The sequence below is a fragment of the Polyodon spathula genome, chromosome 22 (genome assembly GCF_017654505.1).
Source record: "Polyodon spathula isolate WHYD16114869_AA chromosome 22, ASM1765450v1, whole genome shotgun sequence".
Lineage (NCBI taxonomy): Eukaryota > Metazoa > Chordata > Actinopteri > Acipenseriformes > Polyodontidae > Polyodon > Polyodon spathula.
Window position 1 is genome coordinate 11,822,801 of NC_054555.1, and position 72,089 is coordinate 11,894,889.

A 72,089-nucleotide genomic window follows, 5' to 3' on the forward strand; every position below is an offset into this window, starting at 1 on the left:
GGAAATACATAGTGTAGCGTGCATGGGGGAAGGCAGTAGCAGGACTGGTAGGTGACGTAATCACATACAGAGACATAAGCCTGATATATGCTCCTTGCAAAGGTTCTTTTGTACAGTGGTATCAGCATTATGCTTTAGTGTGAGAGGTGTCGCTGGTGTGTGGATTGTCTCGCTCTGTGTGATGCGCCTGCCTGTGGGAACCGAGACTACTACATTGGTCTTAGAGTGGGATGCAGGTACCCCAGCACACACTCGTTGGACTGTAGCCTGGTGAGCAATTCCGGGGCAGACTTGAGGCTGGCAGGGGAGAGTGTAGCGTACATGGGGGAAGGCAGCAGCAGGGCTGGTAGGTGACGTAATCACAAACAGAGACATATGCCTGATATACGCTCCTTGCAAAGGAGCTGGGCTCTTTAGTACAGCGGTATCAGTACTATGCTTTAGTGCGAGAGGTCCCGGGTTCGCGCTGCTCTCCTCTTGTGTGTGGATTGTCTCACTCTGCCTGCGGGAACCAAGATCGCTACAAATGTGTTACTTTTGTTTTAAATTAAAAACTACTTTTACAGTTTTGTATGTACCTATACCTGTTTACACACTAGTTTATTTTATTATAGTTTTTCATTTTTTTAAGTAGTGCTTTATATGTGAAGTTAAAAAATAAACCCTTTTATGTTTATTTCTTAATTTAAATATGGCATTTCGGCTGTGTAGATGTTTGATATAATGTGCTTGAATAAAACTTTTGAGTTGTACCCGATAGTTTGTCTAGTATAACCGTGTATAACCGTGGCGATTCTAGTGTTGATTCATTTTCTGCTCCCTTGTTCCACCTGGTGGCAGTACTAATGAAATGCAGCTGATTTAATTTAGTAAAAAAACAGGATTGCAAAGCTACGACATATTTGCGTTGTTGCACCGCGACAGTGTCGTGACATATAAATAGCTGGCTGTGGCTACCACTGTACCTGTTGTCTTTATTGTTGCTAGGAAGTGAGAAGCAGCTCCGACTCTTCTACCTTAGTTAAGGGTTATGACGTCTATTCAGTCAAAATGAACCGTGGCTGATCTACATGGTCATGTTGTTTAAAAGAAAGAAGGACCACCCCTGGCAGACAAACAGCTGTTACAACAATAATTCACTTTTGATTTTTTTTTGTTTTTACCTCTAGAGGTCTACAGATAATCACCATCTCTTCAAATAAGTACAAATGATTTTAATTGGCACTCTATCTCCTAAGTGCAGTGGTATGCTGAATATAATTTATATATGACTGTTCTTCATTTTACTCAAAAAATTCATTTCAGCCAGTCTAGGGGTAAAATGGGAATAAATATCCCATCAAGCAGTTCTGCATTTACCCACACGCAGTCGTTCGTATTTATTCACATGACTGTCAATTAGCTTTATTTTCCTCACTGTAAATCAGCCACACAACAAGTATGTGTTACATATTGCAGGTGGTTCACTTTTTCTGGAAAACTATATTGTTAATGGTAACATGAAGTCTATAGCTCAGGGATCCATGCGTCTTCAGATTAGAAACACGATGGAAATTTTCCCTGCAGGGTTCCATCTGTATAATCTATAAATCATTAGTTAGTAATTTGTGGCTTTATCCAGCCAGGCCATTAATATAGCAACTACCATCAGCACTATATATTTACCACCTAGTGACAGGAAACACCTGAGAAATATAATAAGAAAAATGAATCATTGATGTACATTCCAAACTCCAGTATTGCTGAATGCACAGATTCTGTCCACAGCTTCCAGCACACAAATAATCTGGACAACAAATAATGCAGTATCTGGTAGCAGGTGTTCAATCCTGAGGGTCTCTGATATGGATAGGGGTTATGTTACTACAGATAATGTCCATCAGTGGGTAGACTATCAGCAAAGGTTTGGAGAAGGCAGTGAGAATTCCCCAGAAACATTCACATGTATGTTTTAGTATTTACCTGTACCTGCTTATTCTAGTCACGATTTCTCAGTGTAAATAAAAAGTAAGCGCATCTACTGTGTAAGGACTTAAAATCTGCCTTAAAAACAGTTAAATGGGTTGTGTAAAATAAATGATCTCCATAGGAATAAACAGTGCTCTGGAAACAGTGTTATGTCATTATAAGTTAGACATGAATTCAACAACAAACCTGGGGTGACTTCAAAATGGAACAGGACATTATGGGCTACAGCAAAAGGTGCAAAATAAAGTATGTTTTTGCTAAGCTTTGGCCCAAGCTATCCTGACCTAGATACCACCTGTGGGCCTCCCTCTATGTACAAAAAAAGTTGTCACCAATATGCCTTTATTTACAATTTGATTTTGCTTCCCTTAAGTAAAACAGAGATTGCAGTCCATATGTCATTCACTCCTTCTGCTGCTTTAGGCTTTTCGAGCTTCAAGGAGCATGTGTGCTTGCAGCTTAAACTACCCTCAGTCATGTAAACAAACTGCTTAGCCAACAATGATTGGTTTCTGACAAAGCACAGTGCACAGAAGGCAGAATGCAGTAAACATCCAATGTAGTAAATTGCATTTTATTGTGAGACGTGTACTGTACTAGAGACTGTTAGTGTTAAAAATATGTGTTTTTTAAAAAAAAAACATCCACCTATAAAATCTGAACTTCAGTTTGTGATAGTTTGTTTCATTAGACATAATGCTGCAGCAGTTGAGAAGAGTACTCAAGTTGTGGGGAGAGCACCTTTGAGGACACAACGATCGATGATGGGCACGTTTGCCAAAGCTTGAAAAAAATCACACATTTAGCGGGGGAAATTATACTCTATCCCACTTTCTGTAATCAAACCTGTTCCTAGTAAAGTTAAATTACCTTGTTTATTATACTCTATACTACATTGTTAAAATATCAATAAAACTAATACAACTAGGACCTAGGTTGATCTTATTAACATGGTCTTCTTAGTATTACCGTTAACATTGATATGTTAACTGTTTAGTAGCGTATATTTCAGAAACAAAAGATGACACTACATAATTAATCTAGACAGACAGAGGGTGAACCTCAGTAGTGCACATAAGAAGACCTGCTTATAAGAGACAGGCTCACTATAATCCTGAAGTATTTTCAAATTTCTATGGAAAACATTTTTAAATAATCCAAATTACAAATAGACAGATGTGTGTGTACAGTGCGCATGTGCGTCTGTGTAAAAAAAATGATAATCTTTTGTGTTGTACAGTCCTTTTCTAAAGAATTTTCTGATTGGCCCAGTTGTTCATTCACTCCATACCATCATGCGTTGTTGTGCCAGAGACCCTCAACAATGCACAATATAATCAATAAAAAGAAGGGCGAGCGCCGCTGGGGGGGCGGGGGGGGGGGGGGGGAGGTTAGATCGGTCAGGGTGTCCTTGGCTCACCGCGCACCAGTGACCCCTGTAGTCTGGCCGGGCGCCTGTGGGCCTACCTGTAAGCTGCCTGGACCTGCGTTGCCCTTCAATGCTGTAGCTCCGAGGTGGCTGCATGGTGAGTCTGCAGTGTGAAAAGAAGTGGTCGGCTGACAGAAGCGGTCAGCTCCTGAGACAGCACATGGGTGGTAGCGGTGAGTCAAGCTTAAATAATAAATGGATATTCTAAATTGGGAGAAAATAATAAAAAATAATTGGCGACTACTAAATTTAAAAATCAAAAAAACAAAGAAAAAAAAAAAGAATATACACACTGAGTTCTGCCCTGGGGTTGGTTCACAGCTGCCAGACCAATAACATGAAAAATAACCAGTGTCCAAAGCAGGAAGCAGTGCAGAGGCGCTCGGAAACAAAAATAACTCCTGCTTGTTTAACATTAACTCCTGCTCGTTTAACAACGTCTATTTTTCAAAAATATCAGCAGCTAACTTTGTTCATTAGGACACCTGTTGAAAGATCTATTTGCAAGTTTTTATACACACCACAGGAACAATTTGGTCTGACTGAAGCAATAGTTTTGAATAAAATATCTCATGGTAAGCTCATGAATGCTTAAGGGTGCACAGGAGTTTGAAAACTTAAAAAAGCAAGATGAAACACAATGCTGTAGACTTTTGCTATTCCGAACTGGCCTATAATCTGAACCACACTATCATAATGAAATGAAGGCTGATAACACCAGTAGAAACCACATTTCAATAGGATATATTTAAAGCAGCCTCCGTTTTTCTTCAAAGGGTTATTATTGTTTTTGATAAAATATAGATATACAAAATTTTAATACAATTTAAAATTACAAACACTAGCTGAGACAACACCTGTATCTAATTGTGATAATGTATTTTTGTAGTCATGAATTTATTTTGTTGTCAACATTACGTGTTTCTTGGAATGTTAAATACTTTGAATGTTGTTAAATTATCAAGAAAAAAATCATACAAATTGACTCTGGCTAATCTGATTATAATCTGTACCATACTAAACTGCCTTGGGGTTTTATGTTTTTGATACTATCCCATTTTAAATTTTATTAACAAATCGGGGACAGACCTGTAAATGGTTTACACTAATTAACACGGACGTACACTAGAGGTAAACATATTTTGGTAGACCAGTGGTATAAGAAAGGAATACCATACCATACCAGTACTAGTGTGCTAATGTAACTGTTCACTGCCAGTAATAATGGCACTGGTTTCATAACTTTTATGAAAGGTTAATCACATGGCTGCTGTTTCTGGGTGGTTGATTTCTATTTTTATAAAAGAAATAACTAGTTAACCATACAATAATTAATTGAGCTTTGCATTTAATTTACAGTGGACTGGAGGTTAGCAGCAGCATACATCCTTTTGTTACAGCAGAAATACAGTAGCTCTCAAAAGTACTCACCCCCCTTTGACTTTTCCACATTTTATTGTGTTATAACATGGAATCAAAATGGATTTAATTAGATCAACACAACAAGTCCATAATGTCAAAGTGAAAAATAAAATCTACGAATTGTTCTAAATTAATTACAAATATAAAGCAGAAAATCATTGATTGCATAAGTATTCACCCCCTTTGCTATGACACTTGTGTAACCAATTGTCTTAAAAGTCACATAATTCGTTGAATAGAGTCCACCTATGTGCAATTAAGGTGTTTCGATGATTTCAGGGAGGTCCCACGGTTGGTTAATACATTTCCTAACAAAAACTACATCATGAAAACGGAGGAACATTCAAAGCAAATACGGAATAAGGTTCTTCAAAAGCACCAATCAAGGGTAGGATATAAGAACATTTCTAAGGCATTGAATATGCCCCGGAATACAGTAAAGTCCATTATTAAGAAATGGAGAGAATATGGCACAACTGTGAATCTGTCTAGAACAGGCCGTCCTCAAAAACTGAGTATCCAGGCGAGAAGGGCACTAGTCAGGGAGGCCACCAAGAGGCCTATGGCAACTCTAAAGAAGTTACAGTCTTTCCATATCACTTTTATGCATCATATGAATTGTATTTATTTCTATTTTTTACATATTTGCTTCATTTAATTGCATTTAATATATGTAATAATGAATGATTCTCTTAATTAAATAAAAAGTAAATATGTAATTTATACATGACGTGTGATGCTTTTTAAGCTATTTCTCCTAGAAAACAACCAAGAACATAATATTTGTTGAAAACATAATGTCCAATTATTTCTGTATTTGCTCTGCATAACCACATTTTTGTTAGAGGGAATAGGAATACAAATGATAGCTTTATTTCCAATAAGTGTACTCCAGTCCTTAAGTAAACTCCTATTTTTTGAAAGACGAAAAACCCCTTTCAATTTTCACAAAACTAGAAGTAAACCGCGCGGTATAATAATTCAAGGTCTCTTAAGCATTTCAGTTTGTTTTTCTGTTCCATAACAGTTCATTAAAGACTGGAGCTCTTTCAGGATGTAGGTAGAAATACATCTCTAATCGTTTTACTAGTTCCGTTGTAATATTTCATATCTTACAATTGAGTGTTTTGTAGCTATGGATCAACAAGTACTGTTCCTCAATATAGGGTTGAGGTTAAGCCATGATGACCCTTGTACACTTTAGCCATGCAGCACCAGCTATTTGAAAAAACAATGGAAAATAGCTTTGGGTTGGATGTTTTCCAATAACTTACAGAAAAAAGCAGCTGAGCTGAGAAGAATAAAGCTTCTTACATTTTGTGCCTTTTGCTTCTGTTTAAATGAACTGCAGTATGGGGAGACACATAATCAGAACGGCAAGTCTGTTAGTCTCTTCTCCGGCATAAGTGCCTGATCAGCCACAAAGCTGTATTTGTGATATCATTAATTCAGTATTACATATTAAACCTGTTTACCACATGGTGTCAATTATATAATGCAAGACGATGCTGATCTATACGCCAGCTAACAAAGTTCAAAGGTAATTACTACAGGAAAGCTTTAAAAAAAACAAAGAGAGTCTATGGCAGGGATCTGCATAAACAAGATTGTTAGCAAATTGCTTTTTTGGTAGGCAATTATATTTTGTCTGTCATATCTCTGTTTTTAATTAGACTGCCTCCATTTTCATGTCAAGTTTGCATCAAACTGACACAAGGTGACACATACTAAGTCAAGAAGCTCCTTTTTTATTAAGATCATCTCTTGTAAGTTAAGTTTTTTTTTTTTTCATATAAATATTAATAATAAAGATGTTAATGGCAGTGCATCTACCTAATTCGTTAGCTATGGAATCATACTGCTGAAATCATTGTGAACAAGTGAGGTGGGTCGGGTCATGTTAATTAGTATATTGTATCTATGGTTATCGCTTTGCATGATATAAATTTACCATGATCAGAAAATAACAAAACAAGCACCATAAAGTCACCAGGTGGACATATATCCATATATATATATATATATATATATATATATATATATATATATATATATATATATATATATATTTACAAACACACAGTTTTTCAATCAATGTTGGCAGGCATGTTATATTACATCTGCTGGCTGTAGACACATTAAATACTGTTGCAACAAGCAAACATACAGCCCAATATATAGTTGTACAGTATGCTTATGTAGTAGCAGCTTCCATTATCATGAGAATGGCTGTGTGATTGACAGGGTTGAAGCCATTACTTGATGCTGTGTGGACAGTTTATGGCGGAGTTGAATACTTCCTGTATGAAATGAAGACATTCTGAGCCCACTGTGAGGCGGCACTGTACCCTGTGTGAATGTGGCTAAGGAATTGAAGAAACATATTGTATTACATTATACCATTAGCTGAAGATTTCAACAAGTAATGTGTCATGGCAAATGTATTGTAATACATTGATAGTCCTTGTTTGTAATGAAGCTTATACCTTTTCTAATATTAGAAAGAAAAAAAAAAAAACATGCTTCTGAACAACAGGCCTACACAGACTATTTTTGGCTTAACAATAGCACAGCTGACAAGTATAAAATACCATTATCTATTTAGATGCAGTGCAAATTAATCTAACTCTGCCTTAGATCTTCAAATCAATGGCTTCTTTAAAGTAACACGGTCATTTTTGTGATTTATCATTTAAAATGCTAACATTTATACATAAGGTGACTGCTACCCTGGAATAATTCACTTAGGCAACAACTTGAGATACTTATGCCATAGTCAATAACCAATATATTCAAAATTAAATTCCTTTTCCCTTTTAAGAAAACTCCCTTCAGTGCAATGCCTTTGGTTAAATTGCCTGGTGGAAAACAAAGTTTAGTTGGTCCCCTACCATTCTTTTACCACAGTGTCACACGTGTTTAGAGAATATTAAATTCCCCGGTAACTTGTCTTCAGCAACAATCAAATTAACTCATTACCCTTAAAATGTCATTGTATTTATTTGTTCACTTTACCTTGTTATGATGTTAACAAATTAGTGGTTTTGAGTTCTGTTGCTCCTATATTCCTATAATCCTTGTTGCCAGCTCTTTCTGAGTACTTATACATTCGAAAGTAATCACTTGATGTCTTTTTTATTTTATTTTTTTTACTCTGCTAACCTGTTATGATATGAAGAAGGTGACAGAGTCAAATCATGTTATTTGAATAAAATCAGAAAGTATTCAATAGGAATACTGGATCAATCAGGTATTTACCAGATTGATCCTCATACATGAGAAAAGTACAATACTGGAGAAAAGTATTCAGAATGATGGAAAACCTCATAAAATGATACAAAAAGGGGGACATAAATGAATACAATTAAATTTAAAGCTATTTTCCTTATTCCATTCAGGAGTTTAGAGATTGATCTAAATCTTGTAAAACCTCAAGATCAGAACCCTGACTAATAGAGGATAACTCTGCAACACCTGAAATCTATTTAAAAAAATAAATAAATAAATAAGAAAACAAACAAGTTGAGGCGATTTGGCCCATTGGGTCGGTCTTATAGGATCACAGCATTCTATAGCCAGGTAACCCATTCCATACCCTCACCACTTTCTGTGTAAAGAAGTATCTCCTACCCTCTGTATCCACCTAATATCCAACTGTGTCCTCTGGTCCTAGTTTCTGTGCTGCATTGAAACCATTGGCTAGGTTTAACTTTGTGACCTGCTTTTAAGATTTACAGGTGAGCAAACTATATTCACCAGAGCAGTGGGCAGCAAGTTACACAAGAGGGACCATCACAAATAATTGATGCGTGTACCACCTTAATAAAGTGAACAGTTGGCATAAGAACAGTTTCCAAGCCGACAATCGGAACACTTTAGAAACAGCAGACTAAGTGCATTGAACTTGTTGAATACCACTGTTTGTTCCCCACATTTTAAAACCAGATGCCTTTTACAGTATCTGATGTTTTTGTTGCTGCTGGGTAGCTGGTGTGCTCCTAAGCCAATGCTCATGTATACTATTTTTACACTAGCAGTCCAAACCTCTGAGACTCACGTGTTGCCTAGTGGTTTGAGGTGATGCCTCGGAGCTGCTTCTGTCTGTGTTCAAATTCCCAGCTCAGCCACTGACTCAGATCATGACCTTGTACATTGTTCCATTCCACCCAACTGTAAAACGGGATAGAAGAAGGGCTGCACTGGTAACAATGGACTGCTTTTTGTTAGCACAGTGCTCCATATATATTAATAGGAGGAAACCAGTTGTGGAAATTAAGCCAATTTAAATATTAACAAAGCTTACGCGGAAATATTTCACTATTGCAGAAGGACAAACAATGCAAAGGTTACTGTTCAAACTGAATTGCTTGGACCTTGTTAAATATTTCAGACCATTGCACTTTCATTTGTAACCCATAATTAAACAATGAAGTGCTTCTCTTGGGGGGAGGGGTCTATTTTAATTACTCGAAAGCTTCCATTTGCATGCTTTTAGATCCACTGACTCTACAACTCTGCGCAAATATATGTCATGCACAGGGTATTAAATGACATGTGTGACAGGGGTGGCTGAGTGATGATGTCAGGCCAGAAGCAGGAACAAAAAACAAATGCAGTACTGCAGGGCAAAAGACGTGGCGTTGCCCGTTTATTTACATTACAAAAATAAAATAAATATTTAAACACAAAAACACCCTGCTCACAGAGCAAATAAAACAGATATACAAAAACAAAATCACAAACACAAAACACCAAACACACAGGTCAGGCTGGGCAGATCACTTTCACTGGTCCTTTTTTTTTTGTTTGTTTTCCTTTTTGTCCTCGCTCTCTCTCATTCACTCCTCTGAACACCCACCCAAAGTGCAGAGAGCTGCAGACTTTTACGCAGGTGACAATCTCCCAATTAGCAATAAATTAAACAATTAATTAATAGGGAGATGGTCACCTTCTGCACAAGGTTTTTTAATTGTGGATGGGGCTTTCCATCCTCACTACCAAACAAAAACACCCACGGCTCTTCGCAGTCACATTTAATAAAACAATAACAAAACGCACAGCTTTCGCTTCATTTAAATACATAATAATAATAATAATAATAATAATAATAATAATAATAATAATAATAATAATAATAATAAAACAAATATACTTTATAGGCTTTGCCCTGCAACATGGTACTCCATTGACCGGTTTTTAAATCACAAAATGCTAATTTGTACGGGCATTGAATAAAGTGATATGAATTATACACTGGCTCCACTAACCGTAACATAAATTTGTTGCACTTCTTTTTTCCAGATTTTATAATCTTGTAAAATCAGAATAGTTTTTTTTAAGCTATTGAAAGTCTCTTATTTTCGGTTGTTTATGCCCTTTCACAAAGTGCCCCTTTTCACCGAAAATATACACCATAATTATTACGTTCTTGCCATTCACAGAAGAAAATGGTTAGAAATTGTATGTACCTCGATTTGAAAACTACACGGTTTAAGAGCTTGACAGCTCCAGTCTCCAATAAATAGACACTTCAAATACTACAGAAAACTAGTACTTTCAGCAATGCTATTGTCACATGCGAAAGGATACATTAACACATCAATCGCAGGCATATAAAATAACTGAAATGGTCATCTTTTTTAAAAAATTTTATAGCTGTCAATATTTTTTCAAGTTTAAAAGAAAAATACGGTGGCAACACATCCTTCACCCTAACTGTAAACTGTAACCCAGAACTGAAATACTTTCAAGTAGCAAATAGTATGAACAGTAAACAAGGTGGAAAAGACTAGCAGTTTATGGCAGTTGTATTTTACCTGTACCACAAAATAAATATGTAACAGTGTAATTTGAATGTGTTTTTATTTGCACATTGACAATACTGCTTGTCATTTAGTATCACTTAGATTATTATTATGATTTAATGTGTATTATGAGAGTTTATTTTTATTCACTATTGAATTATTCTATGATTGCGGTGCAAAGAGTGTGTGCCTGTCATTTGTTTTATATTCCTACCCCTACATCTGTGCCTTGAGTGAATGATCCTGCTGAATTTCTGAGGGTGTGGATTTCTAGTGATTGACAGCTGTCCTCATAATGGGAGAAAGATGACATTGGAAGCATTTAGTGAATCAATTTCTGCTTGCTGGTTTTGTTATTGTAAATGTAACCATGTTGTTGCCGATGGCAAGAAAAAGAAAGCACATTATTATACTACTGGACATTATATTTGAATTAATTGTACACTCTACTTGAAAACTGGAAGAATGAAACAAAACTAAATATCCTAGTTTTGAGAGTGCAATATGTTTTCTTGGTAGCCATTTTTGTATTTTATTTTATCAGTCATACGTTTGCGATTTTTAAATGAATGTTGTATGTAAATGGAAAGATGTCCCAGCCTGGTTGTGCTATGTGTTTAATTGATTCAGGAGAGAGGTCTTACTAAATGTTACTACTTGGAGGGGAGCAGGAGCTTTTCAATGTACCATCCTCTGTACAATAGAGGGTTTGGTGGTGATTGGCTGGTCAGGTAGGCAAGCTCAATCAATGAAATAGCACCATTGAGGTAAGAGGGGACTGGTAGTGCTGTGCCTGGCTGCCTGGGGCCATTCCGGCTATAAGTGCTTGTGTGGCCCTTCAGGATATCTGGAGCCTAGCCTTTGGGGTGGGTAGTGATTGGTGTTTTTAAATGTACTAATTTACAGGAGATTGCTACTATTTATTGCTAGTGGTTGTTGCTACCTATTTGACATACTATGTGGTGTTATTAATGACATCTATTGAAATACTATCTGTTAATTGTTGATACATGCTGAAGTATTATTCAATGCTGCAAATAATGACCTGATCATCTATCAACCTTTTTGTGTAGAACTGCTGAGAAACATTGGCCATTAGAACTAACATATTATGATGGTACTGTAACAACAATAAATACTGTTTCATTTTAAACAAACCTTTTTGTTTGGTAAACTCCTTTCTGCGTGTCCATCTGATCCTTCAAATAAAATAACCTGTGTGCATGGAACTACTTTATTTTGGTTCACCTTTATAGCTGGGGGGGGGGGGGGGGGGGGGGGGGGGGGGGGGGGGGGGGGGGGGGGGGGGGGGGGGGGGGGGGGGGGGGGGGGGGGGGGGGGGGGGGGGGGATTAATTAGACATTTTAGGGGATCTCTCACCTCTATATAAACACTAAAGAGGGTGACATAGTCGGGACTACAATTAATGCCTGCCATTAACCGTAATAGTATTGATGGCATTTAAAAGTCAATTCATAATAACAATAGCATGCATATTTCTCTTTTGGGGACAGGGCAGGCTCTGCTTATGCCAGCCACCTGTTACAGCTGCATTTTATTTTATTGGCTTAAGGAAAGTTAAATATTTTCCTCACACTTTTTTGTACTTTGATTGAGGACATTGAGCAAGACATAATCTAAATGTTTGTCATTGAATTGTATACATTTTTAGCATTGCTATAATGACATATTGAAATGTCTCTTCTAATCAAGTCAAGCAAACAAATGTTTTGGTTATTTTCTTTGTTATTCAAAATATAGTTTTACCTCAGGGCAGTGTATACACAGGAAACATATCGAATAATTTGAATTAGCCTACACAATTTATAATTTGTATACAGAATGCAGTTTATTATTATTATTATTATTATTATTATTATTATTATTATTATTATTATTATTATTATTATTATTTCCTGCTGCTCCCAGCTTGTGACAATTTGGGTTTGTATGTTTATATTTATAATACATCATTTATATTGAATTTCCCACGTAAACTGTTAACTTCACCTTCTTGGTGCATCAATCTGTATTAATTGCATCATGTAGAAAGTTTATGCCTTTAGAAAAAAAAAAAATGATGTATATTGGTGTGAACTACAAGAGTGTTTGATTAACACCATAAATCATGACAAAATGTTCCTACATAATAGTCAGGGGATGGGTGTTTTCTAAAATTAGATTGGTTTCGTTGCCCCATCATTATGAAGGGTTCTACAAAGCTGATCACATACATGTTCTATAGCAGATGTACTATTTTATATATTGTGAGAAACCACCCTCTTTAGTGTCGATGATTTGTCACTATTTTAGAACCTCTATCACTGTCTTCTAGTTCAAAAAGAAGTTCTCCGCACAACAATAAACAGGGTGGTACCTGTAATTGTATTCATTAAACAAAAAAAATAAACAAAAGCCTATGTCCTCCAAGGAGAACTAAACTTTTAACAAATTCTATCTACATATTGGACAGCTAGGCCATTTACTGATTTACACAATACTTGCCAACAAGACAACTTCCACATAGTTCTTCTTTGATCTTTTCTTAAGGTCACAGGGACACAGGTCTATCGACAGCAGGGTTGCCAACTGGCTCCAAAATTTATGGACACTTGAAGTCAGGTCAGGTTTTTTAACTCGCCTCTCTAACTGCAAATGAATTGATTTTATTGAGTATGTAACATGAGTGTAAATTGTGTGAGCGGCTTCAGTAAATGTACTCAGTTGTTTCATTGCGGTGGCAATTCTATCCAGAGAGCATTAGAACATGTATTAAAATCATATTGCTTGAAATGTTGTATGGTAAACAATATGTATCAACATTAATGTAATACTTATTTCTGCTTCGCACAGTCATGCCTCAGTCAGACAAATACGACAAATCAGCAAGCTGTATAGGTTTGATTGATGGAAATTACCCTGACAGGAAGTAATTCTCGCCCCAGCCACATGTGTGCTTTTAGTAATGGTTAGCAGAACATTTACACTTCTTTAGCGACAGATCACACAATTTACATTCATGTTACATGTTCAATGAAATCAATTAATTTGCAGTTAGAGAGGAGAGTTAAAAAACCTGACCTGGCTTTAAGTGTCCGTAAATTCTGGAGCCATTGGCAACCCTGATCCACAGGTTCACACAGACAAGTTAACCAAACTCTAAGACCTGTTTAACTACCTGCCTGCAGATGTCCAGATATGATCAACAGTATATCCTCATACTTAAGAAGCTTGCTCTAATTTTGCCTAATGTGTTAAAAAATATAAGCAAAAATGTGTGCTAGACAGTTATTAATGCGAAGGTGCATTGTCAACATCCCTGGAATCACATTGATCTGTTGGGTTTAAAAAAATAAGCTTCATAAAGCATTTGAAAAAGATACACATAAATAATGTTAATAAGCTAATTCACGGTTCTATTAGTAATGTAAGAGAAGTTATTCCACGATGCAAGCTTCGCTCTGAGCTTCCAGACACATGCATTTGGAAGCGTCAGTCATGTGTGCCATCCTACAGAGAATCATGTTAGTGTTTCTATCACTGTAACAGCACATGCAGGCAGACTACAAATCTGAAAGACACTGAGACACAACATTCCTGGTTACACAGACAGGCTGGCCTTTGATTAGCTAAAGGGTCAGCAAATGATTGAATAGTATACGTACAGGACAGGGTGTCCCACAAGCCAGGCATTACAGGAAGAATTGTTGGTATTGGTTGTCTATTTTTGTCACGTGTGAACTCCCCTTAAGCAAAGAGGAACGATTTCAGATCACTTTGATGTGCAGTGCAGATAGTCAATGTGACGTTGCCACCCAATATAACAGAGAACATTCTGATCAGAATAATATATGATATTGCCTATGAAGCCTTTCTTATGGAACACCCTATAGTATTTGAATTGGACACACAGTATCTTCTTTCTTAAAATGTTTCCTAATGGTTTCTTTAGGAGTTTTTAATGTTTGGGGTTTTATTCTATAAATACTCTATAAAATGCCAGTTATCTTAACTAACATGTTTTATCTTGTTGTTTTGATTCATGTTGTTTCAGTTTTTGTTTCAGTCATTATACCCTAGTGACTTTTTAAAACTCATAAGTAGAACTTCTGTTGCTTATATAGAGCTTTCGTAATCGTATAAACGGTTAGGGCAGATACACAACTGATTCCTATAGTTTGTAATAATAAGGACAGTGCTTGTTAGTATGTTTTGCGAGGCTTATGAATGCATATTTTTATAATAAAGCATTCTGCCCAATCCAAATACCCTGACCAATAATCTATGAGCATTATCGTGTGCAAATGCATATTGATGTGATTTAGACAATACCCTACTTGTTGTTTTTCTAGACTCTCTATTTATGTAAGAGCTGATTATGATCTGATGGTGGCGGTTATGAAGTTCTGCAGTGCTGTTGCTCAGGAACAAGGTGAATAAAACAGTCCAAATATTTTCCATAAGGAAAGCTACAGAGCGATACAAGTCAGCATTTGAAACCATTTAGTCTTCAAAGAAAATTGCAATGTTTCTTTGAAAGAAAAAACAAAAAACAAATAGTCTACACACACAAAGCTTGTTATCTCACAGAAGCACTGGGTACTGACCAATTACTTTGAACAGGAATGTAATGTTATCGACTGAGAATACGTTATTCATCCCTTTAACTCTATTTGGATTCGATTTAGATTCTTTTTTGGTATCTGTAGTGATTTGCTCACCACAATGCAAGCGGTATGGATTTATTTTTATATTGGCTTGTTTGCCTGGGGCTGTAAAAATGAATTGATCTAGGTAAATTATCCATGGCTCTTTGGGTTTGTGTGCTGTATCTAATCTAGCAGGCCTTTATGTTGAAGATTAAACATTGCCACCAGCCTCAGACTTACTTGTGTCCTTTGGCCACTGGTGAACAGATGATAATCTTAAGCATAACTTGTATTTTTTATGTTCTGCTGTAAGCAACTAATTTACTATGGGACCTAATCACGCATCGATAATCATCATCTGTACATGTATTTATAATCAGTCATTTAGATCTTTCTTCAATTAATTGTGATGTTTCATCTTTTTTATAACAGTACCTTGGGAACAAAAGAGAAGGTTCTGAATCATATATCATACTACATTGCATACATACATCACAGAGAACTCAGCGCTGGGAAATGCCTGTTGTAGTGTTGTGGCAAAGTGGTCGAGGTGCGCAGGTGTAAGGACGTCACGGACCAGGAAGAAGCAAAACCAAACAAGGTATTTTTTGTTTGAAACAGTCGTAGCCTAATCTTTAATAAATAATGAAAGAAGTGAACACAAAACAGGACAGGGCACTCTAGGCCAAATTAAATAGTCAAACAAAACATACTAACACTAAACAAAACAGACACTGACACACAGGGACGAACACTAAACAAAACAAGTACTGTGCTGGCCCTCCAGAGCGATGTAGCACTTGATTTTCTTTACTATTTTAATTCTCCTTCACCACACCTGTTCCTTCACCCGGAACACACACAACCCTGAGTGAGTGAAAACATGCTGCTTTTATGCAGCTGTACCAAGACTCAACTGCTAATCAATCATTCAATTGGAGTCTCGGTACAACTGCATGTGAATTAATCTAGTGCAATTTTCCATGCTCACATATTATTATGTTTTACCTGCATGTGAAGTGCTGTGCAATCCTCGTGTCTAAATACAAATATACATTTTAAATAACTCATGTTCATAACTCATATTATAGCCTGTGTACCAACTACAATAAACCAACATTAACATAATACATGCAACATGTAACACAAAAATATGCACAGGGGTGGGGCACACTGCCACAAGTGCCTTTTCCTCAAATAATATTCTGGATTTTGTGGCCCTTCTTTACAGAGCAAATGCATTAAAATGAATCTAAAATGAATAGCAAAAAGGTAACTGGGATGGATATCCAACTTTGTTCTCTTCTCCTACAACACTTTGCTATTCAAGGTGCAGTGCATCAGATCACAAGATCTAATTTCATGACAGATCTACATATTTGCCCTTAATCTTATTCCTGCTGATATTTCAGACCCAAAGGCTAATTTGTTGTCTGAGAGAGCATCCTTAAAAATGCTTTTGAATTGACCACACTCCCAAACCATTAATGTGTTACTCAACACATAGCCCAGCACCAGATCAACAAAAAACACAGTATGAGCCAAACAATACCCGAGTAGTTGCTATTTATCTATCAATTCTGAGGTCATTTGCAATTAACATCACTTTTTGAACAAAACCAATTGTTCTCAAATGAACAGTAATGGATGTTATAGGGTTGAATAATGAGTTTTGAAGGTACATACTCATTCACGCCTACCCAAATAGACAGACAGGGTCACCTTTTGCTGATGAAATCTGCCTCCATCTATGTGTTTCCAAGACAATATATATAAAACAGGTCCCTTTTCTATCAATCACTGCACTGAGCTCATATGTGATTAACTGGTTTTGTATTGCATTGTCCCAGTTTGTAAAAACTACTATTTAATGTATTATTTTCTTGAAAGCTTTATCTAAAAACAATATTTTAAAAGAGAGTACACTTATTAATCATTGGTGTACTATTTGTGACCACAAGAAGACAATGAAGCTCGCCAAAATGAAACTACATACCCGCACAAACATACCGATAGCAGTGCTAATATAGAAATGTCACCTCAAAACGATTTAGTTACAGTTATATTAAAATTTGAGATACTGCCGTGCAGAAAGTCATGTTACAAATTTTATTTGACCATTAAGGTTAAAATAAATTGCCACATGTTTGGATACGGGGAAGAGTAATATTTTTGATTTTACAACAGAACCCAACCAACCCTTCTATTGCACAACAATAATGTCAACAATAATAACTAAATTCAGCAGCAGATATATTTATTTGTATTTACTTGCTTTATACAATGAAATCCAAAAACATGTTTTTTTTATCGCTACAAAATGGCATATAAACAAACAGTGAAAAGTTGGAAATTGTTCAAGCTCCTGAAAAAACCTTGAATCAGACACAAGTCGTGAGCAATTTGCAGTTTTCTGTTCTGGTGAGTTGCTTCACCATTCTGTTAAATAATTGTGTGCATGTCTTGAATAATTAATCTAGAGCTGCTGCTGCATTTTCTTTCCATGTGCAGGGGCGCTGTCTTAATTTAGTTTGACAGTAAGTTTATGATTATAGTTTATTAACATACACTTGCCTGTTGCTGTTCTCTTATTATGTTCATTTCACATGTTGATGCACGTAGTTCATGACAAATAATACATATTTATTTATTGTATCTGGTGGTCAACTTCGTATTAAAGAACACCGGCTAAGAGAACACTTTGCTTGCTTAGCTGTAGACTATTGTAATACTTTCTTTCAGATTGCATTTGTGTAGATTTATACAACTATGTTTAAACACATTAAAGAAATATTTACAATACATGACAATGTACACGATAAAGTGCACACTTTTTGTACGAAATCTATTAAAAGATTTACATTTCCCACACTGAATCTCAAATAACAACATAATTTGGTAAAAAAAAAAAAAAAAAAAAAAAAATCTAACTATGAGGTCCATCGAAATAGAATGACCTGTCCAAATCACACTTTGCAACAGTATAAATGGAATCTATATTAAACCAACTGTCACTATCATCATTTCCCAAAGGAAATTAGGAAATTAGCAATAGAAATTGTCTGCCTGACAAGCAAGGTTGACCATCTGACATATGTCCCTCTCCTTCTAGAAGCTCAGAACTGTCAGCGCTCATAACAAGGTACACATAACTGGTCAGTCCTTTTTTTTTGTGAATTTTCTTCCCTTAACAACACAAGGGATTTTCCAAATACACTGGCACAGGTGAAATTGAAAAATAAGACTTAAGCATCACATAGTGTGTGTGTTATTTAGAGAGAGATTTGCCCACACAGTACTGGGATCAAAGGCTCCTCTCTGAGATTCATGGTTGTTTTAGCTATTCCGGTAATCCCATTCAAATCCTTCCTTTCACGCAATTTCCTTGAGGGTCTTGAATGGATATGAGCAGGCAAGTCCATCTCTACTATTAATCCAATTTAGATCAATTTGTATTTGCTATCATTATTAGAATTATGCTGCAAATGCAGCATCCTCAATTAAAATGAATGCTGTATAATGTTATACAGATAGATAGTTATTGGACTTTTTCTGACATTGTTAGGAATTTTAGCAAGCAGTTAATGGCTTGATATCAACAGCATGTTATAAAATTGTTTCAAATAAGTTTAAGGTGGTAACTTAAGTCATGTACATTTTCATAATAATTTATTTTCTGTAATATCCTAGTATGTGTGTTCCCTTACTTCTGTATATGTTAAATAATTATATACCATGTATGTAAACTATTCCCGAAAAAAATGTCATTTTTCAAACTCTGGGTGTGCTTCTGAAAATATTTTTTTGAGGCGAAGTGGTTTGAGAAATATCAGTCCCCACTGTAACTGCATACATTTTCCAATCACCGTGTAACAAATTTTTTTATTTTTTTTTGTTCCTGGGTAGTAAGTGTTATTTCCTTTTTTTTTTTTTTTTTTTTTTTTTTTTTTTTTTTTTTTTTGTTTTTTTTTTGTTTGTTTTTTTTTTTTTTTTTTTTTTTTTTTTTTTTTTTTTTTTTTTTTTTTTTTTTTTTTTTTTTTTTTTTTTTTTTTTTTTTTTTTTTTGTTTTTTTTTGTTTTTTTTTTTTTTTTTTTTTTTTTTTTTTTTTTTTTAATTGCTTATGCCTCAAAAGTATAGAAAATGTCTATTATTACCCACAAACTTTGCTTTTGTGACCAGGACAGTGATATTTCGAAATGTCACTATTTCCAATGGGAAAACGGGCAAATGTGTGTCTTTTCGTTCACATAAAGTCAGAAAAAAACAACATATGAATCCAAATCAACATGTATTTATACTAAAGTATCTTGACTACAAAAGATTTAGAAGTGAGTAGTATTTACAGTATAATCGTAAATCTCGAAAAACTACTCACTTCTAAATCTTTTGTAGTCATTTTTGTATTACTTTAGTATAAATACATGTTAATTTGGATTCACATGTTGTGTTTTTCTGACTTTATGTGAACGAAAAGACACACATTTGCCCGTTTTCCCATTGGAAATAGTGATATTTTGAAATATCACTGTCCTGGTCACAAAAGCAAAGTTTGTGGGGAATAATAGTCATTTTCTATACTTTTGAGGCATAAGCAATTAGGAAATAACATTTAATACCCAGGAACAAAAATTGTGTTACATAGTGTAATATCTCACAGTTGCCACAGTCGCAGAGGGTGATCAGATTACTCTTGCATACCCCTTGTGGACAGTTCTAAAACAACGTCTTTAGGAGTTTTTAAGAGAAGGTCTTTTCAGAACAGTCCTCTTTCGAAAATAAGCCTAGTATACAATGATCACCAAAGAAACAGTGATAAAAAAAAAAATACACATAATATGCATAATAGGGTATACACAGGTAAGAAATCCAATATAAGAAAATCTAGATGGTTTACAGTATTCCTTTAAGACTTTTGGTTGTAACTTCCTTTGGATAGGAGTTTTTTTTTTTCACTGTAAACTATTTTTAAGCAATACATTTAACATTTAGCATCAAGTGTTTTCTACAGTTAGAAGTAGAATGAAATATGTCACTCGTCATTTCTATTTAAAAATGTGAAACAATTAAAAAGGTATTTCAAAACAATATCAGACATATTTGCCAGTTTGATTTTGAATACCAAATCAAAGTGCAGTATCAGGATATGATCATGTAAGATAGTGCCTGAATCTTTCCTTCAACTATTATTGTGCAGTGCTGGAGACTGACCATTTGAAAGAGCAGGTCAGTGTCATTCAGTGAAGGCTCGATATGAGCTGAAGTTTAAAACTTCAAAAATCAGGTTGATTTATCGTTGGATATACCCATTTGGAATCTGTACAGATGCTGGACATTGAATTTTACGTTCACAATTGGATTTTTATTTTTCACTTTGGTGGGAAGTTTGTGCAGAGGTGGTGGCAACTACCTGATAGGGATATATATATATATATATATATATATATATATATATATATATATATATATATATATATATATATATATACACACACACACACACACACACAGAGTTATACTAGTATTTTATAGTGTATCTAGATGTTCTTTACAAACACAGGTATCACTGGTGTTAAATATATTATGAAGTTTGACTTCTATAACATAATTAAGAGCCAAGTTACATTACACACAAATGCCTAATGCTAACACTATAAACCCAACACAGAAGGATGAACAATACAATAGTGCTGATTCAGGTACAGGCTGATGAACACTGAAACTGAACTGTGTCCTCTCTTGTATCTGTACAAAGACCTGCCAATTGCACTCAGCAGCAGCGCCGCTTCATTGTTGGATCACAACGAAGACAACACCTTGAACCAAATTCCATTATTGTTTAATCATATGCATCCCAGTGTCGATGCAGTGTCTTTTCTTTCCCACAAATAAACTGTGAAATGAACTGCAACAAAGAGTCTTTCTCAGACAGTGCAATGATGCAAAAAAAAAAAAAAGTACTCTGTAAGATAATAAACTATGGATTGCTCTTTTACAGAAAGAAGGCTTTTTCAAAGAGTTGCATTGTCTGAAACCTAGTCTGAAAATAATGAACCCTATTCTTAGCAAATAAAATGGATGAAGAACTTTATTCAAGAGCAAAGGCAGCTAAGAGTTTGTAGCGATTCACTTGCTCCATAAAGTGGGTGTAAGTTTCACCCACCTGTCCCTTTTATTAGGGTCAGTAGCCTGGCCAGGTTAAAACTCAATTTCCCATAGTTCCTTGTTATCACCCTCTGTTCATCCTCTCCATCCACAGGAGTGGATATCATTCTGATATCCACTCTTGTAATCTCAGAGCTCCTTGGAAGCTAGTACTGGTATTAAAGCTGGCTGGCTAGGTCAGGAGGAGTCTCCCTTTTCTCTTGAGGAATCCATTTTACAAATAACAGCATATTACTTAATTACAGTATAAGTTTAACTTTATTTTAGATAAATACAGGTGCATCCATTTACTCTTTTGTTAATCTTGTACTTTGTCTAAACCTTTCTTTTTTTGTTTACACTGTTACTTGTTTAAGTTTAGTTGCTGTTCAAGGTCTATTTAAGGGTTGTTTTTGTTAGTGTGTTCATTCTCCATTTTGTTCCTGATTCTCCTGATATTTTCCAAATGGCTGTCCGCCACTCAACCAGGTACTACTCAACAGACTCATCACTTTCTACGATCGTTATTTTTCATCAATCTTCATCCATCATCAGTACAGGACTCTATTTGGGACTTCATTATTTGTTGGTGAGATTATTCATTTTTTGTTTGCTGTTTTTTTTCTACTTTACTTTGACACTTTGGTTCCTGTAATTTTGGTTTTGTTCTTTTGTTACTTTGGATTACATGTGCATTGCTTCACTGGACTTGTTAGGCCTAAATTTCATTTATCATCCATTACCATCAAGACTGTCTTTGTAATTATTTTCCACTTATACTTATTCATTTACCTTTGTCTTTTTTGCCTGTCGGTGTGTTGGTTTTGTATTGGTGTGGTGTTTGTGTGTGTGGGGGGGGTTTATTGGAGGCCCACTGGACACTGCATTAATTTCGCTTTAGTGTTAGTTTGTTTGAATGTTTGTTTAGTTCACGTCACTTTCTTACTCACCTGTACCTTCCACTAAATGTTCTCTGCAATAAGTCCTTATATTGTCCTTATATTTCATTTATTACATTATAGTTTACAACAATAAACAGTTTGTTCGTGAAATTGACACCTCTGACGTCCCTGCTTTTGCTGTCTGTCACTCTTGCTGACTTAGTTAGTTATAGATATTGGGCCAGTAGTATCTCCTTAGGGAGGACAGTACAACTGCTTCTCAGTTGTGCAGAGTGATCGTTACAAGTTAGTCTAACTTGGTGTTGGTGTAAAGAGAAATCTGTTTAATATCAGTCCTGTAAATAGCACCCTCCTCATATCAACACATTGAAAATTTGAGTCAAAGGCAACAAGCCCCTGATATCACTTAAGTGATTGATAAGAACTGGAGTGTGATAATAACTAATTTCTGAAGTTATATTAAAAAGGTTTAACTGTACTTCCACTTGTAAAATGTATGCTATGCTTGGCGGTTTTTAAAGACATTTACGAGTACATATTGATGTAATAATTATATATTTATATATATATATATATAAATATATATTATATATATATGATATCTATATATTTATACAACCTTACTATTTCATGGTATAATCATGGTATTTGTCATCATTCTTAGTGGTCCTGGGTTATTTTACTCCATTACTGACTTATTGTAATTTTTCTTTAAATCTGTCTTACCCTAACTTTCATCTAGAGAATCCAAAATGGACTAAAAGCCTTTCCCATTCCATTTAAATAACGTTACTAGCCCCAGTGATAGTGTTAAAATGATCTTACCGTCCTTTGGAAAGCTGTCTTTGCACTTAATCAATTTAGATCTTGTGTTCTGCAAGGGGAATACAAATACATGTTCTTGACTTTGAGTCTATGGTCTGAGGAAGACCACAAATCTCAGAAACCAGCAGCATGGAAGCCTGCAGCAGTGCTGGTGTGCCTCTCATTGTAGTTGCATTCACAGGAATACTATAGTAAATAAAAGTACAGATCAGATAATCCCGTCTTCTGGGAATTTACAGCTGTATTGTTGACCAGATACTACAGTGCTGAAAGGATTCTCTTGCTATTTACAAGATGCTAGATAAATCACTGATACTAAAACCTCATATGAATAACAACAAACTGTAGATTGTATTTCACTTTCACATAAATGTATATAACAAAACTACATGCACAGCATGAGAGTCTAGTTTGTACACACACAAAAACCAAAAACAAACAGCACACAGCACTAGCCAATCCATGCTTATGCCTAAATCCAGGAAAGATCATCTTTTCCTGTGGGTACTTACTACTTAATCCATGTATACCTTTCATATTTGTAAGGTAAGCTAGATCCTTTTTCAAAGTATCCTAAAATAAACAGTGATATTAACTCCAATAGACAAAAAATCAAAGAAGAAAAGCCACAGCTAGACTTGTACACTGCCGACCAGGCTAAGCACAGAATCCATCTTATCTATTTTTCTATAATAATATACCATAGGAGTCCAATTTCAGCTTTTATTCCCCACTGCTCTTTAAATTGAATGAGTTCCATTTTGACCGTGCTTGAAGTTTCAACCCCTCTTTGCTGCCAATACTGTGACATTTCTGGGAGCTTGCAGTACTGGTAGAATTCACAAGGAATATTGATTGTTAGGCCAACATTCTGATGTCTTCAGGTGTTTTCAATAAAGAGATGGACAGGAGAATTGGGAACAGAGCTGATAGAATTACTTTCTGCTAGTTGAGGGAGGTAAAGGTTTTTTACTGGCTAAAAGATATTTTGCATTCATCATTTTTACAGGGAATCACTACATTCCTAGAAGGCTTTAAGGAACACAGTACTAATAATGTTTTTCAAAGTGGTATCACACCTGTTTAAAAATGCAGATAATACATACACTCACAATGGGGAGATGTTTTCTCTTTTCATTACTGCTATTGCTGGTGTATTTTAATCGGGTAACTCATATGGCAATACCTATACACTCTAAACCCACCTGTTGGATGTTGTACACATTACACTCAATTTGCAGACATTTTGAAAAGAGCTTTGAAACAGGCTTTAAAGTTATAAGTGTAAAAAGTTGTCAGGGTGTTAACAACGAAAATAAGAAAATATAGCCCGCTACTTTACTCTTTAAAAACATTTGAGCATTTCATTTTTGTTGTCTAATAAACAAAATTTTGAAAATGAAAACAATTTAAAATTTTTAAAAAATCCTACTGCTGCCATCTCTGCAAATGACCGTGATAAACAGTCCTTGTGAATCACTTGGAATCCTAACCTCAGCAGGAAAAACATCTATAGTTCATGGATAACGGAATCACAGCCTGTCACAAAGGCAGCTACAGCGGGTGACGTCAGACCAGAAATAGGAACCAGGAAATAAACAACAGAGCGGTGGACTTTGGTGAAGATAAGCGATTGGTTTCGCTCAGTGTTTAATAATGAAACAGACAGAAAATAAAAGGTTGTAAAAACAAAACACACAGGATAAGGCACTTACTGCCATTGCCAGAATTGAACAAAACGAACAAAACGGGTGAGTCCCGACTGAAACCTTTCTGCCACACTAGTAGGCCATATGCTGAACTGAAATATGTGCCTAGAAAATCAGTTTATTTCCGACAACAGGGACACTACCTATTCTATGCAGAGCCAATAACCTGACAGACCTTGTGTTAAGTTATCCGCAAGAAACCCTGCAGTTTTCTGTCACAGCACATCCAAAGTTACCTGGCTGTCAACCAATTTCTACTTAATACTGATAGTGTGTTCTTGTCCATAACTCAATTAATATTTGCCCTGTAAAGGATTAAATTGACTAAAAATGATTGACAAGTATATGGTAGTATGGTTGTCACACACATGAAAAAAAGATTGCAAATTTGGGTGAACATTATTTCATTTTAAGCTAAAAAGGTAAAACTTATTGCCCTACTCAGGTGTTTTGTACAGCAACATTTTCTACAGTCATCAGTCTAACAGGGAATTTGCAATACATTACCATATATATCTTTTGGTAGTAATTATAGGGCAAGGTGTTACCCCATCCCCATAATTAATTTTTCTTGGTAATACTCATCTTTCACTGTACTATAGTATTTTACCAGTCACCCTCAAGGGAAGTGTTTGTACACAAGTCTAACTACATGAAAATATACATGTAATACATCTGAAGCATTATGTAAATACCTAAAATATTACTAGTTTCCATGAAAACCAGCATATTTTCCTCAGCAATAGCATTAAAAAAAAAGTAAACCGTGTAAAAAAACAAAACAAAAAAAAGTTCCTGGAATTGCCTGTAAATTAGATTTATTTCTCCAATAATTATAAGTGACAGCTTATCTGGATTTGTATGAGTTTACTTAATTATTGAAATAAATGAAGATTGTATTGTCTTATTCAGATCCAGTGTTTTTAATCATGTGTCTTGCTGTGGGCACGGTAGTGCATATTCTCTGTTTTAAAATACATTTTTATTTCCCAGTCTGAAAACCAAGGCATCTTAATCATCAAAGTCACACTCGTTGGACACGTCATCATTCTGCAGGGCAGGTTCAGCTGCTTTTTTGTCAACGTTCTGTGCAGGATAACCCAGCAGCAAGATAGGAACACCTCCCTGTTCAAAATTTTTCATGATTGAAGGCCAAATGTACTGCCTGCAAAACACTATCTAGTGTTGGACTTCTTGTCATCCAAGTGATAGCAAGCTCATTGCTTTCTAAATTCCCTCACATGGCCAACAGGGGAAGGGGCATTCATCCTATTAACAAGAGACTGCCTCATTATAGCAGCCTGGTAATTTGCCCTCTTTCTGTGTTGGTGTAGAGCATCACATGTTGATGGCATGCTTTGCTCAGGCAGTGAAGATGATGCCAAGCATAACACCTTGTATCGGGCATCATTGTCATCCTGTGAAGCTTGACCATACAGGTGGCACACACATTTCTCAAGCACAAGGAATTTTAAGTCTTGTAGTGTGAAACTCTTCACTCTCACAGGCCACAGCAACTCCCTTTCTCTTTCTCTTCCCATAGAAGGCCCTTGTTGAATCGCATCCTGTTAATCAGTGGAGGGAGATTCACATATTGTCCTTGCCTACAGCTTGCAAATCTGCATTCCTCCACACAGTGTACAAGAATTTCTGAAGTGCTTCCTTATTGCTGCCATCAGAAAGAAACCTCCACTGGCTGGGGGTTTTCTACTCCTTCCTGTAGATTTGTTTAATTTGTGAGCCACCAGCTGCTTTGCAGGACCGCTCCACATTTTTTTTATACTCACATGGGGATACTGATTTGTAACAAAGTCCAAACGAGTACACGTGTACTTTGTTGCAAGCTTAACCATGTACACTAGAATAGTGTCTGTAAGCTCACCAAACGTAGAAGGAACATCACGGCGTATCTGAATGACAGCCTTTCCATCAAAGATTATTACATCATTCTTTGGAACATGGTCAACAAGGCAATCTCCCCCTCTGGATTGCACAAGATCAAGCAGAGCTGATTAGTTGTTTTTTGCCAGAGTAATGTCAGCACAAGCAAGAGGGTAGGAAACTGCTCTCAAAGAGTAGGTTAAGATAACTTTGAGAACAATTTCCCTACTTTGACCTAATACAAGAAGTCTTGCAACAAGTTTGTTACAACTAAGAATCACTTTTTTGCCAGCTGCTGTTTCTTTTGTTTTTGGTTTACCTTGATCACTGAATGTTTTCAGTTTCTGGCTATTGAGGAGGGAAGACAATGTTGCTGGTTCAAGAAGTCCATCAGTGCAATTCTACCTTTCTCTTGAGCAGCGAGCAGATCATTTGTAATGTTACTGGCAGCAACAACACCTGAACTTAAACACACTAGTCCATCTTGAGGAGCATCAGAAGGATTGATCATGCATTCAGTTGTAAACAGAATGCTCATTATGACTGTCTCATCATTCCAAATTCTTTCCACTCTCATCTCTGGAGTCATGCCTGCCATCACTTCACACTATCTCCTTATAGCAGGTCTCTCATGTTGTGACAAGATCTGGAGATAAAGTGCTGCATGGTCTTGTGTCAATTTAATCAAGCCATCTTTTGTTTTTTTAATCTTTATTGCAGGTTTGTTCAATTCAAAGGTTACATGTGATTGACAAGAATCCATGTCCACTTTGACGCTGGACTGTCCACTGTCCTCAAGTGCTGAGTTCTGTGTAACATTCTGGGTGTGTGATGGACAGGTTCACCATTTAGGAGACAATATTGATGTCATGAAAAAAGCTAATCTTACAGAGACCTAAGTAATGTCACCTCATGGCTGACAATGTAATTGCTGTGCTTGCAATATACCATGAATATTAAGTGTAGTTGCTAAGAACAAAAAACCTTTTATCATGCTTCTACCTTGTCTTTGTTTGAAATGATCATCATTTGAGACATCAAAACCTCCATGCAAAATGGTTGTGTAAAAACGATGTGCTACTGTTTTACAGTGCTGCCACAATATGCTGCTTGCCATGAAAACACATACTACTATGAATATTTACAAATAAATTAATTTAAAATATCATGCATTTATTATTTTATGCAGGTAGGAAGATTTCCAAATACTTTGCATGGAGTTAAAATGGAAAATATTTACAGCTATAATTAACAGTTAGTTTTGCCGATAATCTATAAATTAGATGGAAAACAATTCTGGGGTCTATAAACAATTTTCTGCATAGTTCAAAGATAAAATGTAAGGATGGTTTTGTCCATTTACACAATTTTCCCTATGTATCATGCAATTTCAATAGATTTTCCGATGTTTCAATAATTTTGAGCCACCTTGTGCCCAGATTAGGCAAATGTTACTGAAATTATAGCCAAAAAGTCTTTAATTGATATAGTGTTAAAATTGGTCAACAGCCATTTAACTTTGTGTTAAAATTGGTCAACAGCCATTTAACTTTGCAGGGTTTCTTGTGGATAACTTTTAACATAAGTTCTGTCAGGTTATTGGCTACATAAAATTGCATAGAATAAGTAGTGCCCCTCTTGCTGGAATTAGGTAGAGTCAGAGATCTGAAGGTGTTACAATATTTTTGGAAAGTTTTGGTAATATTATCTCCACACTTGAGAATCTAATGGAGAACAGCTCCAGGAAAGCTGCAAGTGATTCTCAGTCGCTTTTAAGACGAATCATAGAATTTGAGTTTCTGATCAGTGGAAAACTGACCCAAAGACTGCTAAAACTTAATGGAAACTTAAGACACAAACATTTAAATATACCATCCTGTATCTTAATATTAATTAGGTTATTTGCATTTGGAATGATAATTTCTCAGGTTAAAGAAAACTACAACGAAACACACACAACCCGAAAGTACTACCAAAACAGAATGAGAAAAAGATGAGACTTATATTTCTTTCCGTGTAAATTGCCCCAATCAAAGTTTAAACGGTAAACTGTTAATACAATATTTTTACAAAAATAACAAATGACATAAAGTGCTTAGCACTATATTTTAGAGATACGATACAGATATTATGTTATATTTACTAAAACATTTGTAAAATATATACAAGAAATACTTCATAGTGGAACAATATGGGATAATATATTGCTCAATATAATTGACTATTTGCCCAATATTTTATTAATGACACACTATAAATAATTCAATATTTTTCAAACTATGTTGTAGTATATACCCCAGACAATGCTATACTATACTCTTAAAAACATCTGTGAAGAATTAACTTAGTATTGTTATACAGCCATGCTAACAAAATACAATACTGTATACATTTTGTTATAAAATATAGATATATTCAACAGCCCCTTCATTTTCAGAACAAACGGTGTGTGACAGGAGTAGTGTGTGTATGTAAATAGCTCATCTTTTGCTGAGTATGGGCACCTGGGTTATAATACTGTACACGTCAGTCATATAATGTAACAAAATCTGCACATAATTTACAAGTATAAGCTTGCATGTACAATTAGTGACGCCAATCAAAACATGTTTCTAACAGCAGTACAACACATTTTACAATACTAATCCCTCAAACTAATCCTAATAACTATGGTTTCTAACAGCAGATACGAACACATTTTGACAATACTAGGGGGGAATAGACCCCAGACACGGTTAATCCGGAAAACATGTACACGCGGATAGTGTTGTGAATGTTATGATGCAAGCAGTTTGATTCAATACGAGACACTGTACTCAAAAATGTAGGCGGCATTCACAACCTGCAAGCACGGGGGGGGACAGCATATGGGGGTAAGGCCGTGGAACCAATTGAACCCCCCCTGGGGGTTAAAAGGGATTTATATATGGCAATATAGCAACGCGCGTTGCAGGCGATATGCTAAATGGACGAGAGCGGTTTGTTAATGGACACCCCCCAAGGGGGCGAATTCAGACACGGTCAAGACACTACGATTTTTGTAGAACAAGTGATTAAAAGGAAAGTTATGGTCGGTTTTAACAATACTTTTGACATTGTAATAAGGACGTTCATTTTTATTAAATATATATATATATATATATATATATATATATATATATATATATATATATATATATATATATATATATATATATATATATATAGATGCTCATTGCCTATATTATATTGTGCTCATTTGCACTGATGGTGGCCCTGAAGTGTGAAACACAAATAAATAAAATGGCAACATAAAAACACAAAGGGAGTGACTTACAAACAAAATCCAAAAATGGAAATAACTTTGAAAATGGAAATGGAACACTTATGTGGGTGGGTGCAAGGCAGTGGAGAGAAACTGTTCTGCGATTGGAGGAGCAATCACTCAATTATTATGATCTTTGCACAGTCATTGGTATGTATTTTATTTTATTTTTATTTCTCTAAACAGAAAATGTGAATATAGTATTTTAAGTAAAGCTGAAATGATGTAGAGTGTCTACAACTGTTCATTCAAATATTTGTTGATTATTTATTATTTGTATTAAACTCTATTTATTCATCCTTCCTTCCACTAACTAGTACTTGCCCACTTAATTGTTCCAGTTCTGTTTTCAAAGTGATTTGATTTTTTGGAATTTGTTTGCATGTCACTAACATTTTATTTGCTTGAGTTTTGCACTTCAGAGCCACCATACCTTATCCAGTGATTTAATACATTACCAAAATGTCACAGTAAAGTTAAAAAGTAAAAAAAAAAAAAAAAAAAAAAAAAACTGCCAGGATATCATTATGCCACCTATCCTAAAGAAACCCAGACAGAACCCTGAGCCAGCAATGACAAAACATCTATTAATGGATCTGAAAGAAATACTGCACAGAGGTACACATGATACTGCAGTGGATTAGAAGTATTGGTTTATTCGGGCAACCAAGGAATGACGTACCACTGTAGCTACACCTGTGCTTCTATTACCCCTGATTACAGTACAGAACCATTGCATTTGTAACATGGAAGAGGCTGGGTGTGACCCACCAATCACTAACACAGTAAGAGATCATCTTAACCACTATGAAAAAAGAACCATGCTCCTCTGTATATGGGTCCATATCACTTTAAACCTCACCTCACCCACAGGGGTCACAATCAGGAAGACAACACTGCCTGTTAACAATCTTCCTCATTTAACTCTGTCAAATGACTGCAGCCAATTAATGAAATCTGGGTCAAAGGGTACAGATTAGGCATGAACCATTGAGCACACCTATCACAAGAGATCATTTTAACCACAGTACAAAACAGCCATGATTGTCTGCAGGTTGTAGCTTTTCACCTAATCTCACAGACATTGGTCAGAATACACAGAGGCAGTGCACCACACAATACTAACTGTTGCACATTGCCACTGAAAACAGAAAAGACCGCTTGGCTTTCGAGGGAAATGGAATACTGGTCAATATATATGGCAGTTCACAAAAGATAGCTGACAAAAAGTAGATAGCTTCACTATCTGCAAGGATCCTGTGTTTAAAAATCATGTTGCAAACTCTCAAACTATAGTTTATATATATATATATATATATATATATATATATATATATATATATATATATATATATATATATATATATAATATATATAATCCCTCTTGACTCTCTCTTTCTAATCCAACATGTTTTGGTACTCTTTGTGACACTTGAATAAATTGAATCCCCCTCCCCCAAGGTCCCTCTTCATTTGCTATAATGATACTTTGCCTGCCTGTTTTAATGCTGACCCCTGCAGTCAGTCTCAAGTCAAACTATTATATGAAAGCTGAGTAGCAATTATTCTAAGGGAATGGAATGGGGTTCTGAGTCTAGGGATGCAGCTACCTACTGGGAAGTGATGTGAGACTGAAAACAGGTCCCTGTCCCAGCAAATGAGAACAGAGGATCTAAATTTAGGTATAAATGTTGCATTATCAACAATACCTTACTCACAAAACCACTTACATTTCACAAAATTCTCATGCATTGCATATTTGTAATGTGTATATATGTGCATCATACAGAATGATAGAATGACACTTGCATACATACATATAATAATTGGTAAACACAGATACTGATGTGATATAGCCATCTGGAAGAAGATGATTTGTATCAAATAGAGATTATGTCACATTACAATTAGCTAAACTGTTTAATACGTCATGTTTAACAAAATATTTGACACAAACAGAATAGAGTATGGGTGGTAGTATGGGTACACAGATTGTTCACCCTGTCACGATCAAGCTGCAGTAAGCGCACTTCATTCAAATATCATTTGATAGGACTATCTATATAATGTATATATTACAATTATATATATATATATATATATATATATATATATATATATATATATATATATATATATATATATATATATATATATATACATACACATACACACACACACACACACACACAATTCCTTGCAAAAGTATTCAGACCCCTGACCAATTCTCTCATATTACTGAATTACAAATGGTACATTGAAATTTTGTTCTGTTTGATATTTTATTTTTAAACACTTAAACAATTAGTGTAAGGTGACATTGGTTTTATGTTGGGAAATATTTTTAAGAAAAATAAAAAAAATGAAATATCTTGCTTGCATAAGTATTCCACCCCTGTGCTGTGGAAGCTCCCAGTTTGCACCGATGAAAGAAATTGCCCTAACGAGGACACAATTACCTTACCATTGGCCTCCACCTGTGAACCATTAAAGTTGCTGTCACATTTTCTGGATAAAAACCCCACTGTTGAATGATCATTGGTAAGGCTGTGAATCTGAAGGAAAATGAAGACCAAAGAGCATTCTACAGAAGTTAGAGATAAAGTAATACAAATGCATAGATTAGGGAAAGGGTATGAAATAATAACAAGTGTTTGGATATCCCAGTGAGCACAGTTGGATCAATAATCAGGAAGTGGAAGCTGCATCACACCACCCAGGCACTGCCAAGAAAAGGCTATCCCTCAAAACTCAGCACTCAAACAAGAAAGAGACTTGTGAGAGAAGCCACAGAGAGGCCAACAATCACTTTGTAGGAGCTACAGAGTTCAGTGGCTGGGAGTGGAGTAATGGTGCACCAGTCAACCATATCAAGAGCTCTGCATAACACTGGCCTGTATGGGAGGTTGGCAAGAAAGAAGCCGTTATTCAAAAAGTACCATCTGAAAGCACATCTGGAGTTTGCCAGAAAGCATGAGAGTGACCCAGCTGCCATGTGGGAAAAGGTTTTGTGGTCAGATGAGACCAAGATAGAGCTTTTTGGCCAAAACTCAAAGCGCAATGTGTGGCGCAAACCTAACACTGCCCATGCCTCAAGACACACCATCCCTACAGTGAAGTATGGTGGTGGCAACATCATGCTGTGGGGATGCTTCTCATCAGCAGGGACTGGGCATCTTGTTACAATTGAAGGAAGAATGGATGGACCAAAATACAAGAAAATACTGCTTCAGTCCACTAAAAACTGAAGCTTGGGAGGAAATTTACCTTTCAGCAGGACAATGATCCCAAGCACAAGGCCAAAGCAACATTGGAGTGGCTCAAGAACAAAAAAGTGACTGTCCTACAGTGGCCCAGTCAAAGTTCTGATCTCAATCCCATTGAGAATCTGTGGCACTATTTGAAAATTGCGGTCCACAAGCATTGTCCAACCAATCTGAACAACCTGGAGCAAATCTGCCAAGAAGAATGGGCCAAAATCACTCTGACACTGTGTGCAAAGCTGGTACATACTTACCCCAAAAGATTAAAAGCTGTTATTGCAGCGGAAGGTGTCTCTACCAAATATTAATGTGTGGGGGTTGAATACTTATGCAAGCAAGATATTTCAGTTTTTTATTTTTCTTAAAAATATTTCCTAACATAAAACCAATGTCCTTACAATAATTGATTTTGAGTTTAAGTGTTTTAAAATAAAATATCGAACAGAATGAAATTTCAATGTACCATTTGTAATTCAGTAATATGAGAGAATTGGTCAGGGGTCTGAATACTTTTGCAAGGCACTATATATATATATATATATATATATATATATATATATATATATATATATATATATATATTTGACAAGTTTGTTATATTATACACACTGCCCATGACATTATATATATATATATATATATATATATATATATATATATATATATATATATATATATATATATATATATTGTCATGTACCCGGTGTATGGCAGAAGGATAACAAACTTGTCAAAAAGTATGGCAGCTGAAGTGAATGGCTTGAATTGGGCATTTAAGATTTCGTACACAATTTTTTATTTTTTTTTTAATAAATTTATAAAGAACCATAAAGCTGCCTGATATTTAACCTGAGTATCCCTCCTTCTGTTCAACAGTCTCTATTTACAAATGCATCTAATTTTTCTACATGTTTTAATTAATTAACCAGGAAACAATGCTTAACTTCAGCACACATGCAAAATAGGCTGTACTTATCAATGTGAGTTCACATTATACCTTGAACCTAATGCTGCTGATTATATAGTCATCATAAGAATGAAGATCAGTCAATCAGCAGGTGCAATGTGGGTTGTGTTAGCCTTGAAATAAAGATTGATTGAGTAAGAATAAATAATGAGTGAGATTTGTCAAAACACGCACCAGATTAATAATGTACAGTTCATTATAATCAGGAGCTATTCATTGATCATTTGATTTATGCCCTAAAATCAAATCAGAAAAGTTTGTTTGTTCCTAAAAAAAAAAAATAATAATAATTCAATTGTTTTGCATGACATTAGCCTCTTTGAGAATAAAACAAATCAGTAGTAAAATTAGCTGTTGTGTGGTTGTGTTCAACAGTTAGTTGTACCATAAAGGAGTTTTACCAATACTGTGTTATGAGCCACATATTGTTTATCCAAATAATCCTTGGTAACTTGTGATATATTTATGATTTATCTTAATGATAAAGGTAAAATCACATTGTTTATTCCTGTTTGCATGTGGTCTCAAATTGTTTTAAGGACCAACTTTTATAAATGGTTTGTTCCGATTAATAACTAAGCAAGATTAATAATATAGATCCTGATCTCACTTACAAAATATTGCTGCAGTATAGTTTTAAAAAGTCACTTAAAATGTACAATATACCTGTTTCAATGATGGGATCAACCTTAAATTTCAATCAGGTTCAATCTAGAAAGTGGTGGATCTAAATAATATATATATTCAAATGGAACCACACTTATACATGTTTTAAACACTATTATTGTCAATAGATTTAGATTGATTGGTTAGATACCAATACATTTTTAAAATGATACATTTTTCATGTCCTGCAAGTAGATGCCAACATCAGAATTTTACAAACAGCAAGACTTTTATGAAATTTGTTAGCGACTGTTGATTGCTTTTTAAAGGGGGTTCTGTCTGAATTTTTTTTTTTTGTATGGTACTTTGCTTGATTGCTTGGCAACTGTGTCCCAGTAGTTCTGCAGAAGTGAAATTATATAATAAAATAAGAAGACTCTGCTAGACAACAGATTCCACTTCAGAATTCCACCCAAAACATCCCAGAAGGAATTAGAGGCAGTAAACACAGAGGGAAGGTCACAAAGTCACATAATCTTTGTAGGGAAGGATCTTGCAGACTAGTCACATTCAATTAGTGCTTATTTATTTATGTAATTGTATTACATGTAAAATGTCTAAAAACATTTTACATATAAAACAAAAAACAGGGAAGTGGCTAACAAGCCCTAACAATGTATAATATAAATGCCTAGATATCAATTGTCTTTCTAAATCTATTGTCTGTTTGCTTATATGTATCTGCATGGCATACCTACCTGCCATTTATCAATATATATATTTTTTTATAGCTCATGATTTAAATCCTCGCTTCACTCACAGTAATCTGATTACCACATGACCAGGTGTTGCTGCTTAAATCCCACTCAGAGCTCTTCCAGAGTCATTCAGCACAGCTTAACATCTTATGACTGAGTATTTGAAGATATGGGTGGCTAATTTACACATTATGTGTCATATCATATTCAAACTGCAGATATTAATAACATAAAATGAATTAGTTTAATAGTTACTGTGACAAAATGGTTTATGTTACTGTGTTTCATTGCCTTAATTGTTAAACAGCAGGAGGTTTTGCATGATACAACTACCCATTAAATTTTATGTTAAAATCTCCATGGTGTCTGAATTCAATGCAACTTTGAACTAATTTATGAAGCAAACAGACTGACACTGAAATATCAACAACACCCTTTACTGCTCAAGTAAGACTTGATGTTTTAGAATGCTTTATCCATTAACTGTTGATCAATACACTTTAAACTGAACATTTCTCAAGTCCATTAATTGATTAAAATTATCCCTGAAAGCAATATTTATTTTAGTTTAGCAAGTGAATAGAATGTGCTTGAATTATGCTAGCCTTTCCCCTGCCTTAGCAACTTTATTTAGAAAATATTTGATGCAAGGTATGTTAAAGTGATGTGATCTTGAAATCTAAATGCTAATGACATACACATGGAAGGCCATTCGGGTAAAAAACTTGTTTAGTACACGTTTGAAATATTTAGAACATGTTCAAATTTTAACTTAGTATGTCTGCAGAGTGAAAAGAAGCAGACGGCTGATGGCACACGTTTCGGAGGACGCGTGTCTGTCTTCGTCTCTCCTGAGTCAGCCCGGGGGTGGCAGCAGTGAGCCAAGTTGAAATAAACAATAATTGGGCTTACCAAATTGCGGAGAAAATAAGAAAATTAATTGGCTGTTCCAAATTTAAAAAAAAAAAAACAACTATCAGACAAATAAATATTCCCTTTAAGTGGAGATCAATCAGGAATGATCACCCTTTTGGGTATTAGCAATTCACTTGCAGATTCATAATTTAAATGAAACAACACATTGATTTTCATCAAGACCTGTTATGGTTTAAAGTTTAAATCAGATCTTCTCAAAGATGCTTACATGTTTTGTAATGATGACTCCCTCTTTGTAGTAGGGTCAAATGCAATCAATTTAAATTCATGAAAACCAATACCGGTCTGTATACTGCAGTGCATCATTGACAATCAAAAAGAAAACTGTCATTGGATGAACTGTCTGATAAAATCACTGGAGATTTCTTTTTTTATAGATAAAAAAGTAAAGTTAGTTTCCAGAAATTATAATTTTGCAGTTATATATGACATTCGAAAAATGAACCACTGTTAAGTACATCTATACATTTTGTGAATCCTCTGGGTGTTATGGATCATCTCCTAGTGGGTGATGTGTTAATAATACATCAGCAGAAGATGCATCCTTGCATTTTGGCAACAGAGTTTGCTCTTTAGTTGAATGGTAAGAAGTTACTCTTTGAACTGCGAGGTTTACAGTTCATATCCAACTCTTGTCTTTCTATTCAATACGATGGACTGAGATGCTAAGCCATTACACCATTTATAAAACGTATGGCACAATTCTAAAGTTAAAAAGCAGTACATTTTATGTTCATCAGTTCTTGAATATAATCTTCGTTTTTGTGATTTATAGTCAACTATTCATATGTAGGGTGTTCTATAACAGACACAATTTCACACAGTTTGAGCAGACAGTATAAAACCTGCACAAGAAGAAATCTCTTAAAATAATAAGAAATACCCTATGCATGACATTTCAATGTATAACATTACCACATGAGCTGTACAATTCACATATTTTAGCTGATCGTATTGAAAAGGTATCACCTAAAAAACCTTGTTCTTACATTGTATGTGGACAAACACAGCTATTCACACGTTATTTTCTCTCAATGAACCAATGTCTTTTCATCTGTTTAAGCCACATTTAAATACACCAAAGTATCCTTATACCGTATGCTGTGCAGGCAATACAGTTAATTAAGACAAAGTAAAAGTTGCATTGGAAGCATTGTGTAGTCTATCTAAAGTAACAGCATTCTAGAAATCCCTCTAGATGTTGAAAGGGAAAGTAGAACTGATTAATCTGCTGCAAAAGAAACACAGTAACAGTTTTTGTCTAATTTTCTTTGAGCTGTATATTAATCAGCAATATAATTACAATGTACACACCTGCCATATTAAGTCTACTTTATATATAATAATTATAATTCAGAACCTGTACAATAAAATGACATTGGACATGACATTACCTCAGATGTGTTGCTGAAGATAGAAACAGTGCCTATTTTGTATAAATAAGTACTAAAAATATTTTGAACAGTGTATTTTTTTAATACATTTTTTTTTTTAATTGTTATAATTGGGTATTCTGTTTTTATTGTTAATTTTTTCCCCTTTTTCTATGTTTGATTTAAGCTTTTTCAGGTTCTTTGTAGATTTAAAAAAATGCAGGCATTTTACTTGTATGCATATAGTCTGAAAAGTTGTTCCTGTTTTAAATGTGCCCACATCAAATAAATGCACAGCTGGAAATCACAGAGCATGGCGCACTGCTATTGCAACACAATACAATAAAAGAAGAACAAAATAAGTGGTAGTCTCCAGTGGTATATTAAACCACTCCCCTCTCCGAGCTCAGCCACACTGCACACACAGAATGGAGTAGTAGTTGAGTTGGAGTAGCTGACTCAGTAGGATGGAAATCATTGAAGGTCCCAAGAAAGGGTAACTTGTAAATGGAATGTGTGCCTGAAACTAACCTGCCTAGAGTTGTGTGTGACCAGAGGATCGAGGAGATTTCACAATCTTATTGCAATTCTGAGTGCCTGTCACTTTATACGAGCCTACGTGCACCTTCAACTGCAAACATACCTGTACACTATACATGCGTCAACATACATACAGAGTATATACAGTATGAGCAGATGCACTACTGTTATTTATTTTAATGCTGTCTTGAATTAAGAATCCTATTTTATTTTCCAATCTTTGTGACATACACAAAACCCTGTAGCAGGTATATCCTAGTAATCATAGTAATGTACATGTGTTAAAAGACATACTCGGCTGTCATGCAACTCAAGCGGAATCCCTATTATAAAGGAGCATTCTCACAAATAAACTCAAATGAAACAGCAATATCTATAGAATGAAAATAGTACCTAAAAACCACACGTTGCTATCAAGGAAAACATAGCTCACTTTTACAATAGGTAAATTATGATTATTGCAACAACATTTTATAAATAATCATTTTACTAAGACTATTACTACCACATATTCCTTGAAAGCAAGTGCACTGTAATTGAGAATAATTTACCTGGTACAGCAGTGCCCTTTTGTATAGATTTTACAGATACAGCACATGAATCACAACTCCAGCTTTCTGGAGTTGTGAATTGATTAATTGAGTTTCCGTTTCTGTGAATTGATGAATACTAGTACAATTGACCCAAGGTCTCTGGTCCTTTATTATAAAAAAGGAAACCTGTTTTGTTTTTTGTTCCATACTGTAATTGAAATAAACTGTACAGTATTGGTTCTCAAACTGGGGTCCACAGAGTTTGCCGAGGGGGGGTCCCCAAAACATGCGGAAACTCTTTTGTAAAACAGATTTCATTTAGTAAAAGTGGTATTTCATTGTTGGAGTGAGACTTAGTGATACTTACAGACAATATACATTAAACATTTACTTTCACAGAAGTACAGTTTGCTTGTTTACAATTTGCCTTCTTTTCAGGTGGCCATTCCCCAATTAGGTGATTGAGTTCTAACTGGGGAGTGGCCGCAGGTATAAAAGCAAGGAGAAATTCTTTGTTTGGGTGTAGTGTTTGGAGAAGGAAAGACAGTGAATGAGTAGCTCAGACTGGCTCTTGTAAGTTTTGTATTTGACTCTATTTTGACTCTAGTGCCGTATTTGTATCTTTGTTGTTGTTTTTTCCCCCTGTGGGATTAACAAATGTGTGCTTTAGTGCTTAAACTGCAGCTTTCCAGGTTTTGAGTCTCCTTCCTGCCTGCAACAGCTTGGGCCATGACACTATCCTGTCACTACAGGGACCCTCATCAAACAGCACCTTATAATCTACTGGTTGGCAGTAATTACAAATATACACAGACAAGTTGTGGTTTGTGAGTAACTTCCTAGATTATTCTGCATGTACCAGAGCCCAAACAACTACAATTTGATTCCAAACACAGCTTCTTAAAATCAAGCGCTAGGTCTCCAAACAACATCCTGGTTGAAATTTAATAAATCTGAATAAATGACATATTCAAAAAGTTACACATTAAAAGTTTAAAAGGGTGAGTCTTAATGTACAAGATTTTTCCTGTAGACCCAGAATTATTGATGACGCAGGCGGTTCTGTAACACAGGTCTTCACCCTCAATGACCTAAAGCTCAATTTGCTCAATAGACTGCTGGGAGAATCGCAGAGCCCTGCTGATTGGAATGCATTACCAGTAGAGATACTACATTCATCATTCATGTCTATGTTGTATGTAAGGCATGTTTAAATGAGTGCAACTGTAGTATTCTTGTCCCCCAGTACAGATCTGGAAACAAGATGACTTGTCTCAATGGACTTTCTTCAGGTCAGAATGCGAATAATCCAATAATTAAGTTCACAAACAAATAAATAAAGCATATACCTAAAGGCAAGTGTAAGCTGTAATTTTGATTATCTGGGGTCAAAAATGCTTTCTTGTTTTTTTTTTTTTAAAAGCATTACCTTGCCCAGTAATTTCTCCTGTGTGTTTAAAGTGCAGTTCAAATCAGTCAGTCCCTGGAACCATTATCATGTCTTCAGAGCACTATTACCTAGAGAAGTGGATATCATCATTCCATTTGATCAATGAGTTCATGACCCTTCCAATTACCATTGGCCATCTTCCAAAGTCCCGTCATGCAATACGGTGCAATGGGTTTTAGACAAATTACTCAGCTTTTCTTTGAGTAGTTACAATTACTCAAAGCCATTGGGGGAGATTTGAAACACTAGGAATGACTTATTAACTCAACACATTATAATTTACGAAGCATAAATTTGTTTTCTGTCCTTGGCCAAACTATTTCAGCAGACAGTCAATAGCTCTGACATAACGACAGATAATTCAATGTGAGTTAGTGCAGGAACACAGCTTTTTTAAACAAGTTATTTAGTAAAGGATTTAAATCGCTAATGACAAAAACCCTCGACACAGCATGCAGCGGCTCAATACATTCTGGACGGGTTTATTACAGCATCTAGCAATAAACTTACAACTCAGGTTCAATTTTAAGTCTATAACGACAGTCGGGTTGCTCAAATATTACAATGTTTATAATTTTGCTCTGTGTGACTGACTGGCTGTATTGCTTATACACTTGCCTTGTTTTGCCATGTATACTTGGTTCCTGGAGAAATCATTTGATTTTGTGACCTTTAAACTGCTGGTTCCACCTGTGTGTTTGTAGTGTATAGAAGCTATGGGAGTTAACAAGTTCCAAACTAAATGATGTGCTTTATTGAGAGCCAGGACCGAAAGACACACAGCAAACTAACATGTGCCTCCGAGCAAGATGGTAAAATAAGTTATCTGGGCAACAGAACAATAGCAAAAAGTATGTTTGAGTAAATACTGTTAATATAGATATTGTATCTATATGGCTATTAAGTTATATGTTACTTGTTGTGGTGCAACAATTAATCGATGGATAGATTGTTGATTATCTGTCCTTAAATTTTACCGAGCTTCGATTACATTTTGGTGAATCGATGCGTCGAATTTGTAATGAATTTTAAGTCTCCTGTTGCTGGTTTGCATTAAAAAGTTGAGTGAGAGTGCGCTGCTTCTAGTGCTAGTACGGTAGATTAGTGCGTTGCTAGGATACACACTTCAAGCCTACATTACGCGTTAGACAAGACAAATCGGAAGTAGAACAGGTATTCACGTTTTTTTTTTTTTTATTTAAAAAAATAGGGCAACACGTTTTTTTTTTTTTTTTTTTTTTTTAAATCTATTAAATCTATCAATTACCTTTTGTTTCAAAGCATGCTGTGTTTGGATTATATGGCAATATTATAGAAAAAGAAGCTGAATTTAGTACGATAGCTACATTATTCAGGGTTTGTGAGAATTCACATGGTTTGTTTTTGGACATAAAATATAAACAGTATTGAACAACCATAGTTCATAAAATACTTATGTTAAAATCTAGTATTTTTTTTATTATTACAATGTTAATCTGATGCGGACGCACGCTTATTCTTTTCAGTTGTTAAACATAAGTCCTTTGTATTTCTTTTTTTTTTATATATAATTGGAAGTGCTCTAATTTGAATGCAAGTCGTGCCTTTAAACTATTATGCACAACGGTGTTTTTAGATCTTCTGTAAAAAATAAAAATAGTATTTGTTTATTTTGAAAAATAGAACATCAATGCATCGATTAGCGTTGATAAATGTCTGTATGATAATCGAATACGAAATTAGGGTGGCGATTGCATCTCTAGTTACTTATTGTTCTCAGTTGGAGCAACTTGCACTTTGGCACTGAAAGAAGGTGGGGAAAAATTGACAAATAGTCTATATGTGCTGTGCTTTCTTTTATTCCAATAATTGGCAAAGGTGTCACATACCAAGATCATAAAGCCCACCTGTGGTGGGTGTTAACTGTTACAATTTGCCAAATGGGACTCGAGCAGAAAAAGCTGCAACAAATTAACACACACAACCGAGCTACCCATGTTATAGTACACTTGTGTTCAAAAGGGCCAGCTGTGGAATTGACAGATCTCTATAAGAAAGGCATTTTGTAAAAAATAAATTAAAAAGTGCCCCTCCATGTCTGCCAGAAGACAAATATCATATAAAACATTCTACCAGAACAGCGGAATATGATGCCAACATTGATAAAGGTACAGCACTTCTGTCCTAGTTTTGGAGCAGGTGTTTTTAATTAGTTGAAATATGTATGCAGGGTACTGTATGGCATGCCAGAGAAAATTGGCTCTCTCAGGTGTAAGCCAACATCTCGTGTAAGAGGCCTGCTAATCCTTTTGTATGCTATTGTATTCTAATTGTAGCAAGTACTTAGCTGATAGCCATGTCTCCTGTTTTCCACTATTTGGCTCCCCTTGTTAGCTCTCAGATAATTACCTATTCACCCTATCTGTAGTGTACTATTCACACTTTTTCAAAGTGCATAAGGTTAATGCATATTCCAACCTTTTCAAAAATGTGAGGCTGAAGTCAGCTAGCCTTGTATGTTAATGTTTCATCTAACGTGCATGCCTTCATGCGCAGATGTCTGTATTAATAATAACTCAATTAAAATCAACAGTGATTTGAACCCCAGAAAGACAATTTCACCTGTTAAAATTTGAAAGCATTAATACTCAAACATATGAATTAAGGGGATTCATCTGTATGTAATAATCCATTAAACAAATAATTAGAAATTATCTGATTGTGAATATATTACTTTTAGCTTTTAAAAGCGGGTATCAACATCAAATACAAAGTCAAACTTCTTTCTATTGATCGCTTTAATTTACTGAGAGGCATTTTTAACCTTTTACCTTGACATGAGAGGCTCATGAAATGACTTTGTGCTGTAATTTCACATTTCTGGGAACCCAAAGTAATCATATATTGCTCAAAAAATATGAATAATTTCACCAACTTTTTTTTTTATATGTGTTTTATCAATGATGATTTCCATTCAACTGGAATAGCTATATCATCAGTCTTCAAGATAAAAAGCCAGCAGCCTCAAATGTAATTTTATTTATTTGTTCTAGCTTTCCCTTTTATTTTTATGATGCTGACATTCATTGAACATGGTTCTGTGTTCTGGTGCTTCAATAGCAAATTATTATCAGTAGAACTGGAAGTAGACTTCCTAATTCCATTAAAATCATACATTTCATTAAAAAATGTGCTCGCCCAAACTAATAAATATAAAGAGGGCTTGTAGGTGGGACCAGCCAAGTTGAAAGACCATTTTGTCAAATGTTTTGAATAGAAAGCAGGAATCTGTTCCGTTCAGTCCTAAAGCATAAATTACTGAATTGATATGCAATAAACTATTTAAGTTCAGACACTCAACAGAACATTTTACCATATGAAAGTGATAAGATAACAGTATTCTTCCAAAATATATAACTTGGTTTAAACAGACATGCTATAAATATGCATTGGATATTTGCAGAGCATTGTAATAGCAGTATAATAGGGGATACATACACTCCTACTGCACATCTGTTGACTGCTTATCATCATGGAACCACACTTAAACTAAATCGGAGAGTGGCACATCAATATAACACCTATTTATGCCACATTTATTTGCTATTTCCTTTAGCTCATTCCAGACACCACATCATCTAATTTGCAATTTGTCAATAGGTATAATGACTAATTCCTGATTGTCTCAATAGTTGGACACAACACCTCAAATCCCAGAAGACTTGTACATTATATTTTTGCTTGGTTAAAAAATAATAATTAAAAAAAAAAAGTTTCTTGAAATTTAATATTTTAAATATAAACTTACATTTAGTCATTTTTTTCAAAAAGCTGCTCTTCAGATCGGCTTCAGGAAAAGGGAATTTTCTGCATCGCGATGCGGTCATTCGCAATACAAGCCGAACAGCCGACCACGAAATGGGTTCTGAAAGTTTAAATTATCCCCAAGCCGATGGGGTCATATATTTACTTGTGTCCAAACATATATATATATATATATATATATATATATATATATATATAATATATATATATATATATAATTTCCATTATGCATCAAAGATGGTAACTGTATAACATGTTTGTACTTCAGTCTTCCTTCTGGCTTGGTTTGATCTGTCAACAGCATTGTTAAGCAAAAGGACCAGTTAAGCCCAAGTTTACAATTTCTTATCGCATTTTCTATAGATGAATAACATACATATCATAATGGTTGCAATATCAAATATACAATCACATTCTATAGGAGGTTACATACATATTTTGTCAGCGTAATAGCCTTTAACATTTTTTTTTTTTTTTTACCTGCGTAAACATTGTAATGTTTTGGTTTATCATTTGATAAATTAGTTTTCTGATATAGTCTAAATGAAAACACTTCAGTACAGAATCAAGGACCTGTCACTCGAACAGAGGACAACATACTAGAGTAAGAGGCGACTTGGTCAATGAGCCAATTGCTTCTTTTTACCCAACAAACTTAAAAGTGATTTTGCCAAACCCACCCTGCACTAAAACATAAAATAAGGTTCAATGACAGTTCAGATTTCAATTCAGAAGTTTGAAAAATTGCACAAACGTACTGTATCTTAGATCAAACGATGCTTAATAAATATTATCAGTAAAAACTCTTTATTCTGATTTAAAACATGAGACCGTATTAGATTTCAAAAAAAAAAAAAAAAAGTTCTATAGTTTGTTTACACGTGTACTCCTGTTTTTAAATTAAAACGAAAATCATATATTTCTGAAACAGAAAATGAAGGTTTAACGACCGCAAGCCACTCCAGCAAATTCACTTGGATACAGAAGAATTTTTTTCTTTTTGTATTATTTCCAGGCTTGTCTGAAATTACTGAATTATGTCAATTAAAACCATGAACATAATAAAATGCATTTTCTGATATATATATATATATATATATATATATATATATATATATATATATATATATATATATATATATATATATATATATATATATATATATTTATATATATTATATATATATATATTTCATGTCTGTACAAGGCTGATAACCACCAATTTACTTTAAATGGCAGGGTACTATCTATTATGTAGCCTGAATGGTACATACTCATTTCATTCGTCATTTAAGAACAGATAATCAGAATGTCATTACAGTGTCCACACAGGGCTGATGGAGAAGTAATTGAGCAATGCAGAATGCATTTTAAGTTTCATGAGTAATACAGGAAACCTAAATGAATGAGAAGTTGGGTGTGCATTTTAGCATTTTGGAGCTGGATAGAATTATTTGTTATTAGAGGAGCCTTCATTTTTAACTATGTATAAGCCGCCTGTTTGAAACAGTTTTCCCTACACCATCCAAATCAAAGTTCAGTTTTACAGGCGGCACACTTTATTCCATTAAGATTAAACATGTGTTCAGTTAATTACTTACTGATCTCCATGGCTTTTGTTTCGTGAGTCCCAAATAAATATTTATTGTTCGATTTATCGCCCTGGTACCATATTTAAAGCATTACATATATAATACAGTCGACTTCCATTAATCTGTGTTTTGATAATCCATGTGGTTTAATAGAGTACATTATCAAAACGTATTATTGCAGAAATCATCTGATCTATGCAGAAGTGGGTATTCGCACACTTTATCATTTAATATCTATCATTTCATGGAGATATCTCTAAATGGACAGGAAGTCCATTCAAAACATAGCACATTTTCATAGGAAGATATATTTAAATTCCTCATTTTAAGATATCTCTAAATAACAGTTTGGAATACCATGCTAGCAAAACCTACATGGTTTCCATATTATTTAAATATATCTCTAAATCTCTTAAATTATTTAGAGATATATTTAAATGAACATGGAGTTATTTAGAGATATCTGAAAAGTATTTAAATATATCTCAAACATATTGAGATACAGTATATTAATGATTTAAAGATATCTGAAAATGCATTTTAGATATCTCATTTGAAGCTTAATTTAATGATATCTGGAAATCATTTTAAGATCTCTAAATGTATTTTAGATATCATAAAATGATTGAGATATCTTCAAATATTTAGAGATATCTATAAATTAATTTGAGATACCTCTAAACGATAATTTGGCTTGTCATACTACCAAAAGCATTGCACAGCCACTGAATGCGATTACTGATTGTGATTTGTAGATGGTACAAGAGAACTGCTCCTTGACCTGAATTTTGTGATACATATTATGTTGTTTAATTATACTGTTAATATACTCACAGCTGAATATTAGTTGGTAAAAATATACATAGCGCCACATTTCTTAAAAACTTCTATTTACCATTTAGTCTGTCTTTTTAGAAACCAGTATATGACACACCGTATGGCACTTTGTAGTGTCTCAGTGCCAGGCCTGTCTCCTTGCCTGTGCCTGGGATATATAAAACAAACAATATAATACAGAAGCAACTAGGTGCACTTAAATCAACTGTCTTGATTGTTTATTTGTAGTTTTTCAAAATAAGTAGTACAATGGAACAAAATTGCTTAAAGAAAGCCGACATATAAGGGTTCAGTGTAAGTGTTCCTTCCTTTAGAAATGGTCCAGTATGTTTTACAAAGACATTGGTCCCTCCTTTCAAAATTGGTGAGAAACACTGCTGTATAGAGTAGACTTGCCTCGAGGTGTACACCTAATGACATTCAGTATGTGGTTTCATGTTCAAGGCTGTAAATTAAATTATACCCAAATATCAGAAATAGCACTAATGATCTTAAAGAAGTGGAAGGCTGTGTCTTTGCTATCCTTCAATGAAATTCTGCTTTCATCACTGTCATTTGAAAAGTTGCTTGTGAGTCTCTTAGGGTATATCTATTGCATCCGTATCTACTGTCGTTTTAAAATTAAGATCAGCAGAGCTGAAAGCAGCATATTATTAAATCCCATTCAGTCCTTTTAAATGCAGTACATGAGTTAACACATATGCTAAAACCAGATTTAATATAAAACCTAAAGAATTTAAAAAATACTGATACTTGTGGATAACTCGACCCTGAATCCATAAACAGTAAAGCTAATTTTAATGTGACAAAATTTCCAAATACATTTCAAATGGCTGTATCACATAAACATGGTCTACTATATATTACATGTACATATTGCACAGAACCAGACTACACATTCAAATTTAGTATCTTTGAGTGAAATATACGTATGGCTGGGTACATGACAAGATCTTTTCTCTTTCACTCTTCTTAACTGCTTTCTTCTTAAACTTAATTGCAGCAAATAATCATTCTCGGGCTCATAACATTAGCAGCAGTTCCTTTGCATTCTCTCTATGAAGATCCTGGGGTTTCTCCTCCATCCTCTCATATTCCAAACACCTCAGTTTGCATGCCCACTTGGCATGCTAACAATCTTGTTTTCAGTTTGAACGGTACATTTTCATTTCATTCATCACTTAAAGACAGATAATCAGAAAGTCATTACAGGGACTGACACTGGGCCTTTTCTGGATTGTGGTGTAATTGAGCGCCACTGAAAGCGTGCCAAATCTTATGCATAATGAATACATAATGTTGATGTGAATGTCTCAGCAAAGCTCAGAGGGGCAATGGGTATAGAACTCTGGGCAGACATTTCATTCCACTGAGAGCTGACACATTACGAACATATTTAGGCTGTTCCTGCAGAGAAAGTATTGCAGTCAGACAGGTTAACGTTTTGAAGTACAGCCTTTCAGGTTGAATAGATAGAATGATGTATTTTTTCTGAGCTTACACCTCATGACTCTACCTTGCTTGGGCCATTTCAACATAGTTGATTTTAGTTTTGTTAAAGTTGAAAAGTTAATTGTGCCCAATTGCAACTGTGCCTGTGAAACCAACTATGTATTATAAAGAAAATAACAGGATTACCCTAAACATGATCTATGTGATTGCAGATGTGATACATATACATTAACTTACTATGAACCTACACAATTGCACCAGCTGCATTTACATCTTCTATGTGAAGAGTGGCACTTTTGGGGCATACAGTAAGATAAATGGAGGAATTGAGACTTTACATTTCACAGTGTACTACAGGTATTCCAGCAATGAGGATGGCTGAATAGTTAGCTGGTCCTGGTTTCTGCTACCAATTGTACACTTTAGAGTTTTTACTGTACTTGATTTGTAATATAGTGCAAGTACAGTTGACTTCACTTTCATACCCGAGGCACCAGTCCCTTCAATTGCAAGGTCAATTCAAAACATCACAGTCTTACCAGGAAAACATCTCTTTACCTGAGTTTACTTTTTTGTTATAATTAGGAACACTTCTAGTTTATATATCAAGAGCAAAGCAGTATATAATACAGTTGAAGTAAGACGAGCTGCTGTCTCCAGGCTATATTGATACTTGTAAATATACCTTAAAATGATCAAACACCCTGAAACCCTACTGAACCATTTCTGTGGTGGTTCTAGTTTATTTTATGGAACAATCTCAATGTGAGTACAATTACGCATATGCATATTGTAAACCAAACAGCCATAAAACATTTTAGCATTCTGTCTTTGCTACACAAAACATTGCCTTCCAATATCACAAGGTTCTGTTAAGATCACAGTGTTTGTGAACACCTCTTGAATGTTCAGACTTGATAGGAGGAGTTTTCCTAACATGGTGTGAATGTTCGATGGATGAAATTACTTCAGTAGCGATGCCCAGCTGATTAATGAACCAGCAGGACAAAATATGAAAATTGCAACTTGGTTTTAAAAGAAACATGCAACACCATGTAACAGACTTGAGACAGGAAGAATGTGTAAGCTGTACGAATGTTATTGCATTTAGAGGGTGTGCACTAAAGCTTGTCTAATGATTTATTTTTTACACTCCATGTCATCAGGCTAAAGAGAGCACTTAATGTAATTCAAGTGATAAAATGAAAAGGTATTCCAATTATAATGGGGCAATGTATTTCACAGAATTTTTCTCAGTAGTTGAAGTGATTTTAGAGTGCATATTGCACTTATTTCACTACTATACACTTAACTGCTCATCACGATCATTTTCACAGGCATGCAGTATATAAATAGTCTTGAAATGTAACAGGCGATACGGTGTGATACAGTGCCATTATGGAGTCAGACCCCTGTCGATGAGATGAGATTAAAAGCGCTACAAGAGCAAAGACAAAATGACAACATGGTATGTAATTTAATATGTTAACGTAACATTATTCAGCAGGTTTAATTAGACCATGAAGCAAAAATGTGTTAATTCTATAGGGTGATGCAAACATTTTGGCCTTAGCTCTATACCACAAAAGCAGGCGAATCTGGCTCTTTTGCATAGTAGTTAGGACACTCGCTTGCGATGTGTGTAGTTTATCTGCAATTATTTGTTTTAATGATAAGGCATTAGCAGACTTTAAACTGAGAAAGTCACTGAAAGCATGAAATCATATTACACTACACAAATACTAACTATATCTTTTTAAGCTTTTGGATCATAGAGATTGTTTTATGTACACAAAAAAAATCATCAGTTTATCCGCTTTACTGCTACTGTATAAGTAAATAAACATGATACAAACCCTTGGGTATACCAGCTATAAACTTTGAACACGTAAAATACATTTTAAGCTTTAAAATACATCATTTTCTAACAGATTTAGTAGCTCGGCAGGCGAAATCTGTTTTCTATGATGTATATCGTTACATCATAGTTCCAGGTTGATTTTCTTGTACAGCTCTTCAAAGTAAAAACGGTGTTATTCTCTGTAATTTGCTTCAGTGCAGTGTGTCAAAAGAAAATCTCATCATCAAATAATATGCCTGTTCTCTCCTGGTGCATCTCAGCTGGACAATGATTTAATGAAGTAGAAAAGAAATTCTAAAAAAAGAAATGCCCACAACCTAATATTGCCCCTCCAGTCTGTGAAATATAAACTTTTATGACTAAAATGGTAAAAGCTTAATAAATCCAGCCAATAACAATTTCACAGTGAAATGCTTTTTTAAAAAAAAAAAATGTATTGAATTCAGAATATACAATATTTTCCCATCACCAAGTGAATGCCTCTTCAAACCTAGGGTCTACACAACAAAAGTCAACAAGCTATGGGCCCCTGCAGTGCAAAACACAGACCTGCTTGCGCTAGGTAACTGGCCAGTACAGTATGAGCCACTGAAGTCTGAGGAGAAACAGGCCAGGCTGATTTTGCCTCCCTAACCCAAGCTTCCATTTTCCATAATACTTTAAATGAATGACCACATATTCATAATGAATTCATGTGGCTGATCTTAGAAATAGCCAAAAAAGATCACTGTAGGTTCTATTATCTTAACAGAGACAAAAGTAAATACCACCCTATTGTTGAATTCTTCCAGTCATTTACGCAATGTCAAAATATATTCCCTCGTCATAGCAATTCCACAAAAAATCTCAGGAGAATTGAAGGTCAGTGGGAGTCCTCCGATCCCACAACCCTGACAATTGCCTCACTACACTCTGGAACTGGAGAGCACATGTCGGCGGTTTTCTGACAACTGCAGGTCAAAGATCACATGTGCAGGTGTCTGTTTGAGGTCACAGTGTGCTAAACCAGTATGGCCTGTTGTAACAAGATTAGGAGAAACAGTCCCTCTCACACACACGCACGCACGCACACACATACACGCACGCACACACACACAAACACAAAAATACGCTAACATGCACAATTAGAAATGTTGGCTATTTAAATGATCTAAGCAACAGAGGTACTTAAATCCTCCACTGTTTGGATGCATTGAATAAACTCACTGTGCATGAGCAGTTTAATAAATTGAAGCTTAATTTCCTGATTAATTAAGAAACAGGCAAGGATATCAAATGCTGTTATCAAGCACACCACATACTTAGGCCCCAGAATGTATGCAGGAAGGGAAGAGGATGCATTTCAAGACCAATAACTGAGACTCATTGGGACTAAGGAAAAAAAAAAAAAAAACATGAAGGTGAAATTACACAGTAGTTGCACAAGTAGAAAAACCTGAAGCAGTGTAATTTATCAAACCATTAAGACATATATTACAATAAATACTACTACTAATAAGAGCCAAACCTTTTACCTCTGAAGTAATCTAAAACATACATTTCGTAAAAATCTTAAATCTTATACTAAAACTTTAAATTAATCCTAAACTTAAAGTAACTAAACTTGGTAAATACATAACTAGTAAAAAGCCACGGTTTTTAGAACACCATTGTTTAGAGCATTAAAATAGATGCCACAGTCAGATGCTACTACTGCTACTACTACTAATAATAATAGTTACATTTAATATAGCGCCTTTCACAATAAAAAATCGATGCAAAGCGCTTCACATGAATAAAAATCATTGACCAATATTAATGAGAAAGCAAGAAAAGCTCAAGAAAAAACATATAAAGTAGTAAAACAAGGCAAAGAATAAAATGAACATCATATTAACATAAAAACGCTCCATTATAAAAGTGTTTTTAATCTTGTTTTAAAAGTAGTGACACTTGGTGCTTTCCTTACAGAGCTGGGCAGATCATTCCAGAGTATTGGACCCCTATAACTGAATGCTCTACCACCTGTTTTTTTTTTTTTTTTTTTATAATTTATGGGACAATAAGCAACCTGGCATTATGTGATCTGTATGGGTGTCTAGGAATATATGGTATTAAAAGATCATCTAAATATGATGGTGTGAGGCCATTTAATGCCTTATAAGTTAAAAGCAACACCTTAAAATATATCCTGAATCTGACCAGAAGCCAGTGCAGAGATGCTAGCACAGGAGTAATGTGATCTTGTCTCTTAGTCCAGATTAAGATTCTGCACCATTTTGTATAAATTGCAGTCGAGATGTAACGTGGCTAGGAGTACCACAGAATAGGGCATTACAATAATCAATTCTAGAAGATAGAAAAGGATGCATCATTCTCTCAGTATCTGAGTGGGAAAGAATGCTTTTCAATTTGGCAATATTTCTTTGATAAAAATACATTTTAGTAATATTCCAGATGTGTGACTCAAAAGAAAGATTTGGGTCGAAGATCACGCCTACATTTCTCACTTGACTCATGTCAATTAAAACAGAATGATCAATAGTGTCAAATGCAGCACCTATGTCAGAGGATAACAACACATCATTAACCATTCTAATAAGTGCGGACTCGGTTCTATAATAAGGCAGAAACCAAGACTAAAATTTCTCATCTATGTTATGAACTTCAAGGCATTTGTTAAGTTGCTTGAAAATTGCTCTTTCTAAAACTTGACAGAAACGGTAGATTTGAAATAGGCCTGTAATTATAAAGAACATTGTGATCTAAGATAGATTTCTTGATCGGTGGTTTTACTATTGCTGTCTTGAAAGAGTGAGAAACAATACCTGATAAAAGGGAGCTATTAACAATATTTAATGCTGTGGTATTTATTTTGGAGAATCCATCTTTAGAAAGTGGAGTAGGGATAGGATCTAAGGCACATGTAGTTGATTTCATCTTCTTAAGTATATTAGCCAGATTCATTTGACTAATCGAAGAAAAATTATCAAAAATGTGGATTGGTACGGTTCGACCAAAGTTAAAGTAGCATAATGGATGACACATCTAAATTTGGCCTGCTGTTAAACATCTGAGACCTAATGTCAGCAACTTTTTTGTTAAAGAGATTCATGAAGTCATTACAACTTACTGATGATAGAGTGTTTGATTGGACAGACTTTGAAGGAGGATTTGTTAACTTAGTTAGAGACTGAAATAGAAATATAGGATTATTCTTATTTGTTTTAATGCAATTTAAATAATATGCTGATATTACTGTGGATTGTGCAGCCCTGTATTTCAAAATATTATCTTTCCAAATTAAATAATTGACCTGAAGTCTAGTAGCTCTCTGTGGCAGGCTGGCGAGTGGATAGAGGCCCAGAGACAGACTGCAGTTCAAAAAAATAACTATTTTATTATAAATAAACACAAAATGAAAGGGCACAAGGGCCAAAACAAAGCAATTTAAACACAAAAAAGATAAAAAGCAAAACTTACAAAAATAACATTTCCAGGCTGGGCGATGCCTTCACTGGATTCAAACTTTCTAAACAACCCAAAAAAAAACCCCCAACCTGCTTCCTCAGCTCCCTCTCTCCAAATGAGAAGCAGAGGCCTCCTTTTATATCAGGTGGCTGGGCGCTGATTGATCGTTAATCAACCTAATCAACTAATCAACCCCAGCCACCTGAACATAATAAACCCAGGCAGGTAGGGGAAGTTAACCCCATCTCTGCCAATTTAAAGGGCAGAGCTTTGCTCTGCCACACTCTCCATTTATGTTCTGGTTTGCGACACATGCATCTTTGTTCATATGTATGAGGTGCAATAGTATCTAAGGTGATCGTTAGAATATTGTTAGAATTTTCCACCAGCTCTTCAACCGATCCTGACTGAATAAAATATGATGCGGCCAATGCTTCCAAGAACTTGTCAGTAGTTGATGAATTGAGATATCGAGTTTTAATGCATTAAGCTGGGGTATTAATACTTCAAAAATAATAGCAGAGTGATCCGAAACTGTAAGATCGATGATAGCCAAGTTCTGAATGTTTAGGCCATGATAGGTAATTAAATATGAGTAGGGTGAGTAACATGTTGAGTGAAACCAAGCAATATAATAAAATATCTTCCAAGGAGATCTCGTTCTACATCAGCATGTACATTAAAATCACCTAACACCAAAATCTTAATATGGTTACCAGCAAGTGTCGATAAAAGCTCAACAAATTTAGATAAAAAAGATAATTAAGACTGGGAGGATGAAAAATAACTACAACCTGAATAAGAATTTGGCTACAAACCACAAACGCTAGAATGATGAATAACCGTCTATATTCCATTCTTAAGAGCAAACTCCTGACCGAAAATGACAGCAATACCACCACCTTGTCCTCTAGGACGCGCCTTATTATCAAAAGAGAACCTGTTTGGAGAAGCCTCTAGTAGCGAAGCATTTTCATCCTGTTTCAACCACGTCTCAACCAAAGCTAAAATATCTCAATTTATTTCCAAGATGACGTCTTTTATTAAGACAGACTTATTAACCAAAGGTCTTGTATTTAATAAAGCTAAATGAATAGTTGTCAATATAATGCTACTTAAATTGTCACAGAGTGACAGTGTCTTGATTTTAATTAAATTCTCAGAATATGCGCTCCAGGAAGCAGCTGGAAATAGACAGCGGGGGACAGGCACTTCCTGAATAGAACAATTCAATTGTGAGGTTTGATCATATGGCTCAAATTTGTGAATAACTTCACTTGGTAATAAATTCAGTCAAAGGTGTCAAATTGTTATTCAGTCGCCATGCAGGATGACTGAAATACAAATTTATGTGCAACAGAATTAATTCAAATTATGTATGTATTCTCCAGGAGCATGTAGTACTGGAAACAACCTGCAGCACAGCTACAGCCCTTTATACTGTATTCCACTTGATTTCATATTCAGTTGAAATACAACTTTCAGAACATCCCTTGAGTGATTGTTATAAGCAGATGTGGCTATATTATTAACAGCACTAATAAAGTTTCTGTTCTCTTAGAATTTCAGTGTTTTGACTTGCTGCTTGTCAGTGATGTGGGTATCCTGTTAAGGCTCTGTATAAGCTCTTTTCCAGTGCTGCTCTCAAGTTTGAAATTGAAATGACATCACATTAATACCCCACTTACTCTGTTCCATTGGTCTAGACAATAGAACAACGGTTCCATTTCCATAAACATAATTGTGGCAGCTCAATCACTCGATCGGTTTTCAATTCAGCTCTCTCCCTATCTCAATGGCTTTCCGTTATAAACCAGCTTTTGTTCAGACACAATGGAAGCATGAGTAATACTTCAGGAGTTTGCATACAGCAAATCCTTCCCTGCTAAAAACCTTGTGAGAATGCACATTTGGGTGTTATGGGGTTTAATTGTGTAATTGTTTTAATGATTTAGTTAATCCTCTGCACCTGGTCGTAATTATAAATTAGAGACAGGTGCAGGGTATTTAAGAGAAGCAGCCAGACTGATCGGGGCTGCGGAGTGAAGAGCCCGACTGCGTGTGTGTCCAGTCGTATTGAAGAGAGTGTTGAGAGAAGCCCGTTTGTGTTTTGGTGTTTGTCAGGTAAACGGCTTAGCCGTCCTATGTGTGAGTCAGGGATCGGCTGGTGTATAGTGAGAGCTCCAAAACGGAGTTAGGTGTTTATTTCTGTTTTGTTTTATGTTTATTAAAAGTGCGTGTCAGCGGTAAAGCAATTCCGTTTCTGTGCCCTGGGTCTATTTTAAAGGAGCAACGAACTCTGTGAGTGCGAGGATCGTTTACAATATATATATATATATATATATATATATATATATATATATATATATATATATATATATATATATTACTGGCTTTTACCATGGCAATGGAAGTAATTATTAGGGCATCAAAATGGGTAGTGGAAACTTGGCTTCTGGAATGCGACTACCACCAATTCGAGCATACATGGATGATGTGACAACAATGATTACAACTGTAGCCTGCACTAATCAGTTATTGGGCAAATTTACCAATAACATTGAATGGGCACGAATGCAATTCAAGCCCACTAAATCAAGGAGCATCTCTATAATTAAAGGCAAAGTAGTAGATAAAAGGTTCTACATTAATGCTGAGGCAATACCAACAGTGTCCGGGAAGCCAGTGAAAAGTCAAGGGAGATGATACGACGGAGATGTAAAGGACACAGTTTGTGTGGGAGAAGTTAGGCAACAAGCAGTGGGAGGGTTGAAGAGCCTAGACAGCAGGCAATTACCAGGCAAACTGAAACTCTGGTGCTTTCAGTTTGGTCTACTACCAAGACTGCTGTGCCCACTGACTGTGTACGAGGTTTCCTTGACAACAGTTGAGAAGCTGGAAGCTTTAATCAGTTCATACATCAGGAAATGGTTGGGAGTTCCATGCTGCCTCAGCAGATTGGGACTTTATGGTAAAGGAATACTGCAGCTACCATTCTCTGCTCTAACCAAGGAGTTTAAGTGCGCCAAAGTCCGATTGGAAATTATATTAGTAGATTCACGCGACAAATGCATAAGGGAGGCAGCACTTGTGTTGAAAACTGGAAGAAAATGGGCGGCAAAGAAAGCTGTGGACGATGCTAAGGCTGCCTGTCACAAACACGGCCGGAGTAGGTTGCGTCAGACCAGAGCCAGGAAATAAACAACGACAGAAGTGGAGTTTGGTGGAGCTGAGCGAATGGTCTTGCTCAGCATTTAATGAATGAACAGACAGAAAATAAACGGTTGTAACAAATAAAAACAGGACACGGCACATTCGCCAAAATAAAGACAAACAAAATTAACTAAACAAAACGCGTTGCGCAGATATTTAACTATTGCCCTTCAAATCGGAGATATTATGGGGCAAGCTCAGCATGAAAAAGGAGGTTTTGGTCTTAGTTCATCTCCTCCTACATGGCACAAGGCAACCCCAACTCAATGGAGGAAGCTGGTAGTCAATGAGGTGCAAAAACAGAAGGAAATATGATCAGGTGTGTAAAGGGCATTTCCCAGGCCAAGCAGGGAGAATGGATGAGATGGGAAAGTGTGGAACAATGCAAGATCGGCTAGCAAGACCTGTGGACAATTGAACAGAGCAGGATCAGTTTCCTCATCAGATCAGCATATGATGTTCTCTCATCACCACAGAACCTAAATCTCTGAATGGGTGAGGATCCCTCATGTCCTTTATGTTCATCACCTGCAACATTAAGGCACATTTTGACAGGCTATAAGGTGGGTCTTGGCCAAGGGCGGTTTACTTGGCGCCATGACCAGATGCTGCGATGTTTGGCTTTAGCATTGGAAGACAAGTGTAACCTGACCAATAAGTTACCACCAGTTCCATCAAAGAGTTACACACAAAAGACAATATCCCTCCATCCAGGAGAGCAACCACCAAGAAAAGGTGTTAAAACCAAGCCTCGCCCAGGACAACTGGAATCTGCTAGAGACTGGAAGACGCTGGCAAATGTTGGTCAACCGACCAGACATTGTCTTGTGGTCTGGATCAGCATGCCTTGTTCATCTGATAGAGTTAACAGTGCCATGGGAAGATGCTGTGGATGAGGCGTATGAGAGGAAGAAACTTCGGTATGCTCAACTAGCTGCTGAAGCAGAACAGCGAGGATGGAGAGTCCGAGTTTACGCAGTGGAGGTGGGTTGTCGAAGATTTGTGGCACACTGTACAACCCAGTTTCTCAGAGACGACGGGTTCAGTGGCCAAGAGTTGAGTTGCACAGTGAAGAATTTATATAAAGCAGCAGAAAGGAGCAGCAACTGGCTGTGTTTGAGACGGAAAGATTCTGGATTGAGATCTCAAGCACAATAGAAAGAAAGCAACATTGATGTACAGGTAAGTAAGCTGGGCTGAGCTGAGTAGGGGATGAAGGGGGGTGATGCTGGGATGCCAGAATCTCTGTTGAGCTCTCTTGAGGTGTCGTGGGCTAGTCAATGAAACACTGAGGATGGAAGGTGCCCACTTGAAGACCCCAGAGATGTACCCTACTTAGCTCAATCCAGACGGTTGTCATGTTGCTGAGCTTGGTAGACCGCACTGGGTTGATCCCCGGAGCCAGTATCACAGCCGTTGTGTGTGCTGATGCGCTGGGGAGGCAAAATGAGCTGAGCCCTGGAGCCAGCATTACACTTCAGCAATCAACACCAGACAGAAGGATATCTACATCATCAGATGGAAAACAACACAAATGAATGGAGATGCAGATGAATCACATTAGTTTACTGCAAAGCTACATCTTAGTTGGTGCTTATCTTGGCGAGAGCCGAGTTGAAATCGGCATGAAGTTCAACATCTATTCTCATGTAATGGAAATAATTTTTATATATATAGTAACACAACGGGGGGGGGGGTGTAAAACATGTATTTGTTAATTGTTTTATTATTAATTATCCCCTCTACCTGGTGATCATTATAAATTAGAGCCAGGTGCAGGGTATTTAAAGAAAGCAGCCAGTTTGTTCTGAGTTGCTGCTGTGTGAAGGAGCCCGATTAAAGGTGTGCTCAATCGTAATGAAAAAGGTACTGTGAAAGCCTTTTTGTGTGTTAAACTGTGTGTTTATTTGTTTGCTGGTAAACTGCTTAGCTGTCCGGCTTATTAGCATGAGTTCCTGATTTGTGTAGTCAGTGCTCCAAAACGGAGTTAGGCTTTGGTTTAATTTTTGTTTAATTTGGTTATTAAACATAAAAAACAAGTTGCTGTGTCCTGGGTGTACTTTTAAAGTGCAAACAATCCGCGGAGAGTGAGCCCAGTTACTACATATATATAATTTGAATAGAACACATATGAATGCATGTGTCTAATGGCCACTTTGTGTTTGATAATAAACAATTATGTTTTTTTTTGTTTGTTTTGACTTTAATTTTCTCACTGTCACAAAGGCGGCTGGAGTGGGTGACGTCAGACCAGAGCCAGGAAATAAACAACAAGAGAGGTGGAGTTTGGTGGAGCTGAGCAAATGGTCTCGCTCAGCATTTAATGAATGGACAGAAAGACAGAAAATAAATGGTTGCAACAAACAAAACAGGACACGGCACGTTCGCCAAAATAAACAGACAAACAAAACAAAACACGGTGAGCAGATATTTTACTACTACAACTACGACTACTATTATTATTATTGGTATTTTCTATGTCTCCAATCCAACACAGACCACTCGGCACTGACAGCACTCTCCTCTACGCCAATCCCGGCATCGACTGATTCGGCACCAGTGAATAGCTTAAGAGCCGTCTACAGCCCGGCACCGACCGTGCTGTTAACGGCACCAAGTGCAGCAGCCCCGCCTACGATGCCATGTCAGTGCAGTGGACTGGGTCCTCTGGTGGTTCCCACCAGTGCGACCAGTGTGCGGCGAAGCTGCCCAGGCAGGACGAGCACTAGTCCTGCGCCAGATACTTAGGGCCAGACCATGCGACCAAAGCACTGGCAGGTGAGCTGGACTGCTCTCCGTGCAGGAAGATTGCTAAAAGAACTAAGCGCAGGAGAGCAGCCCTATCCCAATCAGAGTCTCTCTCCCCGAGCCATGGTAGAATGAGGTCCCTAGTTCAAGGGACTCTACAATAGATAACCAAAGAAAATGTGTTTGTTCTTTGATAAATGCTTCTGAAATGATCCTAACCTTAAATTTAAACAATTTTATCTCACATTCTCAACTTAATCCAAACCTTAAAGATACTAGTTAACACCCCAGAGTTACAGAGCGGTGGTATTTAGATCTTCCACTGCAATGCCATAAATTTGATTGCAAAATTGTTTTTTGACCTTCCAGGGGAATGATTAAAACTATTTAAACTGTTCCCACAGAATTTAATACCAGATGAAACAACAACCTGCAAAAAATGAAATCTGGAAAATCTGGAAACGAAAATCTGTGTTATATTTCATGCAACATCATCATTTTATAAATGAGTGTCAGGGGAGCTATGTGTTACACCAGCATTTCACCCAAACAGCCCCCAATGGACACAAGTGCAAATCAGAAAGCCAACACACCAGTTGACGTAATTGGCACTGGGCTTAAAAATAGGCCAAGAATTTAATTGGGCATTGCCATTGAGACTAAACTGCTCCCTCACTCCCTTAGGGGCAGGCCCCTTAGGCAGGGTTGAGGCAGGGTTTCAGGCCAATGTGAGAAAGCTTGTTGTGATATTCCTGCTCTGTGGATAAAGAGAGAGGTCTTTAAAAATCACCACTGGGAAAAAAAAAAAAAAATAGATTACATTTGGATTGACTGGACAGCATGAATATGTTAAAATGATAATCTGATTATTTTGACTGGAATGTAAATCTTTCATGTGCTGATTCAGATTCATCCAAAGTTAAAGACAGTAAACGGTATATAGGCAGATTTAAAGAAAAAATATATATAACTCAATATTAGAGCAACATAGCCCAGATGTATTAAGAATGATTGCAAACACTGTAAAATAGTAAGGGAATTATATATTATCCTTGTAACAACTTAAATAGTATCATAGTAACAAATAATCCGTTTTCACTGGTAAAAGTCAAATATTCACACAGAGCAAATATTCACACTGTACAGCTGTTTATTAATTATTTAAATTATTAAAAATTAATTTAATATACAGTCACACACAATTCAGTGTCTATATATGGTTTTAAATGTATGCAGATTTATTAACTGCATAATCCTGTGTGTCTTTTAAGTTAGCGGTAAGTTTTTTTTTTTTTTTTTAAGAACAAGCAATCAAATGATTAAATAACAGCAGATATCTTGAAAACACTATATTAATGTTAGAATACAAATTATACTATGAAATGGATTTATTTTTTAATATTTACATATCTTTATATGTACTGTAGCTACACCAGCTGCAGATACTAAGCAATTTGAAGGTTATGTAGCCCTACAGTTTGACTGTAGGGCAGAAACACAATGCGTTACAGTTTACCCACATTGGTAATATACAGCCAAAGTAGAAAAAAAATAATTTTATTTAATAAATTAAGCTACAGCACTTCTGCATATCTAACATTGCAGTAAAAGTGTGGGTAGTCAAACTTAAAGTGACTCTATATATCACATACTGAACAGAGCACAAAAAAATGTAGACATTCCTTCCATTTTAAAGGCAGGATTTTGAAAAAAAGAAAAAAAAAAAGTTTCTTTTCACTGCTTAAAGGGTTTTGTTGTGTGGGAGCAATTGTCAATTGCTGTGGAATGAAGGAGGGAGTTGTCTCATTTTCCATTTGTAGCCACAATAGCAATAACAAACTTCTAGTCAAGTTTCCTTATTTCTTTAGTTCTGCTCATATAATGTGGAGTAAAGTGGTGAATGGATAGGTCATGCTACTGACCCTTCTTATTCTTAGTTTTTCATTCAAGTTCTTTTTTTTTTTTTTTACCAAGAGGAACTAAACCCATTCAACTCACTCCGTGGCACTCTCCTTTTTGGCATATGAGGAATGAATTTTAGTAGCCTAAGTTCCCTGTGTTCAAGAGCACATCACACAGTTGGCTTACATACTGCACAATAGCAAGCTTTGAGTAATGATGGAATTACCCTTTACCCTATAGAGGCTGAAAAGATTAGTGTTGGAAGATATTGGACACACTTCGCTGGGTAAGCTTATCACTGCATTTTGCTATCACTTTACTATTAAACTGCCTTATACAGTACATGTGAAGCTGTTTGTAACATTCATCACCTAACCAGGCTGTAAATACAAAATGTGAGCTCTCAGTATCACAGACACTAACTTGAGGTAAAGAATATTCTAACTAAGTTTAATTATAATTAGATAAACACTTCTGATATATGTACAAATGTAGTTGTGACATATATACAGAATGTTACAACTAAAGTCCCAAAGATATATTTTTATTAACTAACTTATTCTCAAGACAAATACTTTTTTCTGATGAATTCCCCTGTATTGTATGATATTTAAAAACAACAGCCCATAGTGTCTGGCTCAATGAGAAAACTCTTATTATTTTTGATACCCAATAGTCATACTAAGAGGGGAGCTAACGGTTTCTTCCACCAAAGAAATATCTGTCATTAAAAGTAACTTCAATTTCAAATCATGTTCAGAGATGTTTTGCCATGTTTGTCAAGATAATTGGGATAATAAGATTTGGGTATAATGTGTTAATTATATTAACTGTGATGTACGAACACTAGTTATCAAGGCCTCAAAAGCCTTGTCTTCAGGTGTCAGTGAGAAACTGAAGAAACGGGTGTAAACATTAACACTAATTTCTTTATATTTCCACTCACACCTGAAGAAGAGATATTTGAGGTATTGAAGCTAGTGTTTGCATACCATTTAAATCATGTGCAATAACATTGTTTGACAATTTCAGTTTGAACTATTTAAACGCAAAAATGTAAAACGCCATTTGTCAATAATGCTGAGCTATAGTAGATAGTTTAAAGATGTAATTGAAGTGCTTATTTTATAATACTAAGTAGAGGTAAGATGGCACCTGGGGAGAATATGAGCATTGGCTCATCAACAAGATGTTTTCAGATAAATATGGAAGAATGTATTAAATAGGCACCTAGGTATTATTCGTTCAGTGTATAAACAGATATTGTGAGAAACTACAATTACATCTATTTGATTCTAAAGTTCAATACATGCAGACAACAGTACTGCAATGGGAACTTTACATTGATAACCTGTGTATGATAGGAGCTGGATTAAAGTGCCTTGAATTACATTCTTGAATACCTCACATTGGACATCAAAACAAGCATTGTCTCTTTTGCCATTCGTCAAGTTGACAGAAGTATATTACTCATTGCAGGAGCTCTGTAAAACCCAGTCTACTTAATAGAAGTGACAAAAGTCAGATGTAAACAGACAGTGCACAAGGTGATTATGTTCAGTCAATCATTTAACTGAGTTATTGTATCGACTTTTACCATGAAAAATGTGATTCTGTGGTGTGAGTGACATGCCAACACAATACTACTGAATTTCATTGGTGAGCATTTGGGTAACTTTAAACACAGCCACTGCTTAATCAATAGGTACAACTCAGCAAACCTGTTTGATCAACCTGATCAACACAGTATTTATAAAAAACATACAATAAAATACAGAAGCAAATACTGTTAGGCTTAAAGAAAAGTAAGACATGTTTCAATAGGCCTTCTAACTTCAACAGCTGACAGATCACGCATGTCTGGATACAGATAGAATCCTGTCATTTACAGAACTGTGGAAGTATTTTTGTATACACTATGTTGACAAGATTGTATTTTAAATACCTAATTAGAAAACAATGTGATGCATATTGTTCTAAAGTTAAAAACCCAAGGAGTTCCTTTTACTTCTGAGATATATCTACTACGTGTCTTTAATGTTTATCTAGCATTACATTCAGCATTCATTACTTCTTACTGTTTTTATTTTATTTATTTGTATTGTATTATATGTGTTTTGTTGTCAGCAACATGAATATAGTGTTTATATTCCCTGGCTCGTAACTTAAACGCATTGGCTTTAATAAAGGCACTCATCACACATTCACACTTCATCTGCTGTATATTTCTGCCTGACTGCTGACATGGTATTTTCAATGAGAATCCATGGTTTGGCATCAGCTGTTGTACCTGAAGAGCATTAACCATTATGGGTTGTACAGCTGTTTTGTTTTTGTTTGTTTTTTTTTTGTTATTTTTTTTTGTTACAACTGACACTTCCTGTTTGGGCTTAGTTCGCTTTGGTTTCCCTCAAATCTGGAAGACATGCCAACAGCCGACCTGTCGAACAGGAGTTGAGGCTGAACATGAATGTCATGTTTTGTTTTGTTTTTTCATATTACTTATCATCCTTTTTAGTTTACTGTCTTTTGTGTTTTCAATGATTCTGTATTGTTCAGTCTGCTTAGACTGTGCACCATGCTGACTAAACTATTCCAGCACAATTTTTGCACAATATAATATACACAATATAATGCATATAGGGTCGCAAAGGGCTATAAATGCTTATTAATGGATCCTGGCTTCAAACGACTGTGAATGTTTGGGTACTGTTTGTCTAAATTACTGTAGTGTTTTTGACAGCACTATAGATTATGATATTACTGATTTTTTATAGCAAAGTTTATCTTTGACTACAAGGAAAGGTAATGATAAGCCAAATTAACTTTTCCTATACTGTGTGCTGGATGTTAATGAACAAATACTATGCAATCAATTTGACATGATTCTAAAATCAGAAATCTAAAGCCAAGTTAACAGTAGAGTTTAATCAGAGTGAGGCTCAAAATGGTCATTTATTAGAAACATGTTTGAAGAATGGTAAGTTAAATGTGACACTGAAGGATGAAATAGTATTAAGTAAATTCTCTAGTTGTTATAAACTTATTGATATTGATTCCTCCACCAGGTAACATTTTATATGACAAAAGAAGATGTGATCTTATGATCTTTTCCTTGACATATTTCCTGCTTTAAGCCCTGTGTGCTGACTTAATCTGCCCACAACTATTCTGAATTCACGTCAGCACAGCTACATTAGAATGTATAATACAACAGACTAATTTTAGAAGGAAAATAAACCTAATTGTCACAAATTATTGAAAATGTGTGTTTCCACTTAATTGAACTTCAATGAAAGCTGCAACTTGAACTTGGAAAACTTAGAATCCATGTGAAGAGTATAAAACACTAATGAATGGCATAGCATAAATGCCATAGCATTTAAAACAAACCAGCATAGTCTGTGAGTCTGACTGAGCACTGTGCATGACCCTCGCTCTGAGCCTGATGTGACTAGAGTCACTAAATCAGCTTGCAGAAGCAGGAGGTGGCAATGGAATAGAGTGCTCACTGGAAATGGTGTTCAGAACCTGGTTTGCAGCAGTGTAAATGCAACTAAGACGTCCTAATCAAGTTTCTTTATAGTTACAGTGATTATACGTGGATCCCCACCTCTAAATATAAAACGTAATTTGAATAAACCCAAGGGCAGATGGTTCACAGTCATTGTATTGAACAGAAATAGATCCACACATTCTTGAAGCTTTAATAAACACTACCAATGCTTCAGTGATTCACGCACAGGGTTGAGAGTTTTGTGTAAGCATGATCACAGATAATACAATGACTGTCAGAAGGCAGTGAATCACTAGTGTTACCAATATAGCCCCCACAGGCACTATATAAATAATAATAATAATAATAATAATAATAATAATAATATAATAATAATAATAATAATAATAATAAGGTTTTTGCTTTTATAAAAAGGGGCTGATGTACAGGGTGATTAGAAAGTATGTTTACCACATCAACACACTATATCTCATGTGGTAAACTTACTTTCTAATCACCATGTATATTAAAACACATAATTCAACCTAATAAGAAACTGAAGTTTGAATGACTACCATATGAATACTGAATGTTTACTCAGGTGAACAAACGTGCAATGCTTAATTACAGGAGCTATTGAGGAATGTTGTTCACTTAGGGAAAACTACAGGTCGATGCCATTAAATCAGTTAGTTTTTTGTAAATATTCTGAAGGCTAAACACAGACAATATTTTAAACAAGGTGCTAATGGAAGTTATTTACCTGCTTTGAGGCTTAATAATAGGGTTTGAAGTCATCTAAATTACTATACTAAAACCTTTATAGACTCCTACCAAACTGATTTTTATTTTATTTTTTTCATACTGTATTGTGTTAACTATTGGAAAGCACTTTATTTATTAAAAACATTTTAGTGAACCTTGGGTCTGATTTGTCCCCCAGTTTTATTTTTAACATGAATGAGATAAAACTCCAGATTTCCGAGCAAAAGAAATCATAAGTATGCCACACACTTAGCTCGTAAAAGAAAATGCCTGCCCTAATATGGTCAGATGTGGGGAGGGCTGGTGCAGTCTGTGGGAATCAGAGCCTTTCATTGGGTATATTTAGGGATTATTTAGATTAGGAACCATCGCTAACCATGGTCCTGATTGCTGAAAATCCCCTCTGATCAATAGAATGAGCTGTTCCACACACATGCTGTCCACGGTGTTGAAGTGTGAGGAGGCTTTCAGTACTTTCTTTAAAAAGGGGATGTTTTTTTCTGTTGTTAAGTAAAATAAAGTGCAGCAAAAGTTTTTTTCTTTTTTTTTTTAATTTTTATGAAGCTAATTAAATGATTGATCCTATGTGGTGTTGATGTGAACCACCCTAAATGGCTATACACTGATATATTAGTCTTAGGTGGTGCTTATGTTGGCGAGAGCTGAGTCCAATATCAGCATGAAGTTTTAACACCTACTCTCATGTAATGGAAATCATTTTAGGCTCTGTAGCCTTTTTCTTAATTTTATAAAACTATCAAGAAACACATCTGGCCATCTGTTAGAGCCAGCTGTATAAGCAGTTTTTTTTTGTTTGTTTGTTTTATTCATTTTTTATTTTTTAAACTTTCTTTTCACTTTTAAAAAATAAAATGTTTGGATTAGTTAGTGCTGATTGGGATCTGTGAAATGAGCTGTTAGAAATCTTGTCGCATACTGTAGTTCAGTTTAAGTAGCCTTAAATGCTCCCTTGGCTACAATGTTTGCCCATTTTGAATTTGTGATATCTACAATAATTTTCCTTTTTCTTTAAAATACATCTCTAGAGTGAAAGTGTCTTCTGTGGAAGTGATATGGAACCTCTAGCAACATTATCAATTAAACTGTCTTCAAAACAACACTAACCTGAAGAAGCAGTATGAGCGTTTGTTTATTAAAAGAGTATGTTACACAAACTGTGGTCTTGTGGGCTTAAAGCTGTCTCTTTCTGTTTGTGTAACAAGAACATGTGGTATCCCAACTTACATCCAATGCCAATTATCCAGAACTGTTTTCTTGTGAAAGGACAAAGCTATAATAACTAAATGGTATCACAGCGAGTGAATGGAACACAACAATTTCCCTGGAGAATTAAATTCTGTGCTACTGTGTATCCGTTATGGAATCCTGTTGTTATCTCAAAACAACTAAAAGTTATCAAGTGTCTGTCTTTTCCTGGAGCTGACTGGATTGTAACAATTCACCTTAATTATTCCAAAACTCCAATTGTCTCAAATTGCTTTCATAATCACTATTTTAAAATAAATATTTTCAGACACATTGGGCCCTGTTTAAATGGACAGAAAGTTATCTTCTTTCACAGTGAGAGTTTATCTGATAAATAAATGATAAAGACATTAACAGAAAGAATACTTAAGTTGATAGTACTACTAAACTAATTTTGCAGTAAGATGATGCAGCCAATCTATGATCATTAAGCCTCCCAAACTGTACAGTATGCTTTGGTATACATGTGATTGCTGATACATATGAACTGCTGTAGTCTTATTATTTTACATATGATTGACTTTGATATACCATGGTCAAAGCATATCAGAGTGTAGTAAAACAGTTTGCATTGTAAATGACAAGAACATACACTGTATAGCAAAGCACACTAAATGCACATTGTAGATGAATGGGGAAGAGCATGATAAACCTGGTTACCAAGGGAATATTTACAAGTGGTCTAGTGTAATCATTCCCAAGGTTACCAGGTGATGCTGCTTGAACATTTCTGTTTGCAACCATTTGGATGTTAAAGTGTATGGCTCCTTCTATCTACAAGGATTTAGAAAGGACAGCAAAGACACAGAAGAGAGGCAGGGGGTATGGAACTCTATTAGTAATGATGAGATGTGACATGTTTGAATATGGATCTCTGCTCTAGCTGCGTAATAATTGAATGATTATCTTTTCTCTGATTGTCTGAAACAATCTTGAGTGCAGTATAATACAGATTTACAATGCACATAGATGATTGTTTACTTGACAGTGGACTGAACACACATCTCATATACATATATATTTTTATACACTTTGTAAAAAGTTTAAGATGGTGTTCTTTCAATTGTTTCACATCTTTAGTAGAACCCTATTATACCTCAGACATAAAACTAAACTTTGTGTGGAACTACAGAAGGGGAATCAGAAATTATAAAAACAAAAGGCAAGGTTTAGCAAGACAAACAGAGTCATATCTCAGATAACACAAATTCCATTGGGATCCTGGAAGACTATAGAAATGCTAATTACAGTATGTATTCATTGGGTGATACAAAATGGATTTCCCTTTTGAACAGAGAATATAATATATCTAAAAACCTGTGGATTGATTTTTTCCTGTAATGTGGTACCTGCCATTTACATTTTATAAGCACCTTTTCTAGAGACCATTTGAGACCATTTTTTTATGTACTGTAGCTTCTAACTAGGTCTTAGAAGTTTTCTTTGACAAAACATGAAGGGCTATGTGAGAGGCTGGTGAGTGGAAAGAGGCCCAGAGACAGACTGCAGTTCAAAAAAATAATGCTTTTATTATAAATAAACACAAAATAAAAGGGCACAAGGGTGAAAATAAAGATATTTAAAAACAAATAACCAAACAAAAAGCAAAACTTACAAAAATAAAGATTTCCAGGCTGGGCAATGCCTTCACTGGAAGACACAAATATAGTAGTACAATAGTAGAAGACACAAATATAGTAGTACAATAGTAACACAAACACAAACACAAACACAAACACAAACACAAACACAAACACAAACACAAACACAAACACAAACACAAACACAAACACAAACACAAACACAAACACAAACACAAACACAAACACAAACTTGCTTCCTCAGCTCCCTCCTCTCCCTAATGGGCAGCTGAGGCCTCCTTTTATGTCAGGTGGCTGGGCACTGATTGATCGTTGATTATGCTAATCAACTAATCAATCCCAGCCACCTGAACACAATAAACCCAGGCAGGTAGGGGATTTAACCCCATCCCTGCCAATTTATAAAGGGCAGAGCTTTGCTCTGCCACAGGCTATTTTCAGGAATGGGTTAACAAATACCAGTGCTTTGAAAATTGAGAATAAAGCTGAAAAGGGTTTAATGAATTGCAAATGTAATTTAATTCAAGGATTCCATAAGACATCATTCGCATCTTTTTTTTTTTTTTTTTTTTTTTTTTTTTTTTTTTAATTCCTCCGGCATTTATATGACTTGTGTAAGATGAAAGATCCTCAAGGTTACAGCATAGCTGTTATAGGTTTCAGTTGGCCATATTTGTAATTGCCCAAATTGTATGATTGGTATTTATTCCATAACAAAAGTAATACTAATTACTAAAGCAACATAACACTTCTGGTGTGCTATTAGTTCTCCTATCCCAAGAGATAAGGGTATTTCTATATGGCAATGTTGTGTGGCACATCACTCAACATAATGTTGCACAGGACAGAAAACCTGGGATGCGCTTCTTCAGGGCATATTTTAGTATCACCTGGGTAACCAGTAGAAACACTAGAAACTGGCTTCTGTTACACCATACTAGATGTTTTTCAACGGTCAATGGTGTGTGAGATAGGAAGATTGTCTACAAAGTGTTCACCTTTAATGGAACTACCATAGGGTTTATTTGCAGAAATCAATATGTCAATTTTCACATTCTTCATTTTCCCATGTGTAGCCAATACTACATAGGAAACCTTTCTCAATTTTGCTCATTTTCAGCTATTACATAATTCTCCATCTTATAGACCCTTCTCCTTTATCCAGTGAAAGCTAAAAAAAAAAAACATCATATGTGACCAGCATGGTTTTCTTTAACACCTGCATAAATCAGAGATGAAACATTGTGCTTTTTCCCTCAGCAGTTGACACACATAGCTAACTGCATGACAATCATTTTGAAGCACTTGTTATGACGACATTTAAACCATTTCTTAATTGTGATTTCATCTATTCAAAACAAATCACAGTAAGTGTCAAACCATATGTTTGCATGTTTTTTACATAAATAAACTGCAATGTGTTCAAGCCAATAGAACGCAGACCACATGGGTATGTTGGCTTCCAATAAAATAATGAAGTCAGCCTTATAAATGTAAATGCCTAAAACATCAGGGGACACTACTGCCAGCTGCAAAAGCAAGCTTAGACTTGATTCATACAAAGATGATGGAAGCAGCTTTTAGTCATAATTCTTCTTGAAAAATAATAAGTAAGACATATGGCAGTTAGTTAGGAGAAAGGGGCAATTCTAGTAGTTTCCAGCACACACTTTGGAAGCAGATATCCCTCAATCTACACATCAATATTACTTCTTAAGGCAGTAATATTGCTTCAGTTCCTGGTGAAGCTAATGAAAGACTTTGGGAAAAGTCTTGAGGAAATTGGGAAAAAGAATGTTCTTGAAGTCTCTGAACTGAACATCTGAACACTGTGGTACCATTTATATACTGAACATCTAAACACTGTGATACCATTTATATACTGAACATCTGAACACTGTAATACCATTTATATACTGAACATCTGAACACTGTGATACCATTTATACACTGAACACCATTGTAGCTGCTGGTGTAACAGTGTAACACAACACTGTCCGTACAATAGCATTTCCTCACCTTTATTTCTTTTCAATTACCCATCTACTATTATGTCTTGTGTTCTACTAATAGGGGATGATGCCTGTATGTTGATTTTGGGATAAAGTGTGCCAGGTAAAGGGGTGTGACCAGGTAGCACAGATTCCATGGGGCATTGTTTATTATCCATTTCATGTTTATAAAACCAGGAGATTGCATTTTGTCTGTAGAAAATGATATGGCTTTCTTGCAGATATGTATCATCATAGTTTGAATAGCACTTGTCTGGTGAGTTGATGTGCAGTAGGCTAATTTAAATTTACCGTATACTTAGACTATAGCCATATATTATACATATTTATAAGTAATAAACCATTAAGGAATTGTCACAATTCCAGTCCATCTTATGTACTGTACTGTATTTGACTCTGTGCAGAGAACGTATCCACATTGCAATTTAGTAAAGCCTAAGCAAATGTTTATCTGGAATTAGAACACTGTCAAACAAGCTCTTTGCAGCTTGTACAAAATTTCTTGAGCTTTGACACTGTTCAAACCTGAATCTCTATAAACAGTGCAGCTTGTCTCCTTTTTTTCTTTTTTTTTCCTGCATCCAGGAAGCTTTCAGATGCACTTGATCTATTTGCAACAGTAACCATTGTGTTTGAATAGTTAGCAAAGTCAAATGTCCTTATGTCACTAACACAATAATGTGTGTTTATTTTTGTTTTCTTGGATGGTGATGGAGGGGTATCAAACTCATATCTCAAGACACATTGGGGGGGGGGGGGTCTGCTTTCGGCACTGCCATATTAATAAATGCAAAAATATGATTTATCAGATTTAATGGATTGTATCTGTGCTGTTTATGAAGATATTTAGGCAGAAATTAATGATGACCGAGAATATGGACAAAAGGGCATCGCAGTACTGCATCTAGTTTATTTCTTGTATGTGTGTGAGATACTTTGAGTTTTATATTCTCACCACCCTATGAGAATTTCCAAACTAGATTATAGGTAAACAATGTGCCTAAAATAATTTCTTCAGTTTTCTACTTTTTTTATCATCATTCCTTACAAAGTGTAAATAATAAGATAATAGGTGGCTTGGTGGGTTAATCAATAGATTTTTATTTACATTTAAAGTCACCTCTGTTTGCCTAAGTAATGCAATGAAGAAACTGTTTGTGATATCGAGTTGATGTTGATCAACTATAGTAATCAGTATGCAGTCAGGGGTGCTGGAATCCCCATCATTGAGCTTGAAATCAACCTGTTTGCAAATGGTATCAAGCTTGTGAAGTTGTTTGTGTGTCAAGCACTACACACATCATACTTATACATCACTAAAATGTAGATTTTACTCAGGATCTGCTGTTAAACTATGTGGAAAGGCAGTCTGGCTGAGAGTGATACAGAGTTCTGAGCTACTGTTCACAGTGAAACCTTCACCATGGAGATGCTCTCTGGGATTACCCATCTGTCAGCCTTGAAGAGACAAAGGAGGATAGGGCAGTGTGCAGGATGAGATGAAGAGATCTGAACAGTTTAACTGTGATTTTGAAGCCTTTTCTATGCAGGCAGATAGACTGTCACATCACCTATCTGCTTTGGACAATGCGACGAGACACATACAATCTATCTTGTTTAGAAGCAGAAG